The sequence below is a fragment of the Cetorhinus maximus genome, chromosome 25 (genome assembly GCF_964194155.1).
Source record: "Cetorhinus maximus chromosome 25, sCetMax3.hap1.1, whole genome shotgun sequence".
Taxonomy (NCBI): domain Eukaryota; kingdom Metazoa; phylum Chordata; class Chondrichthyes; order Lamniformes; family Cetorhinidae; genus Cetorhinus; species Cetorhinus maximus.
Window position 1 is genome coordinate 8,511,328 of NC_135903.1, and position 72,089 is coordinate 8,583,416.

The 72,089-nt window shown below is 42.7% G+C and overlaps 1 protein-coding gene, 1 long non-coding RNA gene and 5 other non-coding genes across 8 annotated transcripts; 1 reads left to right on the forward strand and 6 right to left on the reverse strand.

The window, feature by feature from the left end:
• Window positions 1–7,340: 7,340 nt before the first annotated feature.
• On the reverse strand, window positions 7,341–13,167 carry LOC144667852 (SKI/DACH domain-containing protein 1-like). The gene has a single exon (XM_078529377.1). It carries the CDS (start codon window positions 10,855–10,857, stop codon window positions 8,527–8,529), a length of 2,331 nt encoding a protein of 776 aa, XP_078385503.1. The 5' UTR covers window positions 10,858–13,167; the 3' UTR covers window positions 7,341–8,526.
• On the forward strand, window positions 7,678–40,158 carry LOC144667853 (uncharacterized). Of its 2 annotated transcripts, none has more exons than XR_013573385.1 (3): window positions 7,678–7,916; window positions 34,893–34,925; window positions 40,001–40,158. It is a non-coding gene; the product is annotated as an uncharacterized LOC144667853 (long non-coding RNA). The 2 variants fall into 2 exon arrangements; XR_013573386.1 differs by lacking the exon at window positions 7,678–7,916 and adding an exon at window positions 25,943–26,071.
• A 14,956-nt stretch (window positions 40,159–55,114) lies between these two features.
• Window positions 55,115–55,186, reverse strand: trnac-gca (transfer RNA cysteine (anticodon GCA)). Its single transcript has one exon. It is a non-coding gene; the product is annotated as a tRNA-Cys (tRNA).
• A 1,289-nt stretch (window positions 55,187–56,475) lies between these two features.
• trnac-gca (transfer RNA cysteine (anticodon GCA)) lies at window positions 56,476–56,547 on the reverse strand. The gene has a single exon. It is a non-coding gene; the product is annotated as a tRNA-Cys (tRNA).
• Window positions 56,548–57,826: 1,279 nt separating this feature from the next.
• trnac-gca (transfer RNA cysteine (anticodon GCA)) lies at window positions 57,827–57,898 on the reverse strand. The gene has a single exon. It is a non-coding gene; the product is annotated as a tRNA-Cys (tRNA).
• A 1,287-nt stretch (window positions 57,899–59,185) lies between these two features.
• trnac-gca (transfer RNA cysteine (anticodon GCA)) lies at window positions 59,186–59,257 on the reverse strand. Its single transcript has one exon. It is a non-coding gene; the product is annotated as a tRNA-Cys (tRNA).
• Window positions 59,258–60,535: 1,278 nt separating this feature from the next.
• trnac-gca (transfer RNA cysteine (anticodon GCA)) lies at window positions 60,536–60,607 on the reverse strand. Its single transcript has one exon. It is a non-coding gene; the product is annotated as a tRNA-Cys (tRNA).
• Window positions 60,608–72,089: the final 11,482 nt, after the last annotated feature.

Here is a 72,089-nt window from a genome sequence, read left to right on the forward strand (position 1 = left end):
GTCAGAAAGCTCTGAAAAATACAAACCAGACCTTCCGCATCCTGCAGTGGAGAGACGCCTTCATGTGATTAGTGTGGTTCCGAATGTAAAAAAGAACATGCTGGGAATGGGTTTTAATGCTATTCTGCACTCGTAAACCTCTGCTACCGGCACAGCACCTCATCAGAGTCACCAGAAAGACTCGCGGGAATTATCACCCATTCAACAATATTTATACACATGTACAAACATGTAATTTGTTGCACTTTAAATTTTTTTTCAGTGAACCATTGACTATAATTTGTCATCATTCGGATAAGAGAAACGATTGCAATCTAAATGGAAGCATATTAGGCTCGAATGTTAAAGGAAAGAGAATGGAGCCTCGGAGCACAAGAACAGAGGCACAATCGGAGATCCAGATTCACAAACTGTAAGAGACAGATACAAGCTGAGGACAACGTGAATGGGCAACAGACAGAGATAGCGAGACAGAGACAGGGGCATGCATGGGCAGATACAGGAAGCAACAACCAACTTGCATTTATATAACACCTTTAACCTTGTCAACCATCCCAAGGCGCTTTACAGCAACACTGAATCACACAAGGATCTATTAGCCCACAGGCAGAGGTACGTTTTAAGCAATATCTTAATGGGGGAGAGTGAGAGAGAGAGAGAGACAGGGAAGTCGAAAGGCGGAGAGAATTGAGAGAATTCCAGAGTTGAAGGCCTGGTCAGCTGAAGGCACGACCGCCAATGGTGGAGAGATGAAACCCGGAGATGCTCATGAGGCCAGAATTGGAGGAGTGCAGAGAACTCGGAGGGCTTTATAGCTGGAAGAGGCCATAGACAATCGAAGACAGAGATAGATAGACAGAGAGAGGGAAAGAGAGGGGCAGAGGCCCGGATAGACAAAGAGAAAGATGGACATATGGAACAAGAGATAAGGGGGCAGAAAGAGGCAGAGTCAGCTGTAGATATAAAGTGACACACAGTCAAAAATCTAGTGATAAAAGGTCAGAGTGGAGAAGGACACAGAATAGCAGGCTGGTCAGTTTATTTCCTATGTGTGGCGTTTTTGCTTTAAATACAGGCATCAAGGGAAACGTCCTTCCTGTAATATATTAACTAGTGTTACATTTCTTGAAAGTTTTACTTCAGTTCAATAAATGTTGAGATTTAGACGATAAGCCTCTTCACCTTCTCCCCGTGATTGTTTCACGCCTGTCCGACCTGTGTTGCCTGGTTAGGGGGCGGGGTTAAACAGGGCGTCCAGCATTTCTTCAAGTTTTTAAAAAAATTATTATCTCTCTTCTCTATAGACACGCGAGGACGCCGACCATACCCTGCCTCTTTGCCCAGTGAAGGATCGAAGGTGTCGGCAGTTGAACACAAATCTTCTTGCCTTGGTAACCAGGGACTAAACTGTCCCGCCACCACCCCAACTATTTTGTTTAACAGCGTTGAATTCCTAAACCACATCTGGTTTTCCTCGTCCCCCAAAAGAACAGAGACTCTGGCAGAAAGCCAGCTGTAAAACACCCAAATAAACTCTTACATGAAGAGCTTCATATCTGGTTCTTTCTGGGGAATAATGAATCCCTTTCGATTGTCATTCACTCCACGTGCCTGAGTTAACCTGTTCCGTTTATCTTTATACCAAACCCCTCATATTCCACATCTTACTGTCTCTGCTACATCTAATGCTTTTAATCTTAAATAAAAGATTCGTCCGAATAACGCACACGAAAAAACATTGCTGTCATAGAGTTATTATTTCATCCATGGATGATGACTCTTGGCTAAAAACATTGAACTGCTATTAAACAATGTTTTAAAGTGATTCTACCTGATCAAACCCGGAAAGATTACACAAAATTGACACTTACCTTGTAAAAAATCAGCTTAATGTTTAACTGAACCTGTTAATAGTCTAACTACATGACCATTTCTCAATAGCAGTATATCCCTTGATGTATGTAAAGGACAGATAGGTTGGTGGTACATAGATAATAGATAGATGATTCATAGACAGATAGATAATACAGCTAGATGATTGATAAATTGATGGATAGATGATGAGGGGTTGAGAGATGATATGCAGGTGGATAGATAATAGCGAGCTAGCTAGACAAATAGATAGACAGATAGACAGGCAGATAGACAGACAGACAGACAGACAGACAGATAGATAGATAGATAGATAGATAGATAGATAGATAGATAGATAGATAGATAGATAGATAGATAGATAGATAGATAGATAGATAGATAGATAGATAGATAGATAGATAGATAAACAGACATGCGGCCCCATTTCGACTCAATCAAAACCTCACTTACACGGAGTTAAAATCAGGCCATAGTTCCAGATAGAAAGCAGATATATGAAGAGGAAAGGTGGAAAGAATGGAATAGAGACTGAAATAAATAAATATACAGGGAGCCATATTTGTTAAAAGATAGATACAGGCATTCATTGAGATAAATGAATAAGCAATCGTTTAGTTCCTCTTTTTTGGTAATTAAATAACATTAAGGCCTACATTTGATACCTGGAACAAGGCTATTCGTTATCAGTTGGGGGAATGTTAGATAGCTGATGAGTGACGAGTGGGGCTAAATTCTCGCCATGTTAAGCCATGTTTTCACAGCACATTTCGCAGGCCTGCACCGACAGTGACTTCAGCAGAACGGATGAATTTTCTTTACAATTAGAGTCAGCCCTCAGACCCCAGTCTAACTAACACTGGCTTTCACAATCGACACAATCGATGCCTTGAGGGGGAAAATATAACATGGCGGCAGAACTAAAAAGTGGCGATTTCAGCTACTTTTAACTGTGCGTTTTTTTTAAAAAAAAATTCCTTGTAAACAGAACAGGCTGGAAACAGGGAGCGTAGGGAACCTTTTAGTGAAATCTCGGTGCTAGCAGCTGAAATTCCACCCACCCCCTAGTTAAAGCTGCAAAATAAAAGCTCAATGCGCTTGCTCAGGAGGCCGAAACTTTGCTTTTGGTTAAATAACTATGCAAATGTCGCGATGGCGGACCGCTTTCCATAATCACTTAAGTGTCGTCTCATTTCACAGACTTTTTTTTATATACTAAAGCGAGGAACAATGTTGAACCCTTGCTTTGTCTCAGCAACAATCAGAACGAGAAATAACAGAATGGGAAATGTTGCTCCAATCATTCATACATATACAGGTATTATTAGTTCAATTCAGCACGGGCTTTATTACGATACACTTGGATCCCGGCAAATACAAAAGCTAATTGGGCAATAGAATTTATGCTGGAATTCAGTATAAAAGGAAACTAATGTATATGCCACCTTCGGGAATTGATGTGCTTTTATCAACTGTACCTTTGTCAATTGGCAATTTGGCTCAGAATTCCTACCATCTGAGTAATAGAAAATAGTTTTTAAAACCACGGGGCGGGGAATTTATATTTACTATTGAAGCGAGTAGAATCCAATATACTGGTAGGCTCAAGTTGTTCTGTTTTGTTTAAGGCAAGGCCGGTGCACGATGTTTGCTTGATTTCTGTATAACTTCACGTCCTGAACTGTGAGACCAGTGAATTTTCCATTCGTTGCGCACTAGAGTGTTCCAATTCTTTGGAACAGCGAGTGTCTGGTGATCAGACATAATTATTAACAAACGGTAGTAAACATCACAATTTCTAATGCTCACATCATTGAGAGATGCTTACCAAAATGACCTGGTCAGATAAGTAGTTTGTGCTGCAATGTCGTCGACAAATTGATTTGAATTATCTATAAACACACATATATCACCACTGGTTCAGCCGCTGTATTTACATGGGATCTGAGTTTATCTCCCTCTTTAGTGAGATAGTCAGTGCTCTAAATTCCTGGGTTCACTCACGCTGCTCACTGTAGTGTATCTTATGTTTTTTTTTCAATTCAGCTTTGAGATAATGTACAAAGCGCCAAGGTGCGGGAGTTTATGTGTTTTCTAGGTCTGGTAACGCACACGTTCTAACACGCAAGAAAGAGACTGAATCCATTTTTACCTTTGGCGCTGGCCCCGAATGAAGCACAGGCGATGGATGCCCCAAGGGAAGCTGTTCAGCAAACTTTGCATTTTTTTTAAAAAAAGAGAATTATCCGACGCTCTGAATCAACAATGACCTTACCACAACGACAAGCAGCATACCGTGGCAAAAAGAAATTCTGTGAAATTCTGACTGGTTTCCATGAGATTGTTCGAACATTCTTACAACTGAGACTCCGTAGAACTGCCTGGCACTTGCTTGGTCAATGTTTGTGCCTATTTGACTCATTAGGAAGCAGTCTCCGATTACAATGTGAACTACAGTAACGTCTGGAGCTGGGAAGAAATTGTAGTTAAGGTGATCCAAAAAAATACAGCATCCAATTCCCTACATTTGAAGTGACTCCATTTCAAATGTACTTCATTGGCTGCAATAGTGATTTGAGAGGCCCGGAGGTCATGAAAGGCGCCATATAAATGCAAGTCTTTATTTTTAAAAAATCTCAACATCCAACAGATATCCCATTCTACAAGCTCCTCCTCACCCACTATCCCACCTCCCCTCCCACCACATTGAAAACAAACCTCATTCCACTGTTTGGCATTCAGACTCATTCTTTCCAGAGACCTTAAAGACTGTTTCCTCTTCCTCCCCTTAATCTTGCCTACTTTCTACAATCCGCGGGTTTTTAAAACCCAGAGTCCCCGGTGCGCCTGGTCTCCTTTACTCTTCGCTCGCAACCTTGGTGGCTTGAAAGCCTTGACCCTTCCTCTAGGCTTCTCAGTCATAAAAAGAAGTTACTTAGCCAGTGACCCGCTAGGCCGAGCTAATGTAAGCGGCTGCAAGCAAGCCAGAGAGAGGCCTTTGAAATCACGATTACGGCCCGAATTGAAGTCGCTGTCAGGGAGAAACCGTTTGTGTTTGAAGTTTAAGAAAAAAAAACAGTCTCTGTTTCAAACATTAGGTGGTGGATACTGAGACCAGTCTAGGAATAGCCCGAGTGCTGAGCGCTTCATATTTCATTAAATCACAGATAGCACTCGTTTCAATTACTAAGAATAAACAAAGAGACTCAGCAAGGGTTCATCGTGGAATCTTTGGGGCATTAATCCCAAATATTCCCATTTGGGCTGTTCACATAATGTAATGCGTACAGAAACTGACCCACTGACTCACTAACAGTTTAAAAACTCGCCTGGTAGGAGAAACCGATTGGCGTGCCACATTCCAGTTACTACTGAGCAAGGCTTGTGTGTAAATGCAGGGCCCTCTGTAATAACCTGACAACAATAGAAAGGGTTCCCCCTTTTAAGAACGGATTGGAGGATTAATCAGCATCCTCCTGCAGATTTAGAATCACGTTAAAAAGAAGTCCAAATGAGAGGTCCCATTTCTGAGCATCTCTTCCCGAAAGGCTAGTGAGGACTCAGTCAGGGCAGACGGACGCACACGATAAACTTGTCCAAATAAGGGGGGGATAAAGGTGCACGAAAATGTTAAATTGGACAAATGGCGAATCGATATGACAGAATTGTCTTCGGATATTAAAACCCTCAGGGATATATCAGAAATAAACTACTGTGAAGAGGTCGCGAGAGTTCTTAGATAACATCTATCTATCTCTCTATCTATCTGTCTATCTGTCTGTCTATATCTATCTATCTGTCTATCTATCTCTATCTATCTATCTGTCTATCCATCTATCTAACAAACACGCACGTTTCTCTATAAGTTTGTAACACTGAAAAAACTGCATTGTTGCTTTTTTCCATTGGTGTCTTCATGCTTTTTGACTAATTGGCGCCTCACTTCATGTTGCATTTTCCGATTCCAATTCCACGGCTCGGATCTTTCAGTGTGTACCGGATGCCATCGGGAGAGGGCCGCAAACTGTTGAGTGCAAATGTAATTAAAATTAAAAGTAGCCCCGCACACCGGGGCGTCTCTCCCGCTGTGTACAAGGCCAGGACTGCAACTCGAATGATCACTGCCATTGTTGCTGTGGTGTACTTTCTAATAGCGGAAGGCCGAACTATTTCTAGTGTTTTAATTGTAGGAGGAGGGAACTGATGGGAAAACATTGCTTCCCTTACATCAACTGTATGTATGCGCCATGTGTTTTTGTTTTACAAGCGAGAATTATCTTCTGGTAGAAAACAACTGCATCTTCTCTACAGGACTGATTAGAACCAGGTCCTTGCCGGACACCTGGCAGTGGTGCCGAGCTAGATTTGGAGCCTGTGTCGGTCCCTCGATTTCCGATTGCAACTTCCCCTAAAACGGACGCAATTTACCCACCCGACTTTCCTTTGATTGTGGAAAACGCGTCCGGATGGATTTTAGCTTTTATTTTGCACGGTAGCCCCGAGCGTTTTAAACGCACGGGATCATAATACACATTGTGCATGTTTTAGATTCGTGGTTTATTTCCCCCCCCCCCCCCACCCCTACCCCAATAGCTGTTTTCATTTCACTCTTAAAGCCGGTTTCACTGTATCCTGCCGGAACCCTCCGGGCGCCCATATAGCAAAGGCAGCTATCCTCCTCTACATCCTCACCCAGAACAGCAACAACTCTTCCCCTCTAGATTTCGTCCCTCGCTCGGCCTTCTCTCTCTCTCTCTTTTTTCACTCGTCCAATCTATCACCCGGCTTCCGTGACACTAAAAGAAAATGTATGGAAGGTTTGAACCTTTTTGGTTCAAAGCCCGCACGGTTCTTGTGCAGCTCCGCTGAACCTAAACTGCAGAGTAAGTTGCACTGTTATCCCTCAACTCCTCCACTCCGGGCCCATGTCTATGTAAATAAACCACCACCATCTTGGCAGAAAAACGCAATTGTCTTTTTTGTTTCCCGCGTGCTGGTGGTGGTTGCGGGGGGTGGGTGGGGGGTGGGGAGAGCAAAACAGATTAAAAATTTTAGTAGCGATCTTCAGCTTCCACATCCTCCCCCCCCCCCCTTCCCCCAACCCCCACTCCCCTCACATCTGCTTGTCTTAAATGTATTTCCCATCCTGCTAGTTCAACACAGGCGCTTGAGCGGACCCACCTAGTGCCATGATTGTGAACCGAAGCCCAGTATAAATAGTCCTTTTGAAAATGCAACACGATCGCCACGTTTTCCCACTGATTTTTAAAAGAGAAAATCAGCACAATTTAAACCCTCAGCGCTAGAAGACACCGTACAAGACCGGGCTCCGGTACAGCTCAGCTCACTCGCTGCAAACAAAGTCAGTAACAACAAAGGGTAGAAAGAAACTTGCGTGCCAAACTTTTTCTTTGTGGCTCTTGAAAGAATCCTTTATCAAATACTAAATAAATAAAACTTGCAACAACTGAGGAATAAATTTTAATTTAAAAAAAAAGGAATTACAATCGCATTTCAACTCAAGAATCGAGTCTTTTTTTTCGGCTGAAAGAAACTATTGACTGGAACGTTACGTGGGGTTTGATCAGCAATGCGTGCCCCCGGTACATTAACCTCTCTTCCTCCAGAGTTCAACTGATTTGCATCTAAAGGGAAGGTTACTGTGTTTCTCCTGCAAATTATACATCCGATTATTAAACAGGAGACAGAAGCAACACACAGAGCCTAGGATATTTACTCATTGGCCCGTATAAAGAGTCAAGTAAAGGTACCCCCTCCCCCCCCCCTCCCAACCCCCACCCCCGTTTCTCCCCTCGATCTTCACTGAGACTTCAGTTCAAACGTGTTGTAAATTAAATCTGACAATAGTTTATCAACACAACCGAACTTTGAGAGAAGTAAAACCTTCAAACCGACCAACTGCAGTACAATTAATATTGAGAGAATTCATTATAAAAGATGACAGCTGTTACTCCTTTTCCTGTCACCAGCATTTTTGACCACTTTGAATTTAAAGCTTTCCTGAACACAATGAGAGAACTGAGGTGAGTAAAAGAGATTGCTGTGATGGGATATCTGACTTTTTAACAAAAAAATCCCGGTATTCTAGACAGAACAGGGCGGAAAAATAATATCCTCATTCACCCCTTCCGGACACCACGTTACACTCTGAAGATTGTGAGGGTCTACTTGGAGTTTACGGTTCTAATGTATTTGAAAATGCGCTAGATTGATAGGCTGTTAGTTCACTAAGTGACATTCCCATGTTTGTGGGAAAATAAATAGTGCAAAGCTACATATAGGTTTGTACAACTCTGGGAGTGGACTCTGTTTCCCTTTGCTCATCTCTATTAAACACATCGGGCTTCAAAGAAACATATTCTTAATAACATTCCATGTTCTTAAATGTCCGTTTTGTAGCTGATTCATTCTGACCATTTATTTTTTGGTAAAATTGCGGCACTGCTTTGTACCGAGGTTCATTTGGGATGAAATGATCAAGGTATACTTTTAATCAATGTTGTAAACTGTACTTTCTGAGCTGGGTGTTTTCTGCCTGGGGATGTTGTGATTAGGACGCTTTTCGGGGGCATTTCTACAATGGGCTTTTCGGCCGAATTCTAACCATAGACGATTTGGCTCCAAACCAGCCGGTTAAAGGCTAAAGCCCCTGAATTTATGGCTTGGTGGAAGAGGAATTGCCGTGCCCCCGATTTGCCACCCCCAGACCGGGTGAGATTTCTGTACTGAGCCAGAATGGTCGGAGGAGAAGGAATAAGCAGGACACAAGTCGCCATCGTCGCCCACAATCAGGGAAGGCGGCGAAGGGAAATTGCCCATTAAGCTGAAAGCTTTCTTAACCGGCGTTACTAATCCGCAGGTGACACGTTTGCACTTGGCGGAGTCTTTCAGCAAATTCGCCCTTTTGCCCGTGGCTGTCAGCCAAGGCTGGATCCTGTCAGAGACTTTCCCTGGGTATCTTCTCGAGCTCCGCTCTTTATCCTGCTGACCGGGCCGGGAAGACGGAACCTGTTTCTTTTTTGCACCATTATCCCATCCATGAATAGCAGGAGACCTGCTTTGTAAAGTGCTGTGGTTTTGTATTCCTTTCGAGGTAGAATGTTTGACCTGATGGATGGAGTCAGGAAGCTCCCTCACTGATTGTATCACTCCCCTGTTCTCATGCAAATGGATCCCCGAGCCCAGCCTCGCTCTCCGCCGATCCCTCGAGTGATCGTGTTTCCCCGGCCCCTCTTTGCCTCCGAAGGCCCGGAAGCCGGATTTGTAGATGGGGTTCAAGACACTTTGGACACTTTGCTGGGCCCTCAGATGATGACGGGTTCTGCTGGTGACTGGAGAGTGCTCGCTGGAGCCCGAGCCTTTGAGAGGTTGTTTAATCTTCCCCTCTAGTTGGACATTGAGATCTAATGAAGGTGCTTTGTCCGTCCCGTCGAATTTCAAATAGTTGTTGTCGAGGCAGAGGGCAGCAGATGACCCGGACCGCGCATTTAAATGTAATGAATCCCTTTGCTGTGAAGATTGCGAGTTGCCTTTCAGGCAGTCTGGAGACTGCTTTGCAAAGTTGTTGCGGGTCAGCTGCGGCGGCTGGCTGCGATTTTCCGCTGCTTCTGACGGTATCTCCCAGGCTGAGGAGCCCACACTGGGCTTGGCGTCGGCTGTCCCATTGTACCGGGCGCAATCGGAAGCAGTGGAGGCGCCTTGCTCCAGCTGGCGGAAGAACGGGCGCGACTGCGGCTTACCTCCGGCGTAAGGCGACTGGCGATCCCCCCCCGCCGCGGGGGGCTCGGCTCTATCCTGTGGCCCGGGCGCGGCGGGAATGGCCGGGCTCTTGCAGCCGAGGCTGGGTAGAGTGGCTCGCCTGAAGCGGGTACTGTGCAGCGAGACCCCGCTGAACGCCGAACTGGAGTCGGAGGCGGACGAGCTTTCGTCTTCGCTGCTGGAGCCGGAAAACGCCGACTCTCCCTCCTCATCTTCCTCCTCATCAGTTGAGCCGAAGTCGGAGTTGTTCTCCGGAGCCAGGCTGCAGTCCGAGTCGCTGGAACAGCCCAGGGAGGCGCTCTGACTGGTCTGTGCAAAACGAGTTTCATTCAAAGCCTTTATATCTCCAGACAGGACCATCCTTTTAACAGACTTGAAGGCCGAGGGTGTTAGGGATGAATTATAGTTGCTGATAAATCCACTTCCCACATTTTTATTGTGGTTACAGCAGGAATATTTCGCCCTGAAGTGAACGGGGCCACCGGCTCCATTGAACTGGACGGCAATGGCGGGTTGATCGGCTCTGGGGAAGCAGCAGACCAGGTCCTGGTAAAACAGCTCTTGCTGCCGGTACACGGGGCAGAAACTGGATTTCCCCACATTTTCATAGTTTGGGAAACCTTTGCCGGCCGGATCAGTCGCCGGGCGGTAGCCGAGCCGCTCGGGGGTGCCGGGGTTTCCAGTTAATTCGGCCGGAGTTTGGCATCTCGCTTCGCAACGCACGGCAGGGTCGCCAGTACGCAGCAGCACCGTCCTCTCCCGACAGAAACCGGAGCAGTAAGCCTGTCCCCTCGGGCTGGAGAGATGCCCTTCTTCCCTCACCTTTACCTGGAGTTTCTTCTTGCTGGGGTCTGGCGTCCTGTAAACCGTGTACAAAGCCTCCAGGTCCTCTTTGGAAATGAGGGAGCACTTGACCGCTCGCGTGGGCACCGAGTTCATGGCTTTGAGGGTCCGCAGTTCCCGCAAGTCGCAGCGGCGCCTTTTAATCTTCAGGTGTTCCATTCGTTTGCGAATCGTGGTCCGGGGAACGTCCTTGAACAGATCCGCCAGGACCTGAGACAGGGCGAACATTTGCTTCCCATTGATTCGTAGGTAACCCAGTTTAACCCCATGCATTTCGAGGTGACCGAACTGAAATCCTTCTAGTGCAACATTTGAGATATAATCCACGCATCTTGGAATAATCCCAACCATTGTGTTCGCCATCCAAAATAGAAAATGGATTGTCCTGCCATTAATTACTTTTTGTAAAAAAATTAAATGGCACAGTTAGAGGTGCAAAGATTAAAATGGGGCAATATGTTTGCCTGTGTGCTGTATTTCAGCATTTTGGTAAATGCTCATTTGGATTAAAAAAAAACCCCGGTTAAACGAGCTCTTTCAATGGGTCTTGCCAAGCCCAAGCCTGCTTCCTTCCTTCCAAGAGAAAAGTTCACAGTATAGCACACTTGTCCAGAGACACTCCACCAAATAATTTTCCTCAACTCAAAGCTGATTGGATACTTTCTACATGTGATGCAATAAAAGCTGATATTCTTCCCCCCTCAGTCCAACCCCACCCCCCGAAACATTCATAACCGCTCGAGCAGCAAGTACACATCACATTAAATATAACCCACATGCACTTCCGCTGCCTTAGCATGCATTTCTTTATTATTAAATGTACAAGGGATCTTTAAAGGACCGGTTTTGCTGTGCAAAATGCGCGTTCCATGGCTTTTTAATCTTAAAAAAACCATGCTTCATATTCTTCTGGGATCGTGAATCCAACAAAGCATGGCTAGAAATTCAAACAGCTCTTGATAAATTAATTACGCAATGTAAAGATTTATTAAGGTCGTTTGGGTTTTTTTTTGTGTATGTGACTGACGATTTATGAATTCTTATTAACCTACTTTGGGGGATTCGAAGCTAAAATTTGCCAATGCAATTTCAGTAATAGGTAATTTAGCTTTTCAGTTTAATGCGGAATGCTTTCAAAAATCCATCTATCGAGAGAGTTATGAAATGCTTATGAAAAATCAAGAGGTTTGCGGTGTAATTCTCCTCTCCCCGTCCCCAATCTCAGAAATATTGCAACTTAATGCACAGCTGAAAGGCGGAAGACATTTTCTTTTCTGCTTAGATCGATTATGTGACGATGCTCTTTTCGATCAAACTTTCCTCTATTGTTCTGACCTATTGCATTTGGCGAAAATATCAAAAATGAACTCAGATCTGCTGTGTTTTAATATTGTAATGCATAATCGTCCCTTGGAACCACGTGTTGTGTTTGGGTTTGATCCATTGTTTAAATGGGAGCACCTGGAGGATACATTCAGGGAAATCAAGCCGAATTCCACATTTTCCAGTCCACGTGACAACTAATTCTAGACCCGAACACGGTAAAACAATTTCACCGACAATAACATATGAGCCCAAATGCATGTTTTTCAGGGCAGTTTCAGAAACCATTAACGTACCTGTTAGACACAACATTACCTAATTGTCACCTCGGTTTATTAAACCATAGATTAATTTCAATTATGTTAATTGCAGGTTAAAGTGTGGATTAGCATGGCGACAAAGCAGTTTCCGTAATATCAGTTCTTCGATCTTAATCCTCCCGCCTAGTAGAGATCTTTCCACGTCGTTGCATTTTGCTGCTTAACTGGTGTTAATTCATGTCGTGATGCAGCCTACTCTGTAAAATTGTACATAAATTATACATTCAAATGCATTGCACACTAACCCTCCAGTTAGCAAGAACATCTCCAGGCTCACTAAAATTATTGATCTAGAGCCTCTAATCATTATCTGCACCACTTAGGATGTGTGGAATAAACAAACGGCAATGCCCAATCTCCGTTTAAAGCACAGTATGAGCAGACATAAACTGCTGTTATGTTAGGGAATAAATTCACAAAATATAAAACATATGCGTGATCAGAATTCATACATTTCCTTGCAATGTGCCAGCAGAGCAGAATAGGGCCTTGCACACGACAAAGTTGGACTGATAATTTCCCTCTTTATTCGCTTTCTTTGCCAAGCATGGCCTAAGGCTCAACTTCTTAATTTATTTCATTTAAAAGCGATACAACAGTCAATGTTATTGATCATGCGCTTACGATGTTAACATTAAAGCGGGCTTAAAAACAGGAGGGAGCCCGAGAGGTTACACGTTACTTATAATATAAAAGTAGTGTGTAAGACATTACGTTTGGGAGCCCGTCCCCGCCCCTTGGTCAACCCAACAGTTGCCTCCTGAACCCTTTAAAGCTAGTTTTACCTGATTCATCATCCCAAACACACACACAATTATTGGCAAGGTTTCAAACTTTACTTTAAACATTTTAATACGATCCAGCCCCACCCCCCCAACCCCCTCGCTTCCCAAAGTCAGGCACCGTTTTTACATTATTTCTGCAGGCAGCAAAGTGGTTGCAGACGTTTATTGACACAGATATCACTTCGAGCATTATTTTCAGAGTATGGAACAACTGCTGCCAGTCTTCATCAAATAAACTATTTTTGCAACACATCCAGGGTAGAGTCCCTGTTTCACCACCAACCCCTCCTCCGCCCACCTCTCTCTCTCTCTCTCTCACACACTCACACAGCGTGTTTGTGTTATAGGCCAGGAAGTCGATCTTGCCTCGTCGCTTTATCTTTCCCAACATTTCCTATTGTGCCAGGAATCAGCTGCGCACTCCTCCGGTGAAATGCATTTCTGCGTGAAATCGGATCGAAACGCTGATTATTTTCAGTTAATAGAGTCGGTTTTAAACGAGGTGATCACTGCATGCTTCTCTCTGCAGTTCAAATACGGACTGAGGGTATTTTATTAAATCCAAGCCATTTCCCATTGCATTCGCTTGGCTCCCTCTCTGAATCCGGTTGTGTTTCATTTTTGATCGGATTACCCTGAGTCTTCATGTTCAAACGGTCGCCTTAACTTTTAAAAGGTTGATTATAAAAACGATTGGTACCAGCAATATCTGGAACTGAATGTGTGGGAGTGGGGAAGGGGTTAATCCAATCTAGTTCAGTAACTAGAGCAAATATGGCATGTCACAAGCGGAGGTCAGGCAGACACTGAGCAGGGTTGAGATGTAATTTCGACCTCTGGGTACTTACCCTGTTCCACACAGGCTGGGCACTGGGACGTGGTAAACCCGAGTCTCTGTTTGATAATACAACAGATCAATAGTGTGTTAGTGAGTTAGCTCGAAGCCCACAAAACTGCATTTAGTGTTGTGTGTTTATGTATGTTTATATGTGTGTTTCTACATACATGTGTATGTTTATGTGTGCATGTATATGTGCTTGTATGCACGTGTTTTCATGTACATGTGTGTGCATTTATATGTACATGTGTATGTGTGTGTGTTTGTATGTACCTGTGTGTGTTTGGTTGTATGTGCATGTGTATGTATTTGCATACACAAGTGTATGCTTCTGTCTGTACATGTGCATGTATGCACATGTGTGTGTATTTGCACGTACACGTGTGTGTGTCTTTGAATGTACATATGTATGCGTTTGGATGTACATGTGGATGTATGTACATGTGTGTATTTGCATGTACATGTGTGCGAGTCTTTGAATGTACATGTGTGTATGTACATGTGTGTGTATTTGCATGTACATGTGTGCGTATCGTTGAATGTACATGTGCATGTGTTTGTATGTATGTGTGTAAGATGAAAACCTCCGGACTCGGGGTTCTGCTCCTATGACGAGAAACGTGTCGTTTTCTATATACTATCTGAAGACCCCATCAGCCATTTTGTCAGAGAAATCCTCTAAAATCTATTCAGGAAATGCAACATCTCAATATACAACCTGTCCTTCAGATTATTAAAAGAAAGCAAAATCAGTTTCTGCCGCAATGATCCCTCAATAACAGAATGCAGATGTAAGAACACCTGTACCAGATGATAAAACAGAGGCAATGTGAGTGTATTTAAGCCCAGGCGGCAGGGTAGATTCATTCCTAGGTCAGTAAATTGAGTTATGTAGCAGCCACACTGTAATTAGAATGGGGCTTGATTCGGTTTGCATTGAAACTGGAAATGAACAATCTGCAGAGTTTACCCTATACTTGATGCTTCACCTTATTACATTGAAATTAATGTACCTATATAGCCACTTCAGATTGGTGAGTCTAATCTGAAATCAGCCCTATTTCTATGTTATATGCTAACAGTTATTCAATGGACGTGCTAAAGTAATGAGATTAGAATGTTAACTTGCAGTGTGGCAGTACACCAACCAACTCTATATTATACACAAGTATACACATAAACACGGAGATGTGTATATGTTCACACACCCACAAATACATATTTCATACGAACACAAGAGGTATTCAGGGACATACTCCCACACTCTCAAGTAATATAAACCTATGCCATCTGCCCCTTCTTCAATGTCATATTTTTTTCCATCATGAAGAATTGGGCGCCACACACTTAGTTTCCTTGTCAGAAAGGGGCCACATCCTGCACAGTATTTACACTTTTAAAGCAGTCAAGGAAAATGCCAAACCGGGCTGACAAACTCTACTCTTGTTCCCACTTCATCACAATAACCCAAAATAAATTCTGGATTTCGCTGTGGCTTTGTTTCCGGAAATTCAATCGGCGAGGCCGCTGTTCTCTCATTCTGGAAGAATCGTTGGGTCCTGTTTATCAATCTCACAGAACACGTAGGATAGACAGGGGAAAATGGGCAATGTTATTTTAGCGTTTATTGAGTTGCTGCTTTTTAAAGATTTCTAATCAGTCAAAATATTTCTCCTTCATTATTGAGATATCTTTCTCATACACATAATTACACCAACACATATACTCTCGCAGATACGTACTCTGACCTACAACTCTCTCACACATAGACCTACATATTCATGCCTACAAACATAGATACATATACTCTCTCTCATACATACATGCCCTGCACATACAAATTCATACTTACACACATATATATACTCTCTCCCACTCACATTCATACCTACAAATATACATATTCACGCGTGTACGTTATTTGTACGCACAAAGAGGCTCACACTTTCTAACACATACAGACACACACTGACATTTTCTCTCCCTCTTGCCTTCCCACACCACACACATTGGCTTAGTGAAAAATTTAATGGCAGATCAGGAGGATTTAACCTCGATTCAAATACAGATTTTAAAAAATGTCTCTTCAGGCTTTCACTGGTCCCTGGCCTTGCGCACATCTTGACAGGGACTCGCTCTACACGTTGTCAGCAAGTCGAGCACACCCCCTCCCCCGCCTGCCAGCCCCCTTACCCCCCCTGCCCCGCCCAACACCCCCACCACCCCCCCTCCCCTGCCCACCCCCTATCCCCCTCCCCTGCTTATCTCCCACCCCTCCTACCCGGCCCATCCCCCCCCCAACCCCTCTCCCCCGCCCACCCCCCATTCCCCTCTCACCCGCCCATCCCCCCACCCCACCCCCAGCCCACACCCCTCCATACCAGCCCGCACCCCCACCGAGTAAAGCGAACAGAAACACAAGAGTGAATCCTTTGTCAGCTTATTTCAACTAAGACAACAAGTGTTGCTTTGCCTTCAATGATTAGGGAAAACCAATCACACACAAACCTTACATTTTCTCTTGTACCTCTTTCCAGATCGAGGCCAAACCGACACTGAAATCTTTTTCGTGCTTTACTTTTCATTTAAGTGCTCTTTTGGAAGTTCCATCATTATTTAGTGCAGCCTTTCCCCCTCTTATAACGACATAAATGTTAGTGCGATAATGCACCGATTCGGCGAAATAGCACATTAATTACCCTTGAATTTACATGCACATTATAGCAAGAACCAGTACTCCTCCAAACAAGCAAGCTGCCATTATTTTTATATTATCTGATCCCATTTTGAATCAATGGCCTCTATGTTTAATAACACTTTCAGGCTTTCAGTCCACACATTTCTGATTTTTCCACTCTCATTTTAATTGGTACTAGGGTTGTGCTTGTCCAGGTTGCATTGTAAGAAATATGTCCTTTTGTTACTTGCATAGCAAACAGTGTTTAGATTCCTTGTAGCTCATTCGAGCTATTTTCACATCTTCCCCTCCTTTACGATTTGTATGACACATCCACAAACGCACTGACATCTTTACTGAGAATGCACCACTTCATATCTTTACCCATTTGCGAGCAAACTTCAGGCTAAAGTTCCACAGCTCATCACCAAAACGACGATAAATCTTGTAGCAAAATATTTACCCACTTCTTTTATTTATCTCTGTTGTCTAAAAAAGGCAACCGAATTGTTTTGACTTTCAGACCTTGCTATGTCTAGGAAGAAAGTTTCTGTAACATTAGGGTTAGAGTTTTTTTTAGATGGACAATAGCAGGAGCTTCGACCTCCAGACAGGACTGAAATGAAGGTGCTCATATATATGAAAAATAATTACAGAAGTAATGCTGCTGTAAAGCCAATTAATCTCACTCCATGCCACTGCGTACAATGGTACGATTTGCAGCATATGTCCCTTGCTATATTTTTGTGTTAGAATGCTTATGTTGCATTGAACTAACCAATCAAATTCAATCTTATTTTATTCAAATTACCTGTAAACGTTATGAAAAACCAGGCACCAGCCTGCAGTGTAACTGTTTCGAGTCTAACCAAATAAACTAAATAAACAAATCAGGGAACAAATTAAAAGGCAACCCCTTAAAGGAAAACTGCACAAACCAAAGACAAAATTTAAAGGAAACTTACAAACCTTAAACCAGGCGCAGAGTACAAAATCTATAGTAGTGGTCTGCCCTGAATGGGCTGCATTCTGCCTAAATCGACCATTTTTTATCACCACCTACCTCTAATTGAAACAGGGGGCAACTTTTTGTTTTTTTTAGAGGGGGATCCTCAGTACGGTGAGTGGTCGCTGCCTTCACTTTCCTCATATTGAATGAAATGGGGTGGTGGTTGAGGGGGAGGGATGGGTTGGGAGTTTGGGTTGCCCCCTCGTTGAATTTGTATCTCCAGTTATACCATTGCAAATTTTAAAAACACCAATAACTTTGAGAGGGAACGAAATTATCTGTTAAATAGCCCCAGTGTAGAAGCCACAAGATCAGAGACATTTGCAGCATCTCCAATTTTTCGCCTTCAGCTGCCTGGGCCCTTCAGCTCTGGAATTCCTTCCTTTAACCCCCCGCCTCTCTATCCTCCTTTCAGACTCTGCTTAAAACTTTGAACAAACTTTTGGTCACATGTCCGAACAACTCTTTATGTAGTTCGGTGCCAAAAGTTGTCTAATAACGCTCATATAAAGCGCCTTGGGACATTTTATTACGTTAAAGGGTCTATATAAATGCAAATTGTTGTTACTTTATGAACCAACATTTTCGGTTCTCAAAGAAGGTTGAAAGTGAAATAAATGATAGTCGAGACAAGACTTGGAATTCTAAAAGCCCGGTTGTAGCAATGATTAAATAACATAACAAATGTTGAAATGTGTTCAGAACTTCACATTGCTGATACACCGCATTGATCAATGTGGAGTGGACAATCAGTAAACTCACTGCATTGCAAACAATGACTCACGTTAGTCTTTGATGAAAAAACATCGAGTAACGCACAGGAATCGTCACATGTCTCAAATTGATTTTTGAATCATTTTGGAAGGCTATCAAATTGAGATTTTGGACCGTTGAATATGTTTATCTATTCATAGCATATCTTTTCGTATTAATGGCTACAGCACTGCTCTTTAGTTTCTACGTACATCCTGCTGAACGCTTTCTTCCATTTACGTTTTACTTCAAGCCGTACCAAGCAACAGAAACCTCAGTCACGTTACACACTCGACCACTTATGATATGGACAGCAAAATTGGGAAAGCATTGGTCAGTTTATTTCCTTTGAATAGTTTTACTGATAAGTTTATAATGATTAACTAGCTGCGATGTGGTACAAAATGGTCGGATGGACTATGCATCTGATCAAGCTATCTGAAATATAGCGGAGAATAAGAGTCGATAAGTGGTGTCTAACTTGTACACAATGGTTACGGATAGTACCCATAGTTTGCATATTTGTTTCCTATTTCACCAGCCATAGAACAAAGTGACTATTAATCATCATTCTAAAATATGAACCTCTCTTCAAAGAGCCAATTGTCACACTTTTGAGGAGAAAGCGAATCTATCCAAAACCTGAGACTATACTTTGAAATATTACATTGATTGGGAGAAAACACGCTCCTATTGGCAATTAAATCTTCACTAAACTGTTTGAATTTATGTGGTACATACATATACAGTTATGAAAACTGTATATGTTTGACATTCAGGTCTATTAGTGAATGCCAATTTCCCACTGTTAATTGCTAGTGTGTAGAATTATTTTTGTAAATAAGCAAGTATTTTTAGATAGTGCAAGTAGACATCAGTACATAGATAGATCATTATCGTAACATTGAGTCATTGTTCAAGGAGCAGAAATTTCTTTATGGAAACTCTTTTTATTGTCTCATTTCCCCAGTTGAGGCTGCCAACCGCCTCAGATGTATGCAGCTCACTCATTATTCAATATTATCTGATCATTCACTCTTTGGCACTAATTTCCCCCACTTTGCTGTTATTTGTCTCTCTTAATTCAAACTGTTGGATAATTCATTCGTTTTTAAACGCAGAAAACGCATTTCCAAGGATCAGTAGTAGTTTTATCGGTTTTATAGCGCTCGGAGATTTCAGTCTGGACTCACAAGAAAAGGGTCAATTCAACTGCTCAATATTATAAATCCTCCTGTGCAAACGCTGCTCTTGGGCGCAAATCCGAACCTTTCGATTCTAAAAGATTCGACAATCTCATACTCCAAGCTTTAACTTTCCGAATCAGGATGAACACTAGCCTGAAATGAGACACAGGGCTTGTTGTTCTGTTAAGGGAAACTCCCCACACCCACCATCCCCGCCACACAGATAATTAAACAGCGACCGCTGTGAAGGGAGTCTGATAAATAGTTGGATCAGAGGGTGGGGCAAAGAACAGAAACATAGAAACATGGAAAATAGGAGCAGGAGTTAGGCCATTCGGCCCTTCGAGCCTGCTTCGCCATTCAATATGATCATGGCTGATCCTCTCTCTCTCTCTCTCTCAACGCCACGCTCCCGCCCTCTCCCCAAACCCCTTGATGCCTTATGTTAAATAGTCCCGGCCGATGGGCCGAATGGCTCCTTGCTGTTCCGCGATTTCCGTGGTTTTATTCCGGAATCGATAAAACCTTCGCTGGTGGAAAAGCCCCGAGTTTTAACTGGTGTAGGGTTGCAATGCAAATCTCCAGAGTTTCGCAGTTGTATCCAAGTCTTTATGAAGCCAGGAAGATTAAAACACGGCCCACAACGCACAAAATGAAACGAGCCCAGGTTTATTCAAAGTATTGATTAGCTTTCTTAAGAATTCGGCCACTCCGTCCGCAATGAATGGCCCCCAAGCATTCCTGGACTACTTGGGTAATGATGTAGATTTAGTGGCTGTGCGGTTGCTTATTGACCCACGATCACAATACAATGACCCAGCTGACCTCTGGCTGACCCCTGACCCTCAGCGAACTCAATCCACCATTAAAAGGGAAGGGACGTGCACACAAAGGCCTGGGTTTTGTTCTTCATTAACAGAGATATGGGGGGGTGGGTGGGGGGGATTTACAAATACAAACATGCTGGCTTGCTAAAGGCAAACATTAAAAAAAAACCTTGTTTTGCGATAAAACGACCTTAAATCACGGCGCAATCACTCGGATTTCTCGGTATTTCTGCATGCACAGGTATGGGACGGTCAATAGACTGTGGTTGCTCCATAAACGAGGCAAAACTTCAATTAAGTATTGCATAAGTATACATTTAATGCAAACGCTCTTTTCCAAAAGTGAGAATTGTTTGTAGCTTCTGGGCAGCTCATTGAATCGAGGAAGAGATAACACGAGAGCCACAAACAACGTGCAACATAATAGCTACTGTAACTTTATGACCATTTCATTTTGTGGGTCGAATCAAAAATAGAGCTTAACTCGGGTTTGACCTTGAAAAGAAAAGGTAACTGTTGGATTCCTTCATCTCGTATGGGTCACGCTTGGCAGAAGCGGGATACGCTGATGCTAAATTTCCTAAAAGGGTCTTTACTACATTTTTGTTTTAATTTCGAAAATAATGGGTATGGAGGAATGATTGACAGCTGCAATTTCCTGGAATACGGCGAACAATAAAAGCAACATACAAAGCACGTGGGAATCAATAGAAAGGCTTCGAGCGAAAAGTTAACTGCGGGAATAGCTGCCCCCACCCTCTGCAGCGCAGATTGGAGAGCTGAGAAACTGCGGCCCAACTTTCACAGTCGATCGAACCAAGATACCAATCTTTCCGTTTTCGGAGCAGAGAAGCAGCACAAACGGGACTGAAGTGACTTATGCATGAGGCCAGTGAATAACAGAGCGGAACTTACAGCGACTTTTGTGATATCTTTTTTTACTTTGAATTTGCAGTTTGTTTCGGGTCCACACACCCAGCAGCGGACAATTGTTCGATGCAGCCCCTGACGGGTATTGGGGCGGGCAGGGGGTTTCGACAGTAAATGGACCAACAACTTGTGTTATAAAAAAAAAATCCTTGAGCAGGTCCACGGGACGTGGCTGGCTCTGAACTCGATTTGGAGATCCTCACTTACATTGAATGTGTGACTGATTTCATTAGGGTCCCAAGGGCTAAACAGAATGCGAGATAAACGTGTTTTTAAATTGAAAAAAAAAAGCTTGTTCAGGGAAATGTATTTAATTTTAGAAGCTTTGGAACCCAGACACCACCATCTGGAAGTTCCCCTCCAAGTCACTCACCATCCTGACTTGGAAATATATCGCCATTCCTTCACTGTCGCTGGGTCAAAATCCTGGAACTCCCTCCCTAACAGCACTGTGGGTGTACCTACACCACATGGACTGCAGCGGTTCAAGAAGGCAGCTCACCACCACCTTCTCAAGGGTATGTAGGGATAGGCAATAAATGCTGGCCCAGTCAACGACGCTCAAATCTCAAAATGAATAATGCAAAGGCATGGTGAGGGGTCATCTACAGTGGAGATTGTTTACCTCCACCAGATTGTGTACTTGGGTCAATGAAGAAATGTGATTCGAGATAAGGGAGGAGTTTAGGTTTTGGGGTGCTGTAGTGCGTGTGTACATGTACGTACGCGAGATTGAGAATAGGTGTTTGATTGTGTGCTCTGTGAACTGTGCTGGGCCGTGAGTGTGCGCCAATGATGCATGTGTGTGTGTGTGTGAGAATGTATTTGTGTGTCTGCGGCGGAGTGTATGGGATTCCTCTGTGAATATCACAGTGTGCTGATGTTTGTGTGTACACATGCATCTTCCAATTAAATTCTGCTCCCAGGAAATCTCAGTTACAAATTCGGCCGGTTATAAAAGCTGCTTTTAGCTCAGGAGAAATCTCTATTCGAAGTGAGAGAGAGCCCAGCTTTGAAGAAATGATATCCACCCCCCCTCCCCCTTTCAGGTTCGTGAGAGGCTCCTGAAACTCTGACTGATGTACCTTTCTCAACAGAAGCTATCTGACATGCTGAGCATTTGTTGTTTCATTTTTTTGTTTCAGAATTCCAACATTTGCAGTTTATGTTCCTTGTTTGCATAATACATTTCCTGTTTCCTCTTTAAGCAGTTGACTTATGTCCGAATACATAATAGAACATTTTGGACTCTATCTCTGCAGATGAAAGAGAGCGGTACACTTGTAAATTAGTTTCTAATGGAAATCCTCCCAGGCCGTTGGTTTTCATTCTCTTCACAATCCTTTCAAACGCTGAAGATTTTCCCCCCCCAAAGAGTAAAGAGTTTAGAAACATTTTTCAGCTTTGCCCCTACTCATTCTGTGACCTTTTCATGTATTCCTGTCGCCTGCTTTCCTTTTTCTAAGTTACAGGGAATTTGAGTTCAACTTCACTCCAATTTTCTCTTTAGAAAGATGTTTATTTTGTTTCTCACTGTTCCACTTTATATCTGGGAATCTACTCTGAAAATGACTTTATGTCATTTCTTCTCCCCCCACCTCTTTATCACTGCACTCTCTCCTTTCACTTCTCTCCTACGCAAACTTACTTGACCCTCTTTAACGAGATTTCTCGAGGTCTTTTCGTATACTGTTCTTGACAAAATACAATAACAATGTTCTTTATTTTTTTTTTGGGAAAGAACCCTGATTGTTCGTTACCCAGACGGAGATCGCCTGCTGACCTAATAGTTAGTGTAATTCACACTATAAACGGAAGGTTGTAATAAACTCAGTCTGAAATGTATACTGGTGTTTTTAAAAGAAGTGACCACATCTGGCTCACCCAGTCACTCACACTTGGTCACACACACACACACCGTCACTGGATGATACAGTTCCGAAAGAGACCATTCGGCCCCCTTCGCTCCTCCAATTGGCCCCATTCCCCCCCATTCTCTTTCCAAGAGTTTGAACCTGATTATCATTTGAAATGTACTCATCGGCAGGCACGACTCTGAGCTGTTGTTGATCCACTAGCCTCTAGGCTCCTAGGTTCAAAAAACATCCGAAATGTTCCCGGAAAAATTCAGCCGATAACATCGAAAATGGGACCGAGCAATTTTTGAAGTTTATTGGAAGCAGACGGAATTCCCCCCACCCCACCCCCAGCGAGGTACTTGCACATTTTTAAAAGTCTGATGGAATCAATAACTCTGCAGAAAAATTCAATATCTGAAGAAGTACAGACAGCGCTTCATAAAACAGAGATCGTCTCGCCTTTTGGTGCAGAGAAACTGGTTAATATTCTGGAGGTTTTTTTAAACAAAAATACAAATCCTTTTAAAGAAACACTGGGAACAGCTGCGCGAGAACACGTGTCGCTGGAATCAGGCGGATAGTTTTCCCGAACAGATTATTCTACTTCAGATAAACTTTTACATATGCTCCATAAAGCGACATGAGTATGTAACAAAGGCGGCAGAGATCGCGTCTTTGGCAATGTGGCTGATGTATGGCTGGGAGGAGATCTGTGTGGTCGTTTTATCCCAGTGCAGCTGGCGCTCTGAGTGTCACTCGATACCCAAGTATTACCTGCACTCATGTTTTTTTTTAATAAAGGGTGAATGCCCTACACAGTCAGTGTTCTATCTCCACCACGTTCCCACAACGACCCGATAAAGATGCTCCTAGGACGCGGTTGGAGGAGAGATTTTCAACCTCACCCTTTTCACAGAACATTTCTTTAAAAAAAAATAACGAGCAAAACAATGTCCTCCTGCCCTCAGCTACTTTTTAAACAGTGAGGCGGATTGTTATCTCAGGGAACTGGAGGAGTTGCAGAGCCCCCACATTGAAAACGAGCTGAATCAACATACACAGTTAAAATTATGGCAACCTTTAAAGCACTTTGGTTTAATGACTATACTTTTCCTTCTGTCAGCTCAGGCTCCTGTACTCCATCAGCCGCAGCGATGCCTCGAAGCTTGTTCCTCCCAAATGCCATCATTAACTGCCCATAAAACAAATGTTCACTGACAAATCAAATCAATACACGCAATTATCCGCCCCCGCCCCTTTCTCCCCTTGCGTGTCCAACACTCCTAAAAACAACAAATTACATTTATGTAGAACCCATAACGTAGTGAAGCGCCCGGGTGTCTTTTATTTGGGATGTGGGCGTCACTGGCTAGGCCAGCATTTATTGTCCATCCCATGAGAAGGTGGTGGTGAGCTGCATTCTTGAACCGCTGCAGTCCCTGTGGTATAGGTACACCCACAGCGCTGTTAGGGAGTGAGTTCCAGGATTTTGACCCAGCGACAGTGAAGGAAGGGAGATTAGTTCCAAGTCAGGATGGTGAGTGGCTTGGGGGGGAACTGGTGATGTTCCATGTTCAGCTGTCCTTGTTTTCCCAGGTGGTAAGAGTTTGTGGTTTTGGAAGGTGCTGTTAAAGGAGCCTTGGTGAGTTGCTGCAGTGCACCTTATGGTTGGTACACACTGCTGCCACTGTGCGTTGGTGGTGGAAGGGGCGAACATTTAAGGTCATGGATGGGATGATGATCAAGCGGGGCTGCTTTGTCCTGGATGGTGCTGAGCTTCTTGAGTGTTGTTGGAGCTGCACTTATCCAGGCAAGTGGAGAATATTCCATCACATTCTTGTGATGATGGACGGGCTCTGTGAAGTTAGTGGTGAGTTACTGACCCCAGAATTCCCAGGCTCTGACCTGCTCTTGTAGCCACAGGTGTTTATTATGTAGTCATGTCAAATGAAAGTAATCAGCCAAGCATTAACATGGCATCAACAAAGATATCAGGACAGGTGGCCAAAAACTTGTTCAAAGAGGGAGAACTTCAATGAAGATCTTTAGAACTTACAAAATAGAAGCAGGAATAAGCCACATGTCTCCAGCATTCGATAAGATCATTGGCTGATCTTCTCCCTCAACTTCACTTTCCCTTGATTCTCTTAAAAAGGGAGATAGAGGTAGAGAGTTGGAGAGGTTTAGGGAAGAAATTCTAGAACTTAGAGCCTAGATTATTGAAGGCAAGGCTGCCAATGGTTGGATGAAGGAAGTAAGAGATACACGTGGGTCCAGAGTGGGAGGAATGCAACCGGAGGAGGTTACAGAAAAAGGTGAGACAAGACCAAAGGGGTATTTTAACACGAGGAAATGAGTTTTGAAATGGAGGTGATGATTTAAGCACTGATGTATTGACAGAGGGCAACAATTTTACACCACAGGTTACAATTTAATTATTTAAAGAATGCCCAGCTTAGAGAACCTGAAGACACATGTTGTACATATGGACTATTCACATTTGGCTGCAGCTGCAATCAATTGGCATTGCAATGAAACTGTTATACCAGGATGTTCCTGCAGACTTGTGACTGTGGCATCATAAAAGAGCTGTAGTGATATAGAAAACACACAGCCAATTTGGCACATCAAGGTCCCATGAACAGCAACATGACCATGACCAGTTAATCTGTTTCAATAATGTTAGTTAAGGGGCACCAGCAGTTCATTGGGACCTTTTGCTTTCACCTTAGAGGGCATGTCTTACCTTAAAGAAGATTTCTGCACTTAAGGCTCTACAATGAGACTTGAACCCACAAACACACACACTCCTGGCCCAGGGGCAAGAGTGAAGCCACCGAGCCATAACTATAATAGGCTATATAAATGTGACCAGTGCTGTTAAATATAAAGTTAAGCTTCTCAAGTGCACCCAGATCTACCCTGGACTATAGTCTGCAAGCAGTTATTATGTCAGATCCATATCACAGGGTGTGCAATATAATCATTTATAGTTGATGTATATAATAGGGTACACAATGGCGACCATTTATAATTACAGACAGGAACCTGAGTCTTCAGATAGCGCTGGTAAATATGTACCAGTCAGACTATATTGGGCAGACACACACTCTGGATACTACTGGCGTGCTCTAAAATGTAGACTACCATTGCACAGACACGTGCTTCCATTTACCCTGACAGGGAAAATTATAGTCTTGAGTTTCAGAAAAAGCCACAGGACCAAGTTAGGTGCAGCCAGAATAAGCAGAATGGGATGATTAATTAATGTGTCTCGGATACCAGGACTTACGTTGACGGAACAAATATAGAACAATGAGTATGAATTTACACTGGTACTGAACTGATATTTATAATTTAGTTTAGACTGTGGCCAATCAGATTCTGTTGTTAGTTGACTCCTCTTTGCAGTCTGCTTGTTAATCCAGACTAAAAATAAGCACTCCAGGTTTTATCTTTTTTTTCTAGAGCATCACTGTTCACCAAGTCTGAGCTACATTTTTATTGAAGAATCATGTTCTAATAATATTCTTTAATTTCAACTGCTATTTCAGCGATCATCATATTATAAGGTTTAGGTTAGTCATGCCAAATGACAAGGAGCAATCTAGAGTTAAAACTATTTAATTGGAACAGGGCTAATGTCAATAGGGTGAGAATGGGTCTGTCCCAAGTAAACTGGAATCAAAGATTGGGCAGTCAAAGCTCTATTGGGACAATGGGCTGCCTTTAAAAATGAGATGGTTTGGTTACAGAAGTACATTCCCATGAGGGAGAAAGATGGGGCAAACAAAGCCAGAGCTCCCTTGATGACGAAAGAGATAGAGAGAGCAAGATGAAGCAGCAAAATGGGGCATTTGACAGATGTCAGGTTAATAATATGAGTAAGAACCAGGCTGCATAATAAGTTCAGAAGGGAAGTGAAAAAGGAAATAAGACAGGCAAAGAGAGAGTATGAGAAGGAACTGGCAGCTGACATAAAAGGGAATCCAAACGTCTTCTATAGGTTTAGGAATAGTAAAAATGTATTAAAAGGAGGCATGAGGCTGATTAGGGTTCGAAAAGGGGATCTATGCATGGAGGGAGAGGGCAATGCTGGGATATTAAATGAACACTTTGCATATCTCTTTAGCAAAGAAGCAGATCCTGCCAAAGTCATAGGCCTGAATTTTTTGGTCATTGGGCACAAGCGATTGGCGGGCCCGTGAGCGGCCAGGAACCAGACTCTCGACTGCGATTAGCCCCCCGACTGCAATTAACGGCCAGCCAGCGTGAAACGCATGCTGAAAAGCTCAGCGCTGCCGGGGTGGGGGAGCGGGTAGAGGGTGGGCGATGATGTCACCGCAGGCATGGGTGGGCGCTGTGAGAGAGCTCCCTGGAGAGCTCCCTGAAGGCAGGCAGCTGCCTCAGGGAGCTGCAGACCTGCAAATAATGAAATGAAGCGGTAAAGAGCTGCAAAAAAATGTCCACGCATCACAATCAAGCACCTGGAAGCAAACCTCATAAAAATGCTGTCCGCGGATATTTCTTTTTATTTTATTTCCTAACGGAGATTTCATCCTGCCCTTGGATGAGATTTCATGAAAAATGTAAAGGCCGCCTGGCCGATTCGCCATTCCACCAACCGTAAGGTTGGACGAGCCATGAAAAATTGCAGACAATTGTGCCATTAGTGGGCTTAATCGCCTGCTTAATTGTTGGTGGGTGCGCGTTCGGCTTTTGCGCAAACCTGCTGAGTGAAATATCGCACGAGTGTGCAATGGTGTTAGGGCGCTTGCCCGATGTCATCTCGCGTGGTTTTACGCCCAATCAGGTCAGGCGCCCATAGTGTAAGAGGGGTAGAGACACTGGATGCACTAAAAATTGAAAAGAGGAGGTATCAGAGAGGCTGTTTGTACTTAAAATTAATAACTCACCAGAACCAGATCAGGTGTACCCGAGGATACTGAGGGAAGTAAGGGCAGAAATTGTGTGGCTCTGGCAATAATCTTCCAAACCTCCTTAAATACAAAGTTAGTGCCTGAGGACTGGTGAATTGCAAATGTTACAGCCTTGTTCAAAAAGGCTGAACCTAGCAACTGCCGGTCAATCAGTTTGACCTCCGTGGTGGGAAAGCTTTTAGAAACTATAATTTGGGACAAAATTAAGAGGCACTTGGACAAAAAAATGTAGATTTTTTTTGATGAAGTAACAGAGAGGATTGATGACGGTAATGCAATCGCTGTGGTGTACATGGGCTGTGGTTGTTCTCCTTAGAAAAGAGAAGCTTGAGAGTAGGTTTGATAGAAGTGTTCAAAATCATGAGTGATCTAGTTAAAGTACATAGAGAGAAACTGTTCCCATTGGTGGAACTATTGAGACCAGGGGAGAGCAACTTAATGTGTTTGGCAAAAGGATCAACGGCAACATGATTGTCATTACTCACTGGGGATAATGCGCTGTAATATCAAACCCCACTGTTCCCCAAACCATGACAAATGTGAAAAGTTTGACCAAATCACCAGATTGCCCCAATTCTACCTAACTGTTTAATTTAGATTAACAGAATACGAGTACCAGGTTTGTAAACTTAATAAGTAAATAACTATTTATTAAACAAATTGTCTTTAACCGGGGCAAAAGAAAGTAATATGGACTGCTAATTTCTAACTCTATAACTTAAACTCTACCCTTTCTTAAACCCCTATACACAAGCACACATACACGCACAAGACACACAAAACATGGATTTTAAGAATGAGGTAAAACAGTTCAATAGCACCAATCCAAAGTACAGGATTAGATGGGTTGATTTTGATTGATGTGTTTCAAACTCCTTGCAGTTTGTTGTTGATGACACGAGGTGGTCTCCCAGCACTTTCAGTCTGTAGTTCACTGGTTGAAAAACTTGCTTTTCAATGTCTCTACTGATGATTTTCCCCTTTTCCTCTTGACAGGGGCTTTCGGAGAAAGCAGGTTGCAGAGATGTAAGGAATAGCCAACCAGCTACTATGGCAGAATTACTGGAATCTTACAAACATAGGAGAGAGAGGTTTTAGGTCTTCCCTCTTTGCAGATTAGGAGCTGTTCTCCCTGCACACAAAACCTTGATCACGTGGTCAGGAGTCAATTAAAATGCTGTCAACAGACAGTTCCCCTTAGTCCAGAACTACTTTCTGGCACCATCCTGTTCTTTTATGGCACCCTCTGTTCCAGGATAGCAACATTTTAGATATCCCTCATCCTGCTCCAGTGAACATATCTTTCAACTGCAGCCATGGTAGTTTTTAAAGCCAATTCCAATTTTAAAGTCACAGACCAATAAAAATAAAAAAGATTCTTTACATACCTCCATGCTTAAAAAGGATGAATCGCCATTTAAAAAATGTGTTTCATCACAAGGTATGTGACACATGGGTAACGAAACATGAGACTTACATTCATTCATCCATCCTTCTCCTTTAAACTTATTTCAGTAATTTACACCCGGGACAATGCATCTGTGATCACATTATCTTTACTGGCAATGTGAACAATCTTTGCACTGAATGGTTGAAACAATAGACTCCATCTAAACAGTCGCACATTTCGAGCTTTAAACTTTTCAATGAACGTCAGCAGATTATGGTCAGTGTAGATTCGTGTTTCTTTGTTATCATGTTGGACATAAACTTCAAAGTGTTGAAGAGACAACAACAATGCTAGAGTTTCTTTTTCTACTCTAGAGTACTTCCTCTGATATTGATTTAGTTTCTTGGAAAAATGCTCCACCGGTTTCTCCATCCCTTTCCTTGCTTTTGGATTTTGCTCTTTTTTCTTGATATTTATATTTGCCCTGTTCCGCATCATTACTACTGGATTCAACCCAGTTTTCTTTGCGTTTTTGTCCTCTGCCTCCGCTTCTTGAGTTTGCATGTTTTTCTCTTTCTTTAATTTTTCTTTCACCCTGTCTTTACTTCTAAATTTGTCCCTTTTCCCCCTATCTTTGTCTTTACTCTGTTCTCTATCTCGGCTTCTAGATTTTGATTTGGCCCTTTTTTCTCGCTCTCTGCGTTTACTCTGCTTACGATCTCCACTTCTGGATTTCTCCTCTTTACCGTTACTCTGCTCTGGATCACGTGCGCTGGATTTTGACTTGACTTGTTTCTCTAACTCTTTTCCATTAGTCTGCTCTCGTGCTGCTTTACTTGCTCCTGTGAGTCTTTCTAGAAACATGGGCATGTATCCAATATGGAGGATTCATCTTGCTGCTTTAGGAACTTTTCCTCAATCACTTTCAATGTACCTCTTATTTCATGACCATAGATCAATTCAAATGGACTACATCCAGTAGATTCACTTGGAGAATCTCTGGTAGCAAATCATAAGAAATCTAATCCTTTGTCCCAATCCTTTGGGTATTCACGACAATAGGTCTTCATCATGGTTTTGAGAATCTGATGATATGTCTCTAAAGCTCCCTGTGTCTGTGGGTGATAAGCGGTAGACTTTAGTTGTTTGATACCCAAATTTCTGATTATGTCCTGGAAAATTTTAGACATGAAGTTAGAACCTTGGTCATGTTGTATTTCAATTGGTAGGCCATAACGGTTGAAAAACTGAGTTACCTTTTCCATTACCACCTTAGCTGTGATTGTTCTTAAAGGAATAGCTTCTGGAAATCGGGTGGTCATATCCATGATTGTAAGGACATATTAATGTCCTGCTTTCGTTTTGGATAATGGTCCAACACAATCTACTAATACCTGACTGCCTGGTTCTTAAAGGCTGGTTTGGGTATTAAAGGTGCTGGTTTGATTACATTTTGGTTTACCTACTACCTGACATGTATGACACTTCTTACAAAATTGTACTACATCCTTATGAATTCTCGGCCAGGTAAAATATCTGTTTATTGATGCTTGGGTTTTCCATATTCCTACATGTCCTGCCATGGGGATTTCATGTGCTACTTGCAACATCTCCTTACGATATTTGGGCAGTACCACTATCCGATGAACAACTGTCCATTCCTCATCAGCAGGTCTATGAGGGTGCCTCCACTTTCTCATCAGAACTCTGTTTTTAACGTAATAGCATTCCGGAACTCCTTCTGCCTCAGCTTCAGTGTGAGCTGACTGTGCTAACTTGTTTAACTCTGGATCAGCTTTCTGAGCCTCAATTAATGAAGACATGCTGACATGCCAAACACTTCCTTTGAATTATCCTCATCCTGAAAGAAAGTTTCGGCTATTCTAACCTCTGCTCGTGGCATTACTTTGTCCTCTGGTGATGGACTTTGTTTAACCATTGCTCTGGTCACCACACACGATGGAAAAATACCAGGAACTTGCTCTTGTAACTGCTCTGTCTTTTTAGCTTCTCTTGGACTTTCCGTAATTATGGGCAAAGCTATAACCTTCACACCTGCCAAATCATTCCCCAGGAGTAAATCAACCCCATTCTGGGTAATTTCTTAACCACTCCTACAACCACCGATCCAGACAACAAATCACACTCCAATTGCACTTTGTACAATGGAACTGAGATATCCTCTCCACTTATCCCATTTACTAATACTCTGGCTTTCATTGAACTCTCTGGAGGGAAAACTAAGTCCTTCTCCAACAAAAGAGTTTGAGCAGCTCCTGTGTTCCATAATATAGTTATGGGTTTAGCTGCATCATTTGATGAAAAAGGGGTTATCTTTCCTTTAGGCAAAAACCCTTTATATTTCACATCTACTTTATTCACTTCACCTGCGTTCACAGGAGTGGTTACCTCTAGTCCTTTATTTGTAGTTAAAGATACAATTTGATCTGCGGCATTTTCTTTTTGAGTTCCCTTTTCAGACTGACTCTTACAAACCCCAATAAGCCCCATGGGCTTCCCTTGCAACTTCCAGCATTCTGAACCAATGTGCTTTATTACAATGGAAACACTTAGGCCTTTGAATTTCACCTCCACCCTCAGTACCTCCCTTCCTGATCTGGGGAGGAGACCTCAGCTATCCATCCTTTACCCTGGCTACTTGCCTTCCTTTCACTCCCCCACTTTCTATCCTTTTCAAATTTATGGGGGTGATGGAAAAAAAGGTTTAGCTTTATGGATCAGCTTATAATCGTCAGCCATTACTGCTGCCTGTCTAGCAGTTGCAACCCTTTGGTCTTCCACATGGGTTCTTATTACAGAAGGTAGGGAGTTTTTAAATTCTTCCAAGAGAATGGTCTCTCTGAGAATGTCATAGGTAGTATCAACTCCTAATACTCATGTCCACCTGTCAAGACTATTTTGCTTAAGTCTTTCAGTTCAATGTAAGTTTGCCCAGGCTGTTTCCTTAAATTTCAAAACTTTTGTCTCTATGTTTCAGGGACCAACTCATATACACTCAAAATGGCCTTTTTCACCACATCATAATGCCTAGAAACCTCCTCTGACAGTGAAGCATAAATTTCCTGTGTTCTACCTGTCAATTTGCTCTGTGTGGGCAATGTCCAGTTTTCCTTCGGCCAATTCATCTGTTTAGCTACCTTCTCAAATGAAATAAAGAATGCTTCAACATCCCTTTCTTCAAATTTTGGAAGATTTTTGTACACATTTAAACACCTCCCCGCTGGATTCTGATCTGGACATAGCTCCTGTTTCATCTCCTGGTGTCTCTTTTTTTAACTGCCAGCATTTTAAGCTGGTGTTCCCTTTCTTTATCCTTCTCTCTTGTCTGGAATTCTCTGTCTCATTCTTTTTCTCTTTCCTCCTTTTCTAACCTCGCTATTTCTAATTCCCTTTGGATTGCCCTTTCTCTTTCCTTTGCTGCCTCCAGTTCCAATTTTTTTTTACTTGCGACTGAATTTGAGCCCATTCCAATGAATCACCCCTTGGAGAACTCGGTCTCTCAGGTATTCCTTCCAGTTTTAAATGCTGTGCCATCTCTTCAATTATCTCTGCCTTCCTTGCTTTGGCAGGCAATCCTACTCTTAATTTACTTGCCAATTTGATTAACCTGGCTTTTGGGATCCCTTGTAAAATTGTCATGGACATCTCTTCCACTTGCAGGAAAGCTTTAGCAGTTTCCAGTGCCATCTTATTTTGTTAGTACAAACCTGGTGTTTCCTTTTAGCTTCTATTACTTACTAAATCTACACCCAAATTGTCGTTGTCTTTTGTTCCAAAAGATCCTGGACTCAAGCCCCCAAACTTTGTCATGACTGACTGGAGATAATGCACTGTAACATCAAGGCCCACTGTTCCCTGAGCCCTGCCAAAAGTGAAAAGTTTGACCAAACCACCAGATTGCCCCAATTCTACCCAACTGTTTAATTTAGGTTTACAGAATATGAGCATCAGGTTTGTAAATTTAACATGTAAATAACTGTTTATTAAACAAATTGCTTTTAACCAGTAGCAAAAGAAAGAAATATGAACTGCTTATTTCTAATTGTATGACTTAAATTCTATCCCCTTCTTAAATCCCTATATACAAACACACATACACACACACATAAGGCACACAAAACATGGATTTTAAGGATGAGATAAAACAGTTCAATAGCACCAATCTGGAGTACAGGATTAGACGGGTTGATTTTGATTGATGTCTTCCAAATTCCTTGCAGTTTGTTGTTGATGACATGAGGTGGTCTCCCAGCACTTTCAGTCTGTAGTTCACTGGTTGAAAAACTTGCTTTTCAATGTCTCTACTGGTGATTTCCCCCTTTTCCTCTTGACAGGAGAGAAAGCAAGTTACACAGATGTGAGGAATAGCCAGCTAACTACTATGGCAGAATTACTGGAATCTTACAAACATAGGAGAGAGAGGTTTTAGGTCTTCCCTCTTTGTTGACTAGGAGCTGTTCTCCCTGCACTGTTACCACACAGAACCCTGATCACCTGGTCAGGAGCCAATTAAAATGCTGTCATCAGGCAGTTCCCCTTAGTACAGAACTACTTTGTGGCACCATCCTGTTCTTCTATGGCGCCTCTGTTCCAGGATAGCAACATTGTAGATATTCCTCATCCTGCTCCAGTGAACATGTCTTTCAACTGCAGCCACGGTAGTTTCTAAAGCCACAGTCCAATTTTAAAGTCACAGTCCAAGAAAAATATAAAATAGGTTCTTTACATGAGAAATAATATTTTTATGCAGTGACTGGTTTGGATCTTAGAAATTCATTACCTGAGAGTGTGGTGGAGGCAAATACATTCTTGGCTTTCAGAAAATAATTGAATAAGCACCTGTTAGGAAAAAAATGCAAGGCTGGGGAAAGAGCCAGTGTGTGTGATGAGCTGAATCACTCTTGTAGAGAGCTGGCACAGACATGATGGGCCAAATGATCTCCTTCTATGCTGTCACCATTCTATGATTCTATGGTTTCCAATGCTTTTGAAAGTCTCCATTTACGCTGCAGAATGTTGTCTACAATGGATCAACTCAATAATGGATGCACTTTTGCTTGAATGTTCCAAATTGTTTCACTGTGGCTAATTACTTAGTCAATGATTGGGGAAGGCCTATGTTGGGTAGTAATGCTTTGGCCTGCATTCGAGTGTGTAAATTGGAGAGAGTCTGGTGAGTGAGGGACTTCTAAGGGTTAATTTAAGGGTTAATTTCTATCTAAAGTCTAGTCTTTCTTTAATTTCGCAATTAACTAAAAGTTGCTCATTGGGTTAGGAGAAGGTGAGTTTTAGTCCAGCTTTAAAACAGGGGTTATACAGGCTCTACTTTCAGCTCAGCTAGTTAATTAGATAACTGGCTTAAACAGGTTTTCCGAAGCTAGATTCAGAGAGCATAAAAACAGGCCATCTACAGTTCTGCCTTTCCTGCACTGGAGTGCTGTTCTGGGCTGCATTAGAGGGCTTAAATTGGAGTTTGGTGAGTGAGAGCATTCAGTGAAGGGGGAAGATGGTGATCCTTTCATTTTCAATCTTTCCTCAGAAAGAAGAGCGTGGCCTTGGTAAATAGAACCTGGTGAGTATTTCTACTGTCCTTAATATTCTCTAAACTAGAGGCAGTAAAAGTAAAGGATGTAATTTAAGGGTAATCATGACGGGGCAGCTCGGCCACATGGAATGCTCCTTCTGTACGATGTGGGAAGCCAGGGATACTTCCAGTGTCCAGGGCAACTGCATATGCAGGAAGTGCCTCCACCAGCAGCCACTCAAAATCTATGTTTTGGAGCTGGGGTCACTGAGGAGAATCCACAAGGATGAGATCTTCATAGATATCACTTACAGTGAGGTGGTCACATTGCAGGTAAGGAGTGCACAGGCAGAAAGGGAATGGGTGACCTCCAGGGGGTTGGGGGTAGAAAAAAAAGTGGGGGAGCAATAGTGATATGGGATTCTATCGTAAAGGGAACAGATGGACGTTTCTGCGGCCGCAGACATGACACCAGGATGGTATGTTACCTCTCTGGTGCCAGACTCACTGGAGATATCACTGAGTGGCTGCAGGATATTCTGAAGGGGGAGGGTGAACAGCTAGAGGTCGTGGTCCATATCGATATCACAATATAGGTAAAAAGAGGGATGAGTTCCTGAAAGCAGAATATAGGAAACTGGGAAATAAATTAAAAAGCAGGACCTCAAGGGTAGTAATCTCAAGATTACTCCCAGTGCTACACGCTAGCAAGAGCAGGAGTAGGAGAATAGACCAGATGAATATGTGGCTGGAGAGATAATGTGGGAGGGAGTGATTTAGATTCCTGAGGCATTGAGACCAATTCTGGGAAATATGGGGCATGTACAAGTTGGACTGTTTGCAGCCCAGCAGGACTGGGACCAATGTCCTCGCAGGCATATTCACTAGTACTGTGGGGGAGGGTTTAAACTAGAGTGGCAGTCCAATGGGAACCTGAGCAGTGTTGCATAAGAGAGAGAAACAAAGGTAGAAGTGAAAGACAGAAAAGTAGAAAGCAAAAGTGGACAGCACAGGAAACAAGGGCTAGCAGAACATAGGGCCATAGTACAAAAAAATGTAAAAATGTTAGAAAGACAAGTCTAAAGGCGCTGTATCTGAGTGCATGGAGCATTCGCAATGAGGTAGATGAATTAACAGTGCAAATAGATTTAAATGAATATGAAACGATTGTGGTTACGGAGACATGGCTGCAGGGTGACCAAGGCTGAGAACTGGATATCCAAGGGTACTCAATATTTAGGACGGACAGGCAAAAAGGAAAAAGAGGTGGGGTGGGATGGCTTTGTTGGTTAAGAATGAAATAAGAATTAAATCATTGCGATAGTGAGAGAGGATATTGGCTCAGAAAATCTAGATGTAGAATCAGTCTGGGTGGAGCTAAGAAGCAACAAGGGGTGGAAAACATTAGTGGGAGTTGTCTATAGGCCTCCAATCAGTAGTGATAAGGTAAGGGATGGCATTAAACAGGAAATTATAGATGCATGTATCAAGGGTGCTACAGTAATCATAGGTGACTTTAATCTACATATAGACTGGGCAAACCAAATTAGCAATAATACCGTGGCAGATTAATTCCTGGAGCGTGTATGAGATTTTTTTTTAGACCAGTATGTCGAGGAACCAACTAGGGAACAGGCTAAAACAGAATTACCTGGAAAAACTCAGCAGGTCTGGCAGCATCGGTGGAGAAGAAATCAGTTAACGTTTCGAGTCCTCATGAAGGGTCATGAGGACTCGAAACGTTAACTGATTTCTTCTCCACCGATGCTGCCAGACCTGCTGAGTTTTTCCAGGTAATTCTGTTTTTGTTTTGGATTTCCAGCATCCGCAGTAGCTTTTAGCTTTTTGTTTTTATTATAGGGAACAGGCTATCCTAGATTTGGTATTCTGTAATGAGAAGGGGTTAATTAATAATCTTGTTGTGCGGGATCCTTTAGGGAACACTGACCATAACATGATAGAATTCTTCATTAGGAGGGAAAGTGAAATAGTCTGATCCAAAGCTAGGATCCTAAATCCAAACAAATCAAACTATGAAGGTTTGAGGTGTGAGTTGGCTAAGATAGGTTGGGGAACTTCATTAAAAAATGGATAGGCAATATTTAATATTTAAGGAACAAATGTATGCATTGCACCAGTTATACATTTCTTTCTGGTGCAAAAACACAACAGGAAAAGCAGCCCAACTATGGCTAACAAAAGAAATTAACGATAGTATTAGATCCAAAGAGGAGTCATATGGAGTTGTTAGAAAAAGTAGCAAGCCTGAGGATTGGGAGCAGTTTAGAATATAGCAAAGGGGGACCAAGAGATTGATTGAGAGGGGAAAAATAGAGTATGAGAGTAAGCTTGAAAGGAACATAAACATGGACTGTAAGAGCTTCTATAAGTAGGTGAAAAGAAAAAGATTAGTGAAGTCAAACATAGGTCCCTGACAGTCCAAAATGAGAGAATTTATAATAGTGAACAAGGAAATGGCAGAGCAATTAAACAATTACTTTAGTTCTGTCTTCATGGAGGAAAACACAAATAACTTCCCAGAAATTCTAGGGTAGCAAGGGTCTAGTGAGAAAGGGGAATTAAAGGAAAATAGTATCATTAAAATAAAATGCTGGAGAAACTAATGGGACTGAAAGCCAATAAATCTCCAGGGCCTGATAATCTACATCCTAGGGTACTAAAGATGGTGGCCATGGAAATAGTGGATTTGTTGGTGTCATCTTCCAAAATTCTGTGGATTCTGGAACAGTCCCAACAGATTGGAGGGTGGCAAATGTAACCCCACTATTTAGAAAAGAAGGGAGGAAGAAAACAGGGAATTACAGACCAGTTAGCCTAAAGTCGATAGTAGGCAAAATGCTAGAGTCTATTATAAAAGATGTGATAACAGGACACTTAGAAAATATCAATGGGATTACACAAAGTCAAAATGGATTTATGAAAGGTAAATCATGTTTGACAAACCTACTGGAGTTTTTTGAGTACATAACTAGCAGAATATATAAGAGAAAACCAGTGGATGTGGTGTATTTGGATTTTCAGAAAGCTTTTGATTAAGTCCCACTTAAGAGGTTAATGTGCAAAATTAAAGCACATGGGATTGGGGGTAATATATTGGCATGGATTGAGAATTGGATGGCAGCCAGGAAACAGAATAGGAATAAATGGGTCTTTTTCAGAGTGGCAGGCGGTGACTAGTGGGTTACCGCAGGAATCAGTGGTTGGGCCCCAGCTATTCACAATATATATCAATGATTTGGATTAAGGAACCAAATGTAATATTTTCAAGCTTGCTGGTTACACTGAACTTGGTGGGAATGTGAACGGTGAGGAGGATGTTAAGAGACTTCAAGGCGATTTAGACAAGTTGAGTGAGTGGGCAGATACATGGCTCATGCAGTATAATGTGGATAAATGTGAAGTTATCCACTTCGGTGGGAAAAACAGAATGGCAGAGTATTATTTAAATGATGATAGATTGGGGAATGTTGATGTACAAAGGGACCTGGGTTCCTTGTAATCCAATCACTGAAAGCAAGCATGCAGGTGCGGCAAGCAGTTAAGAAGGTAAATAGCATGTTGGCTTTCATTCAAGAGGACTTGAATACAGGAGCAAGGATGTCTTACTACAGCAGTTGTCAGGGCCTTGGTGAGACCACACCTGGAGTATTGTGTGCAGTTTTGATCTCCTTACCTAAGAAAGGATATACTTGCCATTGAGGGAGTGCAGCACAAGGTTCACCAGACTGACCCCTGGGATGGCAGGGTCGTCGTATGAGGAGAGGTTGGGTTGACTAGGCCTGAATTCACTGGAGACTAGAAGAATGATAGGGGTCTAATTGAAATGTATAAAATTCTGACAGGGCTGGACAGACTGGATGCAGGGATGATGTTTCCTCTAGCTGGGGGTCACAGTCTCAGGATATGGGGTATACCATTTAGGACTGATGAGGAGAAACTTCTTCACTCAGAGGGTGGTGAACCTGTGGAATTCTTTACCACAGAAGGCTGTGGAGGCCAAGTCAATGAATATATGTAAGAAGGAAATAGATAGATCTGTAGACTCTAAAACCATCATAGGTATGGGGAGAGTGTGGGCGTATGGCGTTGAGATCGAGGATCAGCCATGATCATATTGAATGGCGGACCAGGTTTGAGGGGCCAAATGGTCTACTCTTGATCCTATTTTCAATGTCTCTATGACTAGTCCCTGGCTGCCAAGAGTGCCTTAGCTGCTGTCCTCAGGGCGCTTATGTTTTGTAGCTACCTTTGCTCACATTGGTATCTGGGTTGGTGCTTGCATTGAAGCTGGAAGTACCTAATTTGGTGTTGTTTGGGGTGAACACTGAAAGGAACACTTCCTTAGTGAAGTCCCATCATTAGCAAGGCACTTATATAAATACAGTGGAAATGAATCTCTGCTAATCTGATGACAGCCTGTGCAGGGTATACTGGAAAGGCACCAGAACCTGAAAGCACTCCAATTCATGGATCTCGGTATAAACACATTATCCACCAATCCAAGGTATAAAAACAAAAAACTACTGCGAATGCTGGAAATCCAAAACAAAAACAGAATTACCTGGAAAAACTCAGCAGGTCTGGCAGCATCGGCGGAGAAGAAAAGAGTTGACGTTTCGAGTCCTCATGACCCTTCCGCAGAACTGAGTAAAGTTAGGAGAGGGGTGAAATATCACCACCTTCAACACCTCTTTGTTCCTTTTGTCTGTGACATCTTTTGATTATCTGCTCCTATCACTGCTTGCTTGTCCCTACAACCACCCCCCCCCAACCTCTCTCCCCCCGCCCCCCACAACCCCCCACCTTAAACCAGCTTATATTTCACCCCTCTCCTAACTTTACTCAGTTCTGCGGAAGGGTCATGAGGACTCGAAACGTCAACTCTTTTCTTCTCCGCCGATGCTGACAGACCTGCTGAGTTTTTCCAGGTAATCCAAGGTATAACATGCCTTTGCCTATTTATTTGTATTTATGCAGTAGGTACTCTCCCGAACAAAATAAAGATTGAAATTTTCATTGTAGCCGAGTATGAATATCTTTTCCTATTTGTTTTGTTGGGAGTCTACTAGATTTTAACACTTTTAATTACTTTGTTGTGACAGGTTTCGTTCATGACTGTGTCTGTAGCTGAAACCAATAACTGCCCCAACATCTCAACCCAGGATGGAAATTGAAGGACGTGAGATGGATTTACAGCCAAGTTAAAATTTAAAGAAATCTTACTGTGTTTATATTCAAAATAAATGTTGATTTAAGAAAATGGTGGATTAAACAATTTCCAGCTCATACTGTGAAACAACTCATTCTATTCCAGCATCATAATTATATAATATCCCCACTGTTTTCAGTTTTACCATCGTCCTCAATCACAGACCTTCAAAAACCTCATCTTCACTTTCTGGTTTTCCTGATTAACTCAAATGAATAGTATCCAGTTATGAGGGGAGCTGGTGGTGTAGTGGTTATATCACTGGACTAGTAATCCAGTGGTTTAGATGAATGCCCTGGGGGCATGGGTTCAAATCCTACCATAGCAGCTGGTAGTGCTTGAATTTGACTAATAAAACTGGAGTATGAAACTAACAGTGACCATAAAGCTATCATTGATTGTTGTAAAACCCCATCTGGCTTGCTAGTGACTTTTAGGGAAGGAATTCTGCAACCCTGGCCTGTGACTTTAAAATCACAGAAATGTAGTTGACTGTACCCTCTGCAAGCCAAGCTATTCAGTTCAAGGACAATTGGGAATGTGCAACAAATAGTGGCCTTGCCAGTGATGCCCACATTCCATGAAAGAAAGAATATATTCAAAAAATTCAGGACACAAAACAAGCAATTTGTGCACAGCAAGCCCCCAAAAAACAGCAGTGTGATAAAGAGCTTTTGTGATGTTGATTGAGGGATAAATATTGGCAGGACACCGGGATAACTCCTCTGCTCTTCTTTGAAATCGTGCCATGGGGTCTTTTATTCACACCCGAAAGGCAGTTTGGGGCCTCGATTTAATGTCTCATCCAGTGCAGTGACAGTACAGAACTGCCTTGGAGGGCCAGCTTTGAACTTTATCTCTGGAGTGGGACTTAAATACACAATTTTGGAACTCAGAGGTGAAAGTGCTACCAACTGAGCCAGGGCTGACACTAGTGCATCATGCAAAAAGGAGTGCCTTTGGTGACATATTCCCATGGTAACTAGAAGCTCTATAATGACGACATCATGGTGACACCAGGGAATATCATGTTATGACGTTTTGCTCTTGGCAACATGGAATGTTGTAGGATGTTGTCACCGTAGCAACCAGGAATCCCCCTCATGCAACAAGATTAATGCAAAGGAGGAATTCCCTCTAATAGAATCATAAGTACAGTACCATGTCCCATGACATCATCAGCGTAGCAACAATCATTAAACATTAAACTGACACTGGAACAGCTGTTTGCAGTTTGCGCCAATGACACTAATCTCAGCATCAGCATTGCTTTCAAAGTGGTAATCCCCTGGCATGTCTTTGAAGCCTTTCCTGCTGTAGCGTTACATTTATACCACTCACTCCCACATTCTGGGAGACTTTAGCCTTTCGTCTACTGAATAATTAAATGGGAAGATGTCTGCAGACCAAATGTACACAATTACAAATCATTGGACCAGCTGAAGTTTTTTTTGAAACCACCCTTTACAAAAAATGTGCTGGAGCATAAATCAAGCCATTAACCATTTGTGGGAAATGTAGGCCCCACAGTTAATGCTGAGAAACTGAAGTTCTGTTTACAACACATGAACAAATAAACAGATCTGAATTCAAATGCTGCCAATGATCTTTATTTGATTTTTGAACCTTTTCCTTTTATGAAGAAGAGCTCAATAATCAGACATAAGGGAATATTATTTGTGTGTGAACCTGGCACAGAGGGAAAGTAGTTTCTTTTTGGTATACTTAACTGTACTCTTGGGATTTGCAGGAAATAAAATAACTTGCATTTTATACAGGGTCTTTCACATTATCTGGATGGTCCAAAGTGCTTTATGGCCAATGAATTACATTGGAAGTGCAGCCACTGTGGTATAAAAATGCAGCTGTTCAATTATCACACAGCAAGATCCCAATGAGATAAGTGATCTGTCTCGGTGATGCTGGCAACTGTCCCAACGTTCAGAGTGTTCTGTGTTAAACTCGAAGGAAGCTGGGGAAACAAATAGCAACCCGTTAATTTACAATTATAAGAAAGGCCCATTCATGGGATGAGGCATTTTAAATAAAATAAAAGTTCTCCTGACTCCAGCCATTGGAATTCATAGCAAATATGTCCCAAAGAGAATTATATGTTATAATCCAACAGAGAAACGCCAACAGACCTTAAAGATATGAATTATATTAATATTAGCAAAATCAACAGGGGCACTGTGTTAAATGGATACTGTAATATTTGACTACCCAAGTGTTGGGTTATTTAGGGGGTTATGTTCCTTGTGAGTGTACTCTTTCCCTTGTTACCCTAAACCAGAACAATGAGATCGGTTTAAATATATACACAAAGACTCGAGGGGGCTGAGTTATTCAGCCAGTTGCGGGCGAGCCATAACTTTTCTCAGTGTATTGGGTTATTTGGGAGGTTATGGGAAAGAGGGGTAAAGTCGTAAATTATAATCTTTATATGCTTCTGCCGTTGTTTAATGCCGTTCTTGCACCACCACCCACTTTTATATTGCTCCTTGTGGGACTTGAATTAAATAAAAATATATTCCTTTAAAAAAAATGTTTAAAAATTAAAATCAGATTTGAGCTTTTGAAATTGGAGGTCAAATTTTAGTGTTGAAATTCTAAATCCATTTTCATCAACTGGTCTAGGGTTCAACCTTTGAAGAAAAAAATCCTTACATCCCAGTATTTTAAAAGATCTATAAAATTCAATAAATCTAATTTTTCTAACAATGGGGATACTACAGTAGCTGGGATTGTTCTCCACAAAGCAAAGAAGGTTAAAGTGAGATTTCAGATGTGTTGGAGATTCAGAGGGATTCTGATTCAGTAAATGAGGAGGAACATTTTTTTTTCCCGCTGGCGGCAGGGTCGGTAACCAAAACACACAGATTTAAGATAATTGGCAATATATACTTGGGAAGAATGACACCTTTAGTGTCAAGCTCCCAATTTAGAAAGCACTACTTGAAAGGGCGGTGGGCTCAGATTCAACGGTAACTTTCCGAAGGGATTGCATATATACTTGAAAAGGAGAAATTTGCGGGGCTAAGGGCAAAGAGTAGGTGGGTGGGATAGCTCTGAGAAAGAGCCAGCGTAGATCCGACGGTCTTCTGTGGTGCTGTACTATTCTATGATAACAGAGCGGGAGTTTGATGAACAAACCTCATTGCTGAAAAGAGATAGGAGGCGCCTGGATGTGAACCAAGGATCACATGATCCGCAGTCAAATACTGGACAACTGAATTACCCCCCACCCCGAGACAGAGACAGTCAGCCGAATTATGTGCTTCATATAAAATGGAACAGGGACAAGAAAAAGAGTCAGGGTCATTTCAAGCAATTATTAGAAAATGTTAAACATTGCTCTAAAAATATTATGTCCTTTCGAAAGTGGTGCCAACTATTTAGGCAGTTTTTTTACTGACTGATAATTATAGTGTGGAGGGAGGTGCATGTAACTTTTATTCTTTGTGAGAACATAAAGATCGCTGAGGAGGTAGTTGAATTGGGACCAAAGTCCTTGGGAATCTATATCTTCCAACGCTGAACTAAGTACCCTCGCAGCTGACATTGCTTCAAGAGTTTGTAACCAAATATTCCAATAGATGTCACACCAATTTACTGGGGCACATGAGGGCGAAAGAGGTGATTAGTGCACTCCCTGTGGCAAGTTTTTTTTTCCTCAAGAATATTTTTTGAGTCTCTCTGTTTTCTTGGTCCATGTCCTGCTTCTGAGGGTATTCACACAGACGGCGCCACCCTCAGCATCAGCCGAGGAGTTGTAATAGGGTGCGCACTACTGAGTAAAACGTTAGTGTGTTCCAGCTCGCCGACACTCAGGACTTGAGCACATCATCCAGGCTGACATTTCAGCGCAGCACTGAGAGATTGCTGCAATTTCAGAGGAAGCGCTTTACAGGTGAGATGCAAAACCGAGAGCCTGTCTGCCTTCACAAATGTATGTAAGAGACCTTATGATGCTTTTTGAAGAAGAGTCCTAGACTATATTTATCCTTAACCACCACAAATGCAATAGATTGGCAGTTAATTCATCTCATTGCGGTTTGTGGGAGTTTGCTGTGTGCAACAGCTTGATTGGTGACTGCCACCAGCACCAAAAGCACAAATTACATATTTATCAATTGAATGTTTTTTATTCATTTATGGGATGTGGGCGTCGCTGGCTAGACCAACATTTATTGCCCATCCCTAATTGCCCTTGAGAAGTTGGTGGTGAGCCACCTTCTTGAACCCCTATGGTGTGGTGTAGGTACACCTACAGTGCTGATAGGGACAGTGTTTCTGGATTTTGACCCAGCGACAGTGAAGGAATGGCAATATAGACCCAGGTCAGGATGGTGAGTGCCTTGGAGGGGAACTCCCCATGGTGGTGTTCCCATGCATCTGCTGCCCTTGTCCTTCTAGGTGGTAAAGGTCGTGGTTATTGTTGGTGAAAAGCAGTGCTGAAGAATTATTTTTACTTATTTGAATAAACACAGACCTCCTGTGCTGGACTATATTATGAATCAAATTTTTGGAAATGTGTTCAACATGCAGTGAAAAGTTGAATTTGAAAAAGGAATCTCTTGAGCTGCACCCTAATGCTCAACCACTGAGTTATACCCAACATCAGTGAGCAGTGTGCTATAATCTTTGCAATCTAATGACCCAATAGTTAACAGCCTGCGTCTGCCACACAACCCTCACTCCCACTTAATTGTGGCATATTTCTCACTGGGTAGGATGTTCATCCACCCCTGAGATGTCTCACATAATGCCCCTGACCTAATTTCTGGAACCATTTAATTAACAAATGGGGGAAGCTCTCAATAGTCCGTGCCCAATATCTCTGCCCCTCTGTGGACAAAATCCTCCTGCAGATGATAGAGGTGGTTAGTGCACTGCCAGTCGAAACTGAAAGAATAGATGGAATATTTTCAAGAAATTATTGAGGAGACATTTTTAAAGTGATAAGCGATGATCTGAAATGCACTGTCTGAAAGGATGGTGGAAGCAGATTCAATAGCAATGCTCCAAAAAGAGTATTGCTGAAAAAAGAGACATATCTAAGCTTTTTGTCTTGCCCTCATCAGGGCTCTCATAAGAATACCAATATAAGGGGGAAAACAACAATTTACACTGTATATGAAGAGATTGCTGATTGGTTGGCAAGTGGCATTGCCATGGAGAATGCACCACTGATGGTGACTGACAGTTAACTGCCAAGCATTGTTTGAAATATAAACCAGGCAGCTTGACCCTAATTGGTCATGGCATTGCTCTGAAGAATTAGCCAACAAATGGCTGTCACTTATTTTGTTTAGCTGAAACAGGTGCAGTTTATGTACATGATCTTTCTGTCTGCAAAAAACAGGGCCTTCATCCCAAATCAAACGGGAAGACGTGTTAGCTGAGTTTAAACCCTCTGCTCCCAACTATCCCACCACAAACCAGTGTCTGCTGAAGATGCTGAATCCTTGAAAGTGTGCCTAGCTGATCCAGCATATTGTGGGATTCCGAATGATCTTAGTGTTGTGAGGCCTTAAGACCAACCTGGCCGTATACATCAGTAAATCTGATAAAAGGCCGAGAATAGCCATCCTTAACAAGTATGACTATATCAACAAAATGCACGCTATTCTTAATGACAGGTCCGAATTCATGTCCATTGGACTTGCCGCTCAACATAACTGGACAGCCTTGCTCGAAAGTAAGCTAAAAAGACGCTTGCTGGAATTGTGTAAGAATGATGAGCTACTGCCTGTTATATATATGACAGGGTTTGTCCTCACGGTTTGCGTATGTATGAGCTGCACAAAAGTGATGTTCCTCTACACCCATCTTATCTATGACTGGTTCTACACAATATAAATTGGCCAAATAGTTGGGGGAGTTGCTACAACCAGTTTTGACCAGGTTTTCCACAAACACGGTGAAAGACTCCTTCACATTTGCGAAGGCCATACAGGGCTTGCATTTTGATAGCAATGCTGTGTCCATGTGCTCATTTGACATTGCTAGCCTATTCACCAATGTTCCACTTAAGGAAGCCATAGATATGTGGGCTGCAGGACTACATCATGGCGATCTAGACCTGCCACCATTATGTGAATTAGTATTCATTGATCTTATGAACTTGGCAACTCGCGCAGTTGAGTTCAGTTTTAATGACACCATGCGTGCCCAAATAGATGGTGTTGCCATGGGACCCCCTCATGGGATCAGCTCTTACAAACATGTTTGTTGGGTTCCATGAGAAACGTGTCTTTGATGGAATGACACCTAGCCTCCTACCCCTCGCTTATTTCCGCTATGTGGATGATACGTTTGCTTTATTTAACTCCACAGCTGCATGTAACAATTTCCTTACATGTCTTAATTCTGCGCTCAAATTCACCTATGAAATGAGCAATCAAATGAACTCCCCTCCCTTGTCATACCAATTGAGAAATCTGCCAGGGGATTCTCTACCATGGTCTACCGCAAGCCTACCTTCACCGGTCAATGCACGCATTGGGATCTCAAAAATTTGAGCAACAGGTGAAGCTAGCTGTTTCACACTGCTACTATGAAGCAGCAACATGAGTGGTATTCTCCACTAACAGCATGCTGCCATCAAGCCAAAAAGACATCCTGCCTATCACACAAATGGGTAATATGGTATATGAATTTCAGTGCCAGTGTGATGCCAGGTATGTAGCCCGTACATCCCAAAGAGTTGTAGGTCATGCCAAACAGCATGTCCCCAGCTGCTATTCACAACAGGCAGGGCACAGACTGTACCCAATCAGCCCGTACTTGCAAAACTCAAAACACAGTGTCCAACATTAGATGCGATTCTGTGATTGGACAATATTTGCTAAATAATCCTCAATGTGCTAAGAATTACGCTGACAACCAATTTAAGATTATTAGTTGGGCTTGCAGTGTGGCACATTTATGTGTACTGGAAGCTATATATATGAATACACAGGGCCCTGTTCTTTGCAGGCAGAAAGAACATGTACATACATTGCGCCTGTTTCAGCTAAACAAAATAAGTGACAGCCATTCGCTGGTTCATTCCTCAGGGCAAAGCCTTGACCAATCAGGGTCAAGCTATCTGGTTTAAATTTCAAACAATGCTTGGCTGTTAGCTGTCAGTCACCATCAGTGGTGCGTTCTCCATAGCAACACCACTTGCCAACCAATCAGCACTCTCTTCAAATACGGCATAATTGTTGTTTTCCCTCTTATATTGGCATTCTTGCGAGTGTCCTGATGAGTGCAAGATGAAAAGCTTAGACATGTCTCTTTTTTTCAGCAATATTCAAGTTCTGTACTACTAAATGACTATTTGTTCCAAAAAGAATTTGCTCAATATTTGAAGGGGGAAAGTGACTGATCTATGGGGAAAGAACAATGACATTAATTGAATAACTTGTCTGGAGAGCCGATATGATAGCACAACAGGACGAATGATCTCTTTCTGTGCTGTACTATTTGCCAATTCCAGAGTTGGTGTAACATTAGCAAACCTTATTTGTGAAAATAAACTTGCCATTAAGGGAGGACCTAGATTTGAATCAGTGACTGCTTGAGCTGCAGGCCAATGCTCTACTGCTGAGTTATGTCCCATTTGTTGCTGTGCATTTTGCAATCAAGTGATTCAGTAGGTCATGGCCAAAGCTTCCAATAGAACATTCACCCCTACTTAATTGTAGCAGATTTCCAGCCCAATAAGATATTCATCCACCTTTGAGATGCCACACTCCATATCCCCAACCTCATTCCGATGCCACGTTATTGACATAGTTGGGAAGATCTCACTGGTCAATAAATTGACCCATCATGCCTTTCCCAGCTCATCTCTAGACTCATCTAGTCTCACTCCCTGATTTTTCCCCATTGGCCTGCTCTACCATTGACCTATACCTCCCGTCATCTCCAGGATCCAACCTGCTGTGGGAAAAAGATGTGGCTAGTGTACTGCCAGTGGGAAACTTTTTAAAGCTATGTTTAAGTTTTCCACTTTTCTTGGTGCCTTGCCTCACTGAAAATTTTTGCACACGCTGTTTCACTCTATTCATCATCTAAGACTCAGTGGTAACTCTGACACTACTAAATTAAAAGATTATGTTCCAGTTTTTGCTCCAAAGAGTTGCGCACATAATCCAGGCTGACAATTCAATGTAGTGCTGAGGGATTGCCACAATGAATTTCAGATGAGATGTAAAACCAAGGGCTTGTTTGCCTTCTCAGATGGACATAAAAGACAGTATTTGAAGGAACGTTCTGGGTTGCTTTTATCCCTAAACAACCAAAAAGGTAACAACTTACCTGCTGATTTATTTCATTACTGCGCAACAACCTCTTGACCACTGCCTCTCTAACCAAAACCCCAACTGATGCATTGGTGAACACGAGGGGTGATTTTGGCAAAACACCATTATGAAGAAATAACATAACTGATTTTAATGATCACAGAACTACTATGTATGACAGACTCCATTATGGATTCTTATTTGGAAAGCATTTGCAACATTGAAGGGGTACCTTGATTTGAACGGACAACTTCTTGATCTGGAGTCAAATGCTATACCCACAGCAGTACAGATGGGTTGACCAGAGTCAAAGAACCTGATCCAGGTACTGTGCATGTATTAACACATGTCATACCCACCAAAATAAATAACCATTGCTCCCAGTGGGACCAGCATGACTATCACATGTATCATGAATGCCATTTGTACCACAATTGACTACAGCCATAACAAACTATTGAACAATCTCTTCCCTTCCTTGACCTCTCTGTCTCAATTTCTGATGATAGACTGTCCACCAATATCCATTACAAGCCTACAGACTCTCACAGCTACCTTGACTACAGCTCCTCACACCCCGCTTCCTGTAAGGACTCCATCCCATTCTCTCAGTTCCTTCGCCTCCGTCGCATCTGTTCTGATGACGCTACCTTCAAAAACAGCTCCTCTGACATGTCCTCCTTCTTCCTTAACCGAGGTTTTCCACCCACGGTCGTTGACAGGGCCCTCAACCGTGTCCGGCCCATATCCTGCGCATCCGCCCTCACGCCTTCTCCTCCCTCCCAGAAACATGATAGGGTCCCCCTTGTCCTCACTTATCACCCCACCAGCCTCCGCATTCAAAGGATCATCCTCCGCCATTTCCGCCAACTCCAGCATGATGCCACCACCAAACACATCTTCCCTTCACCCCCACTGGCGGCATTCCTTAGGGATCATTCCCTCCAGGACACCCTGGTCCACTCCTCCATCAGACCCTACTCCTCAACCCCCACCTATGGCACCTCCCCATGCCCACGCAGAAGATGCAACACCTGCCCCTTCACTTCCTCTCTCCTCACCGTCCAAGGGCCCAAACACTCCTTTCAAGTGAAGCAGCATTTCACTTGCATTTCCCCTAACTTAGTCTACTGCATTCGTTGCTCCCAATGCGGTCTCCTCTACATTGGAGAGACCAAACGCAAACTGGGCGACCGCTTTGCAGAACACCTGCGGTCTGTCCGCAAGAAAGACCCAAACCTCCCTGTTGCTTGCCATTTTAACACTCACCCTGTTCTCTTGCCCACATGTCTGTCCTTGGCTTGCTGCATTGTTCCAGTGAAGCCCAACGCAAACTGGAGGAACAGCACCTCATCTTCCGACTAGGCACTTTACAGCCTTCCGGGCTGAATATTGAATTCAACAACTTTAGATCTTAAACTCCCCCTCCCCCCATCCCCACCCCATTTCTTCCCCCTCCCTTTTGTTTTTTCCAATAATTTATATAGATTCTTCTTTTCCCACCTATTTCCATTATTTTTAAATCTACAACTAATACTTTGTTAGTCTTTCCACCCCACCCCCACTAGAGCTGTACCTTGAGTATCCTGCCATCCATTCTTAATTAGCACTTTTCTTAGATAATATCACCACCTTCAACACCTCTTTGATCCTTTTGTCTGTGACATCTTTTGATTCTCTGCTCCTATCACTGCTTGCTTGTCCCCACAACCACCCCACCCTCAACTTCTCTCTCCCCCCGCCCCCCACCTTAAACCAGCTTATATTTCACCTTTCTCCTAACTATACTTCAGTTCTGCCGAAGGGTCATGAGGACTCGAAACGTCAACTGTTTTCTTCTCCACTGATGCTGCCAGACCTGCTGAGTTTTTCCAGGTAATTCTGTTTTTGTTTTGGATTTCCAGCATCCGCAGTAGCTTTTAGCTTTTTGTTATTATTGAACAACAATGCTGCAACTGCAGGGGAGGCAATCATACTGCATAGCCCAACTGAAGTACCCAAGGGCACATGGATTTGAGCCAAAGGCTACTTGATATGTAGTTAAGCGCTTTACAACTGAGCTATACCCCCTCACACCGGGCTTTGGCTTATGTATTTTGAAAGCAAATGATCTTATAGATGATGGTCTATGCTTCCCACATAACCCTCACCCCTACTTAATGGGGGTACATTTCCAGCTGGACTGGAGACTCACCAACATTGGGATGGCCCATTCCTGCCCTTGACCTCATTCCTGGCACCAAAGCATTGACATATGTGGCAAGGTCTCATTGATAAATACCCAGAGTTCAACCTGCTGTGGGGAAAAGCAGTTGTTGGTGCACTGCCAGTGGTGAATCTTTTTAAAACTATTTTTAAGATTCTCACTTTTCTTGGTCCATGGTCTTGTTCAGAGAATATTTACATTGGCTGCTCCACTCTATTGATCATCTGGGGCTCCATGATAGGATCCTCACCTACCAAAACTAAGATTATGTATTCCAGCTCCCCCTCTGAAGAATTGGTCCTCTTGGCAGAAGGCTCAAGAACCAAAGGACACTGATTTAATGTGAATGGTAAAAGAACCAAAGACAAAATGAGGAAAAACCTTTGAACATAATGAATGATTCGGCTCTGGAATGCACTGCCTGAGTGTGTGTTGGAGGCAGGTTCAATTGTGGCTTTTAAAAGTCAATTGGATAATTATCCGAATAGTTAAAAAAAATGCATATCTATGAGGATAAAGCAGGGGAGTGGGATTGTTTCACGGAAATGGAACCAGCACCGACACAATCAGCAAAAAGGCCTCCTCTGTGCTGCGAATATTCCAGCATCAAAATCCCAATTGATGCATTCACCACATTAAGGGGTGATGTTGGGTGAAAAGCCTTTATAACGAGCTATTATCACTGATATTAATGATCACACAGGTGCTATGCAGGAAGGATTACATTGCGAAGTTTCATCTGTAAAACACTCATGAAAGGGGTGAGGGATAGCTAGACTTGAACCAGGGATCTCTTGATCTGCAATCAAATACTTCACTACTGAGCTGTAAGTCCCAGAGCTGGGTGCTAGTTATATGTGTCAGAGTAAGGCAGTTTGTAGCACAAGACATCATCAGGGTGAAATGGGAACTAGAAGAAGAGATGGGCCCTTTCAAGAGATCATTGAGGCGATGAACAGAATTTTTTAAGCAGCAAATATGTTTTGAAGTGCACGAACTGAAAGGCTAGTGGAAGCAAATTCAATAAGCCCAGTTAAAACAGGAATTTAATTGATTCCTGCAGGACAATGAGGATAAAGCAAGCGTTGTGGACCAGTTGGATAGTTCTCTTGAAGAGCTGGCATAATGACACAACAGGTGAATGACCTCATTACATGATGGACTACTTAATGATTCCAGAGCTGGTGTAACATTTGCAAACGTTATGCGTGAAAATGAAATCAGTAGTAAAGAGATAACTGGATTGAACCACAAACCACTTGATCCGTAACTAATAACTTCCCCAGTGAGCTTTACCACTCATACCTAAAGCCATTTGAATCATTCTGTAATCAAATAATTCAATAGATGATGGCCTACACTTTCCACACAACTCTCACCCCCGCTTAATTGCCATATATTTCAAACCAGTAAGATATTCAGCCATCCTGAGCAGCTCCACTTCATACCTGCCATCACATTACAGGCACTGGAGGGTTGACATTTGTTGGGAGGTCTCACCAGTAAATGCTCAAAATAAAGCCTTCTGCAGAAAAGTACATTGTCAGCAGCAAACCGATGAAAACTATTTTTGGATTTCAACTTTTCTTGGTGCTCGGACTTGCTGGGAGGATATTTAGACTGAGCCAAAATACTGTGGGTACAAACTCACCCACTTGCAAGACTTTAGCAAATCCAGGCTGATAGTTCAGTGCAGGACTAAGGTAATGTTGCATTGTTGAAAGATTAATTTTCAGATGAAATTTTATCCTGAGAGTTTGTTTAGCACCTGAACAAGTTGAAGATCTTATGACACTATTTGAAGAAGTGCACGACTGAAGGATACATCGTCAAAGGATACAAGGTAGGGAGGTCATGTTGGAGTTGTATAGAACCTTGGTGAGGCCACAGCTGGAGTACTGTGTGCAGTACTCGCCACATTATAGGAAGGATGTGATTGCACTGGAGGGGGTGCAGGGGAGATTCAGCAGGATGTTGCCTGGGATGAAACATTTAAGTAATGAAGAGAGGTTGGATAGACTTGGGTTGTTTTTGCTGAAGCAGAGAAGACTGAGAGGCGACCTGATCGAGGTGTACAAGATTATGAGGGGCATGGACAGGGTGGATAGGGAGCAGCTTTTCCCCTTTGTTGAAGGGTCAGTCACGAGGGGACATAAGTTCAAGGTGAGGGGCAGCAGGTTTAGGGGGGATGTGAGGAAAAAGTTTTTTACCCAGAGGGTGGTGACAGTCTGGAATGCGCTGCCTGGGAGGGTGGTGGAGGCGGGTTGCCTCACATCCTTTAAAAAGTACCTGGATGAGCACTTGGCACATCATAACATTCAAGGCTATGGGCCAAGTGCTGGTAAATGGGATGAGGTAGGTAGGTCAGGTGTTTCTCACATGCTGGTGCAGACTCGATGGGCCAAAGGGCCTCTTCTGCACTGTGTGATTCTGTGATTCTGTCTGCGTATTTCCCTCATTGCTGTTTTTGGGAAGCTTGCAGTACACACACATGATCACCTCCTCAATCACAGAAAACTCAATCCACACCTCCATCATTTCAATGAGTGCATTTTGGTGAAAATCCCTTCTGAAATATTTATCTTGATTGCTTTTAATGATCACAGAGCAGGATTGCACAAAGGACTGTTTTCTGAATTCATATTTGTGAAAAGGTGCACAACATTGATGAAGGCACTTGGATTGGAACTGGGTATGGATTGATTTACATTCAACTGCTCTATGACCATTGAGCTGGACCCCAAAAGTTCCTGATGTATTCCAGGTTAAAATGGTCAATTGTACAAATCAACATCAGGACAAGAAAGAAAGTACAAGAAGAGATGACGTATTTTCAAGAAGCTATTGAGGAGATGAGGAGAATATTTAAGCAGTAAATGATGATGTGAATTGCGTTGTCTGAAGGGGTGGTGGAAGCAGATTCAATTGCCACATTCAAAAAAAGTCATTTAATTGATAATTGAAGGGAAAAAAACCAAAAGAATAGGGGAAAATTGCAAGTTCTGTGGACCAATTGGACAACTCACTCAAAGAGCTGGCATGATGACACAAGAGGCTGAAATGACCATTTGTTATCTGAAACTATTCGTTCATTCCTGAGTTGGTGGAACTTTAGCAAACCACCTGTGTAAATGTAGAAAAGACACAGGAAGCACCCAGATTTAAACTGGGGGGACCACTAGACTTGTAGTTAAATGCTCTACCAGTAAGCTATGCTCTCCAAGGGTAAATGGTGATGTTGTAATGAATTGATCCAATAGGCCATGCCACAGCTTTCAACCGAACCCTCACTCCAATGTAATGAAGGCACATTTCCAGTGGACAGATGTTTCTTCTACTTTTGAGGTGGCACACGCTATATCATGGATCTCACTCTTGGCACCACAGCATTGACATACGTGGAAAGGTCTCATTGGTTAATGCCCAGAATGCAACCTACAGTGGGAAAAAGACCTGGACAGTGCGCTGCCACTGGCAAATCTTCTTAAATCATTTTTTAGCTGTGCATTTTTCGTGGTGCATGCCGTTGTTCTGAGGATATTTACACAGGCTGTTCCACTCTAATCATCCACTAAGGCTCAGGAGTAGCTTGCACACGCCTGAACCAAAAGGCTGTGGGTCCACACTATAGGCTTTTGCAAATTCAGGTTGATGATTCAATGCATTACTGAGCTAATGTTGTTATGTTGAAGGCATCATTTTGAGATGAAATTTTATTTGAAGAATTTGCTTAGCTTCTGAACAAGTTGCTGACCTTATGACACTATTTGAAGAAGTGCACGACTGAAGGTTACATTGGTCTGCACATTTTTCTCATTGCTGTTTCTGGGAAGCTTACAGTTCACACTCACACGATTATCGCCTCTATGACGGAATCCTCAATCTATATCTCCATCGTTTCAATGAATGCTATTTACTGCGAAACCATAATGAAGAATTTATAACTGATCCTAATGATCACAAAGCAACTATGCGAGAAGGAATGCATTCTGAATTCATATTTGTGAAAAGGTGCACAACATTGATGAGGGCACTTGGATTGGAACTGGGTATGGATTGATTTACATTCAACTGCTCTACGACCATTGAGCTGGACCCCAAAAGCTCCTGATGTATTCCAGGTTAAAATGGTCAATTGTACAAATCAACATCAGGACAAGAAAGAAAGTACAAGAAGAGATGAAATCTGTTCAAGAGCCTATTGAGGAGATGAGAAGAACTTTTAAGCAGTAAATGATGATGTGAATTGTGCTGTCTGAAGGGATGGTGGATGCAGATTCAATTTCCACATTCAAAGAAAGTGATTTAATTGATAATTGAAGGTAAAAAGATTGAAAGACGAGGAGAAAAGAGCAAGTGCTGTTTACCAATTGGACAGCTCACTCAAGAGCTGGCATGATGGCACAAGAGGCTGAGCTGAAATGACCACTTGTTGTCTGATACTATTGGTTGATTCCTGAGATGGTGCAACATTAGCAAACCACCTGCAAAAAAGCACAGATACAACAGGGAGCACCCAGATTTGAACTGGGGACCTCTTAATCTGCAGTCAAATGCTCTACCACTGAGCTACGCTCCCAAATGCAAGTGGTAATGTTGTAATCAAGTGACCCAACAGATGACGGCATAAGCTTTCAACCCAACCCTCACTCCAACGCAACGAAGGCACATTTCCAGCGGACAGATGTTTCTTCTACTTTTGGGGTGGCACACGCTATATCATGGAGCTCAGTCTTGGCACCACAGCATTGACATACGTGGAAAGGTCTCATTGGTCAATGCCCAGAATGCAACCTACAGTGGGGAAAAGACCTGGACAGTGCACTGCCACTGGCAAATCTTCTTAAATCATTTTTTAGCTGTGCATTTTCTTGGTGCATGACGTTGTTCTGAGGATATTTACACAGGCTGTTCCTCTCTAATCATCCTCTGAGGCTCAGGAGTAGCTCGTACACGCCTGAACCAAAAGGCTGTGGGTCCACACTATAGGCTTTTGCAAATTCAGGTTGATAATTCAATGCAGTACTGAGCTAATGTTGTAATGTTGAAGGCGTCATTTTGAGATGAAATTTGATTTTGAGAATTTGCTTAGCTTCTGAACAAGTTGCTGACCTTATGACACTATTTGAAGAAGTGCACGCTTGAAGGATACATTGGTCTGCACATTTTTCTCATTGCTGTTTCTGGGAAGCTTATAGTTCACACACACACACGATCATCGCCTCTATGACGGAATCCTCAATCTACATCTCCATCACTTCAATGAATGCTATTTGCTGCGAAACCATAATGAAGAATTTATAACTGATCCTAATGATCACAAAGCAACTATGCGAGAAGGAATGCATTCTGAATTCATATTTGTGAAAAGGTGCACAACATTGATGAGGGCACTTGGATCGGAACTGGGTATGGATTGATTTACATTCAACTGCTCTACGACCATTGAGCTGGACCCCAAAAGCTCCTGATGTATTCCAGGTTAAAATGGCCAATTGTAGAAATCAACATCAGGACAAGAAAGAAAGTACAAGAAGAGATGAAATCTGTTCAAGAGCCTATTGAGGAGATGAGGAGAATTTTTAAGCAGTAAATGATGATGTGAATTGTGCTGTATGAAGGGATGGTGGATGCAGATTCAATTTCCACATTCAAAGAAAGTGATTTAATTGATAATTGAAGGGAAAAAGATTGAAAGATGAGGAGAAAAGAGCAAGTGCTGTGGACCAATTGGACAGCTCACTCCAAGAGCTGGCATGATGACACAAGAGGCTGAGCTGAAATGACCACTTGTTGTCTGATACTATTGGTTGATTCCTGAGATGGTAGAACATTAGCAAAACACCTGTGAAAAAGTACAGATGACTCAGGGAGCACCCAGATTTGAACAGAGGACCTCTTGATCTGCAGTCAAATGCTCTACCACTAAGCTATGCTCCCAGGTGCAAGTAGTAATGTGGTAATCAAGTGATCCAACAGATGACGGCATAAGCTTTCAACCCAACCATTGCTCCAACGTAACGAAGGCACATTTCCAGCGGACAGATGTTTCTTCTACTTTTGGGTGGCACACGCTATATCATGGAGCTCAGTCTTGGCACCACAGCATTGACATACGTGGAAAGGTCTCATTGGTCAATGCCCAGAATGCAACCTACAGTGGGGAAAAGACCTGGACAGTGCACTGCCACTGGCAAATCTTTTTAAATCATTTCTCAGCTGTTCATTATTCTTGGTGCATGCTGTTGTTCGGAGGATATTTACACAGGTTGTTCCACTCCAATCATCCGCTGAGGCTCAGGGGTAGCTCGCACACGCCTGAACCAAAAGGCTGTGGGTCCACACTATAGGCTTTTGCAAATTCACGTTGATAATTCAATGCAGTACTGAGCTAATGTTGTAGGCGTCATTTTGAGATGAAATTTGATTTTGAGAATTTGCTTAGCTTCTGAACAGGTTGATGACCTTATGACACTATTTGAAGAAGTGCACGCTTGAAGGATACATTGGTCTGCACATTTTTCTCATTGCTGTTTCTGGGAAACTTACAGTTCACACACACACACACATCGCCTCTATGATGGAAACCTCAATCTACATCTCTGTCACTTCAATGAATGCTATTTGCTGCGAAACCATAATGAAGAATTTATAACTGATCCTAATGATCACAAAGCAACTATGCGAGAAGGAATGCATTCTGAATTCATATTTGTAAAAAAGTGCACAACATTGATGAGGGCACTTGGATTGGAACTGGGTATGGATTGATTTACATTCAACTGCACTACGACCATTGAGCTGGACCCCAAAATCTCCTGATGTATTCCAGGTTAAAATGGTCAATTGTACAAATCAACGTCAGGACAAGAAAGAAAGTACAAGAAGAGATGAAATCTGTTCAAGAGCCTATTGAGGAGATGAGGAGAATTTTTAAGCAGTAAATGATGATGTGAATTGCGTTATCTGAAGGGATGGTGGATGCAGATTCAACTTCCACATTCAAAAAAGATGATTTAATTGGTAATTGAAGGTAAAAAGATTGAAAGACGAGGAGAAAAGAGCAAGTGCTGTGGACCAATTGGACAGCTCACGCAAAGAGCTGGCATGATGCCATAAGAGGCTGAGCTGAAATGGAGACTTGTTGTCCGATACTATTGGTTGATTCCTGAGATGGTGCAACATTAGCAAACTACCTGCAAAAAGGCACAGATGACGTAGGGAGCACCCAGATTTGAACTAGGGACCTCTTGATCTGCAGTCAAATGCTCTACCACTGAGCTATGCTCCCAAGGGCAAGTGGCAATGTTGTCATCAAGTGACCCAACAGATGACGGCATAAGCTTTCAGCCCAACCATTGCTCCAACGTAATGAAGGCACATTTCCAGCGGACAGATGTTTCTTCTACTTTTGGGGTGGCACACGCTATATCATGGAGCTCAGTCTTGGCACCACAGCATTGACATACGTGGAAAGGTCTCATTGGTCAATGCCCAGAATGCAACCTACAGTGGGAAAAAGACCTGGACAGTGCACTGCCACTGGCAAATCTTCTTAAATCATTTTTTAACTATGCATTTTTCTTGGTGCATGGTGTTGTTCGGAGGATATTTACATAGGCTGTTCCTCTCTAATCATCCGCTGAGGCTCAGGGGTAGCTCGCACACGCCTGAACCAAAAGGCTGTGGGTCCACACTATAGGCTTTTGCAAATTCAGGTTGATAATTCAATGCATTACTGAGCTAATGTTGTTATGTTGAAGGCATCATTTTGAGATGAAATTTGATTTTGAGAATTTGCTTAGCTTCTGAACAAGTTGCTGACCTTATGACACTATTTGAAGAAGTGCACGCTTGAAGGATACATTGGTCTGCACATTTTTCTCATTGCTGTTTCTGGGAAACTTACAGTTCACACACACGCGATCATCACCTCTATGACGGAAACCTCAATCTATATCTCCATCGTTTCAATGAATGCTATTTGCTGCGAAACCTTAATGAAGAATTTATAACTGATCCTAATGATCACAAAGCAACTATGCGAGAAGGAATGCATTCTGAATTCATATTTGTGAAAAGGTGCACAACATGGATGCGGGCACTTGGATTGGAACTGGGTATGGATTGATTTACATTCAACTGCTCTACGACCATTGAGCTGGACCCCAAAAGCTCCTGATGTATTCCAGGTTAAAATGGTCAATTGTACAAATCAACATCAGGACAAGAAAGAAAGTACAAGAAGAGATGAAATCTGTTCAAGAGCCTATTGAGGAGATGAGGAGAATTTTTAAGCAGTAAATGATGATGTTAATTGTGCTGTCTGAAGGGATGGTGGATGCAGATTCAATTTCCACATTCAAAGAAAGTGATTTAATTGATAATTGAAGGGAAAAAGATTGAAAGATGAGGAGAAAAGAGCAAGTGCTGTGGCCAATTGGACAGCTCACTCAAAGAGCTGGCATGATAACACAAGAGGCTGAGCTGAAATGACCACTTGTTGTCTGATACTATTGGTTGATTCCTGAGATGGTGCAACACTGACAAACCACCTGCAAAAAATCACAGATGACACAGGGAGCACCCAGATTTGAACTGGGGACCTCTTAATCTGCAGTCAAATGCTCTACCAATGAGCTGTGCTCCCAAGTGCAGGTGGGGGTGTTGTCATCAAGTGATCCAACAGATGATGGCATGAGCTTTGAACCCAACCATCGCTCCAACGCAACGAAGGCACATTTCCAGCAGACAGATGTTTCTTCTACTTTTGGGGTGGCACACGCTATATCATGGAGCTCAGTCTTGGCACCACAGCATTGACATACGTGGAAAGGTCTCATTGGTCAATGCCCAGAATGCAACCCACAGTGGGGAAAAGGCCTGGACAGTGCACTGCCACTGGCAAATCTTCTTAAATCATTTTTTAGCTGTGCATTTTTCTTGGTGCATTGCGTTGTTATGAGGATATTTACACAGGCTGTTCCACTCTAATCATCCGCTGAGGCTCAGGGGTAGCTCGCACACGTCTGAACCAAAAGACTGTGGGTCCACACTATAGGCGTTTGCAAATTCAGGTTGATAATTCAATGCATTACTGAGCTAATGTTGTAATGTTGTAGGCGTCATTTTGAGATGAAATTTGATTTTGAGAATTTGCTTAGCTTCTGAACAAGTTGCTGACCTTATGACACTATTTGAAGAAGTGCACGCTTGAAAGATACATTGGTCTGCACATTTTTCTCATTGCTGTTTCTAGGAAGCTTACAGTTCACACACACACGATCATCGCCTCTATGACGGAATCCTCAATCTACATCTCTGTCACTTCAATGAATGCTATTTGCTGCGAAAGAATTTATAACTGATCTTAATGATCACAAAGCAACTATGCGAGAAGGAATGCATTCTGAATTTATATTTGTGAAAAGGTGCACAACACTGATGAAAGCACTTGGATTGGAACTGGTTATCGATTGATTTACATTCAACTGCTCTACGACCATTGAGCTGGACCCCAAAAGCTCCTGATGTATTCCAGGTTAAAATGGCCAATTGTAGAAATCAACATCAGGACAAGAAAGAAAGTACAAGTAGAGATGAAGTATTTTCAGGAAGGTATAGGGTAGATGAGGAGATTGTTTAAGCAGTAAATGATGATGTGAATTGCGTTGCCTGAAGGGATGGTGGATGCAGATTCAATTTCCACATTCAAAAAAAGTGATTTAATTGATAATTGAAGGGAAAAAGATTGAAAGACGAGGAGAAAAGAGCAAGTGCTGTGGACCAATTGGACAGCTCACTCAAAGAGCTGGCATGATGACACAAGAGGCTGAGCTGAAATGACCACTTGTTGTCTGATACTATTGGTTAATTCCTGAGATGGTGCAACATTAGCAAAGCACCTGCAAAAAAGCACAGATGACACAGGGAGCACCCAGATTTGAACTGGGGACCTCTTGATCTGCAGTCAAATGCTCTACCACTGAGCTATGCTCCCAAGTGTCGGTGGTGATGTTGTAATCAAGTGACCCAACAGATGATGGCATAAGCTTTCAACCCAACCCTCACTCCCAACGTAATGAAGGCACATTTCCAGTGGGTAGAAACTTTAACTGCTTTTGGGGTGGCATACTTCATATCATGGATCGCAGTCCTGGCACCACAGCATTGACATACGTGGAAAGGTCTCATTGGTCAATGCCCAGAATGCAACCCACAGTGGGGAAAAGACCTGGACAGTGCGCTGCCACTGGCAAATCTTTTAAAATCATTTCTAAGCTGTTCATTATTCTTGGTGCATGGCGTTGTTCGGAGGATATTTACACAGGCTGTTCCACTCTAATCATCCACTGAGGCTCAGGGGTAGCTCGCACACGCCTGAACCAAAAGGCTGTGGGTCCACACTATAGGCTTCTGCAAATTCAGGTTGATAATTCAATGCATTACTGAGCTAATGTTGTTATGTTGAAGGCATCATTTTGAGATGAAATTTGATTTTGAGAATTTGCTTAGCTTCTGAACAAGTTGCTGACCTTATGACACTATTTGAAAAAGTGCACGACTGAAAGATACATTGGTCTGCACATTTTTCTCATTGCTGTTTCTGAGAAGCTGACAGTGCACACACACTATCATCACCTCTAGTACAGAAACCTTTATCCTCATCTCCATCATTTCAATGAATGCTATTTGCTGTGAAACCATAATGAATCATTTCTAAGTGATCCTAATGATCACAAAGCAAGTATGCAAAACCTGTAAGGCTAAGAGGATAGAGCAAGTGCTGTGGATCAATTGCATACTTCTCTCAAATAGCTGAACAGATGATACAGCAGAGTTAAATGGCCACTTTTTGTCTGATACAATTCTATGATCCCTGAGGTGCTGTAACATTTTAACAACTTACCTGTGAATAGTGTCTATGTTAGTAGAGAGCAGTGATATTTGAGCCTGTGACCTTTTCATCTGCAGTCAAATGTGCTGTCAGTGACCTATGCCAGCAGCTACTGCCGAGTTGTTTGAGGCCTTTGAAACACTTGATCCAACAGATGATGGCCTCAGCGTCCAGCACAGCCCTTATCCCTATTTATTGGAGGTGCTTTTCCAGCTGGATGGAAGTTTCACCTACTTCTGGGATGGCCTACTCCATGTCCTTGATTGCATACTTGGCACCAGAGTATTGACATCTGTGGAAGGTCTCACTGGTTGTCATGGTCCTAAGACATGAAAGTGATCATAAACTGTTTAGATCAAATCTTACCATTTTGTTTCTTTAAAAGTGGACTATTCTGAACCAAAAGATGGCTGCTACAGGTCACATGATTCACAGGTTGGCTACCGTTTCTGGAAATTTCCAGCAGCAGTTACAGGACAAAAGCTCAGCCCTCATCCTGTGGAATCTCACACCTCTCATTGTGAGGGCACATTACAATCAACAACCAGGGACCAGCAGACAATCTGTCTCTCCAGCCTGGTCCTATAACAAAGGGAGAGCCATTGAAACTTGTTATACCTGCAGAGGTGCTACTAGCCACTATCTATCTCCTAATGGATTTTGACCAGAGGCATAGAAGCTGCTTTTAGCCTGCAACTGACTCATTAATGGGTAATAACACATTATCTAATCTTCTGGCCTTTGGAAAGTTTTAATATTACATTTCTTGATTCGCAAATCAGTCTGCTGTTTAAGCTCCAGCCTGGAAACATCAAAGCAGGGCTCCAGGCTGACCAACAGCCAGCAACAAGTCTAATCCTCCTCAAAGCCTGTTTTCCTTGGGAGATTCCTGCCATCACCTACCGAGCAGACCAAGTCTCTGTTTGCCAACCTCATCTCTCTATGTCACCATCAACTTTAAAGGAATGTTGCAACTTCTACTTTGGCTAGCTGAAGCTGCCTGAACTGTATCTCCTCCGTGGAGGGCCACTCACTGGACTCTGACTTTCTGGACTTTGGCAATCAAGTGAACAGATACCCACATCTGTGGTGCTTTTTATTTTAAGTTACTCATAGTTTTGAAAACCCATCTTTTCTATCTTCTTATTGTGTGTGTGTGAAGTGGTGACCATTCCCTGGTTTTGAATATGTGAATAAGCTATTCTTCTGATTTAACTCTAAAAAGAGTTTGCTGCGAGTCACTTTAAAAAATGGCCTCACAAACTGAGGGTTGGGGAAACATGCCACAGTCCATGTCAAAAATGAAAGCACCTCTGCTTATGGACAGATGGCTAGAAAAATAAAGGAGTTCAGTTTTGCCTCTCTTCCCTTCCACAACACTGGTCAATGCCCATAATGCAACCTACTGTGGGAAGAAGTCTGAGGCAGTGCACTGCCACTGGCAAATTTGTGAAAAGTATTTTGAACATTTCTACTTTTCTTGGTGCATGGTGTTATTCAGAGGATATTTACCCCGACAGTTCTACTCTAATCATCAGCTGAGGCTCAGTGGTAACTCTCACACAACTGAGTTGAAAGATCGTGGGTTCAAACTCACCCATTCGCAAGGCTTTAACAAATGCAGCCTGATAATTCAGTGCAGTACTGAGGTAATGTTGTATTATTGGAGGAGCCATTTTCACATGAAATTTTATCCCACGAGTTCATTTAGCTCCTGAAGAAGTTTAAGACCTTATGACACTATTTGATGAAGTGCGTGATAAAAGGACAGATTGTCCACACATTTGTCTTCTGAAGTGGATGTTTAAGATCTTATGACACAATTTGATGAAGTGCGCTGCAGAAGGATAGATTATTTGTCTCATTATTGTTTTTGGGAAGCTTGCTGTACACAAACACTTGATCACTGCCTCTATCAAAGAAACCCCAATTTACATCTCCATCATTTTAAAGAGTGGGTTTTAGTGACAAACCCTGATGAAGCATTTTTCTAACTGATCTTACTGATCACAGAGCAGCTATGCAGGAAGGACTGTTTTATGAATTCATGTTTGTTAAAACGTGCACAACACAGATAAGGGCACTTGGACTGGACCTGGGGATGTATTGAGTTGGAGTCAACTGCTCTATCATTGAATCAGGCCCCCAAAATTCAAGACAACATGTTATGCATTTCAGAATAAAATGGTCAATTGTACAATACAGATGATCAAAAATGCATTTTCTGAAAGGATGGTGGGAGCAGGTTCAAAAGCAACATGCAAAGAAGAATTCGATTAATATTTGAAAGAAAAACGTATTGTATATAGGTCTGGAATAAACTGGCTAGTTGCCCTGAAAAATGATCACTGTCTGTATAACTGTTGCATCCTCAAACAGTTAAGGTTGAAGGGCCAAGGACCAAGGATCTCATGAGCTGCAGTCAAATGCTCTACCACTGAGCTATACCCCCACACTCTAAGAAGTGTTTAATGTGCTCTATGTTCAAATGATCCAATAGAGGATTGCCTAAGCTTCCCACACACCCCTCAACCCAAGTTAATTGTGGCACATTTCCATTTGGGTATGATATTCACCCACCCCTGAGATGCCCCACCCCATGCCCATGATCTCCTTCCAGCAGCAAGGTCATCGACATGTTGGAGAAGATTTCGCCGGTCTGTGTATGGGACTCATGCCTGCCGGAAGGCAGGGCCCTGGTGTGGGAGAAAGGTGTGCTTTGTGCATTGCCTGTGGAAATTTTTACAAACCATTTATAAATTTCCCACTTTTCCTTGTGGGTGATTTCACGTGGAGAATGTTTGGACAGACTATTCCATTCTCTTCATTAGCTAAGCCTCAGTGATGGGAATTGAACAGCTGAGTCAAAAGATTGTGTGTTCCTGCTCCTTTCTAAGAGCTGACAGGATAGCACAACAATCCAAATAATCTCTTTCAATGCTATACTGTTTTATAAATAACAGGGATGGTGTAACATTAGCAAACATTGTTTATGAACATATACATTGTCCAAAGGGGTACCTGGATTTGAAGCACAGGCCTTTGGCGTAGGTTGCACATGCTCCACTGAGCTCTGCACCCTCACTTTGGGTTGGTTTATTTAACTTTTTATTATAAATTGATTCATAGGTGAAGGCCCAAGCTTTTAACATAACCCCCACCCCATAATAATTGGGGCACATTATCTATCCACCCCTGAGATGCCTCATTCTATGTCCCTGACCTGAATCCTGGCACCAGATCATTAACATATGTGGGGAGACATCACTGGTCAAAGTCCAGAATTCCGAAGATGCTTGACAGGGTGGACACTGAGAGGCTCCTTCCCTGGGCTGGGGACTCCGGAGCTCAGGAAGCAAAGTCTCAGGATAAGGAGTCAATCATTCAAGGCTGAAATAGGGAGAAACAATTCACTCAAAGGGTTGTAAGTCTTTGGAATTCTCTAACCCAGATGATTTTGGATGTTCCATTGTTAAGGCCAATGTAGACAGATTTTTGGTCTTTCAGGGAATCAAGGATATGGGGTGTTTTTTTTAAATTCATTCCTGGGGTGCAGGTGTCACTGGCTAAATCAGCATTTATTGCCCATCCCTAATTGCCCTTGAGAAGGTGGTGGTGAGCTGCCTTCTTGAACCGCTGCAGTCCATGTGGTGTAGGTACACCCACAGTGCTGTTAGGAAGGGAGTTCCAGGATTTTGACCCAGCGGCAATGAAGGAACAGCGATATACTTCCAAGTCAGGATGGTGAGTGGCTTGGAGGGGAACTTCCAGGTGTTGGCGTTCCCATGTGCCCGCTGCCCTTGTCCTTCTAGATGGTAGTGGTTGTGGGCAGGGAAGTGCAGTTGAGACAGAAGACCAGACGTGATCATATTGAATGGTGGAGCAGGCTCAAGGCGTCATATGGTCTACTCCTGCTCCTATTCTGTATTTCGTAATACAATGTGCAGTGTAAAGAAGAGATACTTAGTGAACTGCCAGTGAAAAGTTTTTAAAACTAATTTTAAGTTTCCTACTTTTCTTGGTCCATGCCTTGTCTTGAGGTTGTTTGCACAGCCTGTTCCTCTCTGCTCATCAGCTGAGGCTCAGTGGCAGCTCTCACTCTGCTATATTACCCACTGCTCTAATTTTGCTTACTAATCTCTGGTGTGGGACTTTATTGAAAGCATTCTGAAAATCGAAGAACACCCCATTCACTGGTTCCCCATACCTGTTCTGCTGGTTACATCCTCAAAACACTCCAACAGGTTTGTCAAATTTTGTGGGTTTAAGGTCCCCATTGGCAAGATTTTAGCAGATAATCCAGGTCGACAATTCAGTGTCGTGCGGAGGGAGTGTTGCATTGTCGAAGGAGCTGTTTTTTTCAGGCGAGACTTTAACCCGAGAGCTTGTTTGTCTTAGGTTCGTGTAAAAGGCCGTATGAAACGTTTCTGACCTGTAGTCCAGTGTTCTACCACTGAGATACATCCCCCAACGCATGCAAAAGCCTCATGTACTTCAGAATAAAATGATGGATAGGACAAGAGAGCATCCAGAACTGAAAGGGAAGAAGAGGAGATGGGGGCTCATTTCAGGAAATTATTGAGGAGACGCAGCAAAGTAACGTTGTGAAATGCACTGTCTGAAAGAATGAGGGAAGCAGATTCATTAGTAATATTCAAAAGAGAATTGGATAAGGAGCTGCAAAATGTATAGAGCCACGGGGAAAGAGCAGTGGAGTGGGATTGATTGAATGGCTCTACGGAAGAGCTGGCACAGGCAAGATGGGCCGAAAGGCCACCTTCTCGCTATTCTGTGTTTTTAATGTGTGTGTTTTTGTTCCTGGGCATTTTATGCAGTGTAAGACCATAAATGAAGCTTCGGTTTTCATGTTCTACGCTGAAACCAGAAGACTATGATCACAAAGGAATGCAATGCAGATTGTGGTTACAACAAACCACATTTGAGATTAATAATTTCATGATTTTATGTAGACTTAATAACAGCCTTCTGCCCCAAAGGGCTCCAAGACACGATTCTCTTTACTTCCCCGCGAATACTTCAATTTAAAGTGAGACGGTCCTTCAACTGTCCAACTCACCTGGTTCCTCACCGAGTTCCAGCCATTGACCAAGAGGTCTGGCGGGGCCTGGACTGGGTTAGATGGATGCGGTTAGATTCAGTAACAGTAAAAAGTTAGAACAATCGAGTCAAAAGGAAATGGAATTTCTGACTTTTTTTTTGAAGAAGCTCTTCATAATTTTATTCTTATTTATTAGAAGAGATTCTGACAGTGAATGATCTTAGACACATGAAAAACCTGTTTCAGGTTCTACCCGCAAACTAATATTGAAAAACAGAACAGGGAAGCTCCGAATAATTAATTGCATAAGCAAAAAAAAACCCGAGGATGAGTATTTTTAAAACTTGATCTGCAGGCTACAAAATCAGCTACATCACCGTCAAAATACATTTACCGAGCTCAGCCATCTCTTTCGGCTTTGTGGGATCTTGCTGTGCGCACAACTGCCGCCACGTTTGTCCAACCGCCAAGAAGCCACCTTGAGACCAAACACATTATAAATGCAAGTCTGAGTGTTAAGTAGGGGGATTTTAACCGTGATTCGCGTCTACTGCCTGCTCGATAGACTTTGGGCCAAATCTGAACAGGAGATGCGGAACCTGCAATGATCACATGGGTTTAATCGCTAAATTAAAACATTTGTGTCTTTTATTTTTACATCGATCAAAAGTTTGACTGGATGATTTCGCAGTGTTCAGGGTGCGCGATAATGGCGAACGACGTTCCCCTGCAGGGATCGGCCACCTAAATTACAACAGTTTCTTCCCCAGGCAAAAGCCAGGTGACATCAAATAACATGAGGGGTTTGCTGATGTGACGCTCCTCTCTGATGTCGGGAGTCAAAGCCAGGCCGTTTGTTGGGTGCAAGCGGCACCTTTGCTGGTCAACGGTTTCTTACAATAATCAGTGAAGTTGCTGGAACAGTTTTCGGTGAAGCCTTTCAGATTCTCACAGAGTCCCGCCCATGTAAATTTGATTCATTTTCATTTTGAAATTGTAGTGTGCCTTTGGTGACACGCATTGTACCTGTGCCTTCTGTCCAATAATTACTTAGAAAAACTAAAACAGTTTATAGCTGTCACCTCCCCAGGTGATTTTTCAAACTGATTCGTCCGGTATCGTATTCACACACTCACTCCCTCTCCACACTCTCACTCACCCAGACTCTCACTCACCCACCCACCCACACCCACTCTTTCACACTCACACATCCTCGCCCTCATACACATTCAACACAAATCCTCATTCACACACACAAATACACACACACACCCTCTCTGAGACACACAACCACACTCACACTCCCTCTCTCAGACATACAACCCAGCACATTCACTAGCACGCACATGCTCACACTCATACACACCCAAACAGATACACCCACACACTCACATACACCCACACACACGCTCCCTCACACACCCACTTGCATACAGACACACATACACCCACGCTCACAGACTGCCATAAACCCTCACTCTCACACACACCCTCACACATGCACGCACATACCTCACAAACATACACTCAAACATACGCGCCTTCTCACACACACGCATACTCACCTTCTCACAACCATACACACCGTCACACACACACACACACACATTCAGCCTCAGACACTCACCCACCCTTCCACACACACCCTCACACAGACACACCCTCACACAGACACACAACGAAAGGAAACGCTTTGTTCTTCAAATATTGTGTTGCTCTGCCGCTTGACACTGAATTAAAGTTTCCCCTCTCCGAATAGGAACCTTCTTTCCCACTACCCATAGATGCAGATTGAATAGTAAAACTGGGTGTGTCTTGTTCAATGGATTATGGATTTAAAAGTGTCAGAAATACGGGAATATATAGCTCCCTTCCGACACAATTCTGTTGATTTTTATAATAGAACTCTGATTTACTTTTAGATTAAGTTTATTTTCTGGGCTTATTGTATCAGTCTGAGTGAACAATTGTGGAGCTGATATCTATAAACACTGAGTCAATTCAATATCACCCCTGTTGGCTCTATCTCTGGAATATTAACCAGTCTGTTCTTTCATAAAAATTCTTACTGACCAGCTGTATATTTCCAGACATTTCGCGTTTCTGGTTTCAATCCGGATTCTCCCGTCTCCTTATTTTTCTGGAGATTGTGATTAGATTTTAGCTCTGTGTGAGTGACCGAGGACCCGGAGTTAACCGGAGTTCAGTGAATGCTGAAAACTGACACCGGATTGAGCAGCCGCTGCTTTGCAGTGAACATTGGAACCCGCAGCTTCCGGTCCTGTTCACAAGATATTTCCTTCCTTAAAATCTCTCTTAGAACTATCACGTCACTGGATATACAATCCAAAATAAGGAAAGATCCACCAACATGACTATGCACAATCTCCCTGGTCAATTAACGTAGACATCATTGGTAAGTCCATTTAAAACCATTGTTCATTGATTGGCTCCCTCTTTGGGGACCTGATCCAAACTAGTTACTGTTCCTTGACCACGATCCACCTGCTCAACAGCGACTCGCTCTCGTAAAACTTTCTACCCAAGTTCCAAATCCGGGGGTGGGGTGGAGGGGGAGGGGAGGGGAAGTGGGGGGGGGGGGTCGTGGCGGCAGGTCTGACTCGCTGACTCGATGGGTAGCACTGTGGCCTCTGGGTCTGTTGGTTGAATCTACACATTCGAGCAGCTCACCTAGGCTGGTGCTCCGAGTGCAGCACTGAGGGAGTGCTGCACTGCCTATTGGATAAGATGGCCAACTCACCTGTCCTCTTAAACGGATGTAAAGGATCCTAGGACACGGCTTGAAGATGATCGGGAGGGAGAGGGGGAGGTTCTTCTGCTGCCCTGACCAATAGTAGTTCCCCACCCAGCATCACTCAACAGGGGGCTTGGTCAATTATTTCATTGTGGAATCTTGCTGTGCTCAAATAAGCGTTTCCCGGCATTACAACAGTGACTATACTTGATTGGATGTAAAGGGCTTTGGGACGTCATGGAAGGGGCGGTAGCTGTCCATGTACCTCAGTCACCATGATTGGAGTTTATTTAAGGGGGGTAATTGTACAAGAGGTGTGTTTGGCCCAGAGTGCAGGTGCTGTGAAGATCGATCCTCTCACTCTCCAAGGCCCTGGAGCACACTCCACACTGTGTTCCCAGTGGCCCTGTAACGATTACAACAATTTCCCTTTCTCATGCTTGATTTACATTAAAACATTAATCATCAATACACGTATTGTGTGCAGGTATCAGAAGAACAGGCATAAGGACCAAGCCGGGGGTCAATTCGTGGCAGTGAACTGTAATTGGAAGCAGATTCCCAGATCTCTTCAACATACTCGGCCGGGATGAAGGACTCTGCTCAGGGTTTATTGGCATTTTTCCTGAAAACTAGACAAATTGACCAATTCCAATGTGGTGCTAGCTGTTGCTCTGGGCGTTTCTGTTTGGGTTGGTAAAAGAGTTCAGAGTAGAATTAAAAGGGTTTATTCCCAATGAAAACAGTGCATGGGACAGAATTTTGGAAGGCAATAGACCAGGAATCGTGCATCATATTCCTCACACGGATGTCACACGCTGGCAATACATTTTAACACGTATTTGTGCTTATTGTCTTTCATTTGTCAAAACACTTGTCCATGAAGAGGTTTCCCTCTTCAATAACACACGTATGTCGAGGCGTCATGAGAACATACACATGTAGATACAGACACCCTTCGCTCAAGCCCTTTATGAAGAGTCAGTCTTACAGTTGAGGCTGCCCATGTCCATGGATTAGAGGAATGTGGTTGTTTGCTGGTTTCATCGGCTGCTTTGTCTCCCCCCCGCCCACCACCATATTCTCAACGTAGATATAGGGGCTGGGGTGCCAATAATGAAATATGAATGTACAGATTCATTGCATATGCAAACCGTCTATATCTGGAAACGACGTATAATATTGGCGGAAGGGGACGGGTGTGGGGGATGTAATAGATAAAAAAGTTGTATTCTTGTGATTTAATTCATTTTACATAAATTACTACCTCGGGGCTGTTTAAGGAAAAGGGGGTTGGAACAGAAGCGTCTGTGTTTGCAAGCTTTCGAGCGACCGTGTACAATAAACCCATTCCCCCATATGCAAATGTACTGTAAAAAAATGCCTAAAATTCTGCACAAAGGTTATAATCAAAACGCATAGGATGTTTTTCGTGTTTACCAGCCGTTGCATAACTCTCGGAGAAATTGTTGCAATATTTAAAGACCATTTAAAGTCTGCACAGGTCTCTGGTGTCCCAGGGTTGACCATGAAGCCTTTGTTTGATATTCCGTCTAGAAACCTAACAGGGAGACTTGATACAAAATATAAAACTTAACGCGCCTTCCCAATTCATATCTCAATTTGCTGTTACTGACCATCTGAGTGGCTGCTCCATCAATGAACAAGAGCAATAGAAACAGAAAATGCTGGAAAAACTCAGCAGGTCTGACAGTATCTGTGGCGAGAGAAACTGAGTTAACGTTTGGAGTCAGCATCACTCTTCCTCAGAGCCCTGAATTTTTCCAGCATTTTCTGTTTCTATCGAAACGTTAACTCTGTTTCTCTCACCACAGATGCTGTCAGACCTGCTGAGTTTTTTCCCCCAGCATTTTCTGTTTTTATTTCAGATTTCCAGCATCCGCAGTATTTTGCTTTTATAAAAATAGTCACTTGAAACTGTGATGTTCACAAACGCAAATAGCCAAAACGGGGGAAAATAACATGAATTTAAATGAGTTGCATGGATCAACTGGCAAGGCTTTTGTGGTAGAAAGAAAGACAGACTTGCATTTATAAAGCACCTTTCACCAACAGCCATTTTACAGCCAATTAATTACTTTTGAAGTGTAGTCACTGCAATGTAATGTAGGAAATGCAGCAGTCAATTTGTGCACAGCAAGCTCCCACAAACAGCAATGGGATAGTGGCCAGGTCATCTGTTTTTGTGACTTTGATTGAGGGATGAATATTGGCCAGGATGCCTGGGATAACTCCTCTGTTCCTCTTCAACTAGTGCCATTACATACACCTGAGAAGGCAGACGCGTCGCAGTTTAATATCTCATCCAAAAGGAAGCACCCTTGACAGTGTAGGACTCCCGGAGCACTTCACTGGAATCCTCCTTCAGGCACCCTCGCTAAGGCGGGGTGGGGGAACTTTTCCTTACCATGCAACATTCACACAGACATAATCAGTCGCAGGTCACACACATATAAAAATCATTCAGAGAGAACACAGAAACGTTCAAATCACCCGCTGTTTTAATGCGACAGCTGAATTTTAATATCACATTGTAAGATATTATTATAGTAATTTAGCTGATGCTTTAATCCAAAACAAATTGGTAACGATGATGATAAATGCTATTTTGAAGGTGCTACTGTCATCGGTCTATATTATTAGAAATCTTACTGTGGGATGGATGAAATTGAGCAAAGGGCCAGTTGCTGTCCACAGGCCGTAGATTCCTCACCCTTCCCTAAGGGGGGATTGGTGACCATGGACTTCCA

Bases quoted from the DNA above. Each gene is read 5' to 3' on its own strand.
- LOC144667852 (XM_078529377.1), bottom strand. From the start codon at position 10,857: ATGGCGAACACAATGGTTGGGATTATTCCAAGATGCGTGGATTATATC.